This window comes from Lactuca virosa, chromosome 3, assembly GCF_052849685.1.
Source record: "Lactuca virosa cultivar CGN04683 chromosome 3, Lactuca_virosa_CGN04683_v6, whole genome shotgun sequence".
In the NCBI taxonomy this organism is placed as follows: Eukaryota; Viridiplantae; Streptophyta; class Magnoliopsida; order Asterales; family Asteraceae; genus Lactuca; species Lactuca virosa.
In genome coordinates, this window is record NC_136428.1 from 84440543 (window position 1) to 84512631 (window position 72089).

Below are 72089 nucleotides of genomic sequence, written 5' to 3' on the forward strand. Positions count from 1 at the left end.
CTTTTCTCGCATAGATATCATGGCTGGATTCCATATCCCCGGAGACCCGTACTACCCCAACCACGGCAATGCAGGATGGCTGGGAGAAGAGCCACAAGATGATCACCCAATCCCATTGGATGATCACGAAGCTGAAGGCTTTTCTGAGGATTCTAACTCAGAGCCAGAAGTCAACAACCTACCCTCAGCTGCTCAAGATCCAAACCTGAACCCTCGTCCAACATTTCAAGGACCCACGCCTCTGTGGGCCACAAACTGGAACATATAGAGTCAGGAACAGGGCGAACCCATGCCCTACAATGGAGACAGAAACTTCTACAACCTCACCGAGGGAGTTTCAGCTGACAGGGTTCTACCCATCATGGTTCGTAGGATTGCTCGGAACACCGAGCAAGGTCGAGCGACTATCGACCGAGTCGTGGAGATTGACGCCAACTTTAGCGTTAACACAGTCCGCATTCGCCAACTAGAGTCTGCTCATGAAAGGACTCAGGTCCGCAATACAGTGCTACAGAGGGAACTTGCTGAAACCCAAGCTGAAGTCAGGGAACTTCGAGCTCAGCAAGCAAGACCTGATAGGCGCGTGAGGGGCATAAAACGTCTTCTGTCGGAGTCAAGAACTCACTCTAGTAGTTCTCGTCGCTATTAGAGTCTCATCGACTTCTCTTTTGGATATAACCTGGTTAGTCTAAAAACTCTAGTCTAATTTCCTATCTTTGTAAATCTTAGACCCGTTAGGTCTTGATTAGGTGGTAGTCTGTCAAAATTTTTCCCATCTTGGTTGATGTAAGACCTACCTCTAGGTTATTTTTCCCAAACTCATTACATCTGTAATTCCAGTATTATTGACAGATATCTAATCTCATGGAAATTATGATCCAATTGCTATCATCTGCTAGTACTAAATCATCCTTGAATTGTGCTGTTGGACTATGGAGAGTTAGTCCATGAGTCATTCTCATCAATTTTTCTATTAAATTCTTATCAATATCTTCATATTTTTAAACTTATAGCTGAAAGATGCCTCCACGTCGATCGACAAGACGCGATCCTCCCGCACCAACACCACCTGCTCCTCAAATCGATACGACAGCTCTGAATGCTGATGTGGCTGCGGATGTGGCTATAGCCATGGCTTAATATCATTCATCTGGTTCCACCGGAGGAGGAACGCCTGTTCAATCTACTCTGGGTGAAGCTCCTGTGCACTTGAGAGAGTGCTCCTATAAGGACTTCACTAACTGCAAGCCCAAGCCCTTCAGAGGGACTGGCGGAGTCATTGTCCTCTCGCAATGGTTCGAGATGATCGAATCGGTTTTCGAAATCTGCTCTTGTCCAGAGGGGAGCAAGGTCAAGTTCGTCGCTTGCACCTTTGAAGACAAAGCCCTGACATGGTGGAATAGCCATGTCAAATCACTATCTCTTGTAGTGGCTAATTCTATGGGCTGGGAAACTATGAAAGACCTCATGATTGAGGAGTACTGGCCGAGGGGCGAAATCCAAAAGCTAGAAGAGGAACTGTGGAGCCTAACCATGAAGGGCTCCGATATAGTCTCCTACATCGCCAGGTTCTGCGAACTGGTGGCCCTCTGTCCCAACATGGTTCACACAGAGGGAAAGAAGATCGAAAGGTACATATGGGGGCTGGTGCCTCCATTCCAGGGTAATGTTTTGGCTTCAAACCCCACTACATTTGATAGTGCCAAGCGATTGGCACAGCGGCTCATAGACCATGGGGTTCGTACCCCGGCCGCAACAACGACCCTGGCCATCTCAGAACCCGCCAGAAGCGCTGACTCCAAGCGGAAGTTCTGGGATGACAAAAAGAAGAAGAAGGCTGCCAAAAAGCAGCAGATCGTGGCAGTTCATAGTGCGATAGCACCTGCCACTGCTGCTGCTCCAGTAAAGCAGTACGCCGGAAGTTTGCCCAAGTGCAACAAGTGCAACTTCCACCACGTCGGTGCCTGCCGGGAAATGCAGTGTTTGAACTGCAACAGGAAGGGGCACACTGCCCGTTTCTGCAAAGCTCCGTCTAGGCCAATTAACCAAGTCCCCGGCGCAGGAGTGGGCCAAGCTTGCTACGGTTGTGGCGAGGTGGGCCACTACAAAAGGAACTGCCCGAAGGTAGGGAATGCCGGTGGAGTGGTAAGAGTTCTGTCCATAGGCCACGAGGAAGCGTTGCCGACCCCATAGTGGTCAGTGGTACGTTTCTCCTCGATAACTCTTATGCATGCATACTATTTGATAGTGGAGCGGAGAGGAGTTTCGTGAACCAAAAATTTGCTCATTTACTTAAGCAAAAATCACAAACACTTAAAGAACCGTTCACTGTAGAAATGGGTAATGGAAAGACGGAGAGCACTAGCAGTATATTCATAGGGTGTACCCTAACACTAGATAACCATTCATTTTCGATCGACCTCATGCCGGTCTCAATTAAAAGTTTCGACGTCATTATCGGCATGGATTGGTTGAGTCTTCATCGTGCCGACATCATGTGTTACGAAAAGGTTGTACGCCTTTATCTGTCGTCTGGCGAAACTCTAGTAGTATATGGCGACAAACCCGACACGAACCTTCGTATCATCTCGAGCATTCAAGCTCAGAAATTCTTGCGAAAGGAATGTCGCGCATTCCTTGCTCATGTGGTCGATGTGAGCCAAGAAACGAAAGACATTCAGAACATTCCAGTAGTAAGCGATTATCCCGACATCTTTCCAGAAGAACTCCCGGGACTACCTCCACAACGTCAAGTCGAGTTCAGAATCGACATAGTTCCAGGGGCTACCCCCGTAGCCAAATCGCCCTATCGTCTAGCACCTGCAGAGATGCAAGAACTGTCTTGTCAACTTAACGAACTTCTCAGCAAGGGCTTTATAAGACCAAGCTTCTCACCCTGGGGAGCTCCAGTCTTGCTCGTTAAGAAGAAAGACGGATCGTTTCGTATGTGAATCGACTACAGGGAGCTCAACAAACTGACCGTCAAAAATCGTTATCCTTTGCCTCGTATCGACGATTTATTTGACCAACTTCAAGGGGCGAGCTTCTTTTCAAAAATCGACTTAACATTCAGATATCACCAACTACGAGTGCTAGGGGAGGATGTTCCGAAGACAGCCTTCCGAACTCGTTATGGGCACTACGAATTCGTAATGATGCCGTTCGGATTAACAAACACACCCGCAGTGTTCATGGATTTAATGAATAGGGTGTGCCGTCCTTACTTGGATCAGTTCGTCATCATCTTCATCGATGACATACTTATCTACTCTCGAAGTAAGGAGGAACATAGTCAACATCTTCGACAGGTATTAGAAACACTTCGTTCAGAGAAGCTCTATGCGAAGTTCTCGAAATGCGAATTTTGGATCCGGCGAGTCGAATTCTTAGGGCACGTGGTTAGCGAAGAGGGAATACACGTGGACCCTTCCAAAATTAAAGCCATTGAGAGCTGGTCAGCACCGAAGACGCCTACAGAAATTCGTCAATTTCTAGGCCTCGCTGGCTACTATCGCAGGTTCATTCATAACTTCTCCCGCATTGCGAAATTTCTTACAACACTGACCCAGAAGGGCGTGGCCTTTGACTGGGAAGAGAAGCAGGAGAGAGCGTTCCAAACGCTCAAAAGAGCCTTGCGCACCGCACCAATACTATCCCTCCTCGAAGGGATAGAAGACTTCGTTGTCTATTGCGATGCGTCAAATCAAGGAATCGGATGTGTTCTGATGCAGCGAGGTAAGGTCATCGCCTATTCCTCGAGACAGCTGAAGACACATGAGGTCAACTACACTACCCACGATCTTGAACTAGAAGCATTTGTGTTCGCTCTGAAGATCTGGAGACACTACCTGTACGGTACAAAAAGCACTATCTTTACAGACCACAAAAGCCTACAACATATATTTGACCAGAAGGAGCTCAACATGAGACAACGACGGTGGGTCGAGCTACTCAATGATTACGAATGTGAAATTCGTTATCATCCGGGTAAAGCCAATGTAGTAGCTGACGCCCTAAGTCGGAAAGAATATTCTGGTTGTAGAGTCAAATCATTGACTATGACTATCCATTCGCACTTGTCCACACAAATTAAGGAGGCTCAGCTCGACGCTTTGAAACCTGAAAATGTGGCGGGTGAATCCCTGAGAGGGATGGATAAGAACTTGGAGGTTAAGGGTGGCGGAGCTTATTTTCTCATGGATCGGATATGGACCCCGAAACACGGTAGTTTCAGAGACTTGGTCATGAACGAGGCGCACAACTCTCGTTATTCCATCCACCTAGGTTCAGATAAGATGTATCTGGATCTTAAAAAGCTATACTGGTGGCCTACCATGAAAGCAGAGATTGCTACCTTCGTGAGTAAATGCCTTACTTGCGCCAAGGTCAAGGTTGAATACCAGAAACCCTTCGGTCTGCTACAACAGCCTGAGATACCGGAATAGAAGTGGGAGCGGATCACTATGGACTTCATAACCAAGTTGCCCAGGACAACGGGTGGACTTGATACCATATGGGTCATCGTCGACAGATTGACCAAGTCTGCACACTTCCTACCTATCAAGGAAACAGACAAGATGGAGAAGCTTACAAGAACTTACATTAGGGAGATTGTACGACTGTACGGTGTTCCCATATCCATTATCTCGGACAGAGATAGTAGGTTCACTTCGAGGTTCTGGCAGTCGCTACAAAGTTCCCTAGGAACTAGACTGGACATGAGTACAGCCTACCATCCACAGACCGACGGACAAAGTGAGAGGACTATCCAACCCTTGGAAGATATGTTGCGAGCCTGTGTGATCGACTTTGGGAAAGCATGGGATACTCATTTACCCCTTGTCGAATTTTCCTACAACAACAGTTATCACACGAGCATAAAGGCTGCTCCATTCGAGGCCCTCTATGGCCGAAAGTGCAGATCCCCTCTGTGCTGGGCTGAGGTGGGTGATACCCAGTTAGCTAAAGGACGAGTTCCTGAAAGCACTCTGACGGGTCCGGAGATCATTCGGGAAACGACAGAGAAGATCGTTCAGATTCGTGAACGATTGAAAGCCTCTAGAGACCGACAGAAAAGCTACGCTGATAAACGAAGGAAACCGTTGGAATTCCAGGTGGGCGACCGTGTTCTGTTGAAGGTCTCACCCTGGAAGGGCTTGATACGCTTCGGAAAGCGTGGAAAGCTAAATCCAAGGTACATAGGGCCTTTCGAGATTCTTGCCAGAATCGGCCCTGTAGCTTACAAACTTAACTTACCACGCGAACTCAGTAACGTACATTCTAGTTTCCACGTCTCGAACTTGAAAAAGTGTCTGTCCGACGAGACTCTTGTAATCCCACTCGACGAGATCGAGATCCACGAGAGCCTCAAATTCGTGGAAGAACCTGTAGAGATCATGGACCGGGAGGTCAAGCAAACGAAACAAAGCCGTATCCCGATAGTGAAGGTTCGCTAGAACGCCAAGCGAGGACCAGAATTCACTTGGGAGCGAGAGGATCAGATGAAACTAAAATATCCTCGTCTTTTTACTTAGTTACTTGTAACTACTTATTTGCTTAAATTCTAATTTCGGGACGAAATTCCTTCTAACGGGGGGATGATGTGACAACCCGAAATTTCTATTCTGTACAACCATTCACTTCAATAGAAGTCAGAACTGTTTCTGCTAACCTTCAAGCTTTTTGGAATAAGTTTGAGTGTTTTAAAGTTAGTACTTCAGGAGATAAAAGGAGAGAGGATACCCTAGGGTTTATTGTGCAACAATAATGTCCCAAAACTCCAAGAGTTTGGAGTTTACGGCCTAAAGAAAGGTGTTTACGGCCGTAAACCCTAAAAGGGGGTATAAATATAACACTTAGTCATTCTTTACCACTTTTTCACATTTTCAAGATCCAATACCCATTTCTCTCTCAAGTATCATCCAACTTTTCTTCAAGATCTTCAACTTTGTAAGTGTTTCTATCCCTAAAAAGTTGATATCTTACTTAATCTAGTGATCTTACATGATTCCATCCGTGAAATCATTCCAAAAGTGTAGATCTTCAAGTTTCACCAAGAACACCAAGAACACACACTAGTGTTCTTGGACTTTTAGCACCTTTTCAAGCTTCTACCTAGTAAGTACTCTTACCCTAGTGTATTATAAGACTTGTTACACTTCTAATCATCAAGAAAACACCCAAGAAACACAAGATCAAAGGTGTTTACGGTCCAAGATGTTCTTGGACCGTAAACCCTAAAAAGGGTGCCAAAGTGTGCCCTAGTCCCTTACCAAGCCTTGGAAACTAGCCTAGACCCTTCCTTGATGTGCTTAGTACTTGAAAACATCAAAAGACCATAAACCATTTGTCACAACTAGGAATTTTGATGTTTTGTAACAACAACAATGATAACATTTGTGAACCAAAAATGTGAAAGCATGTATGATGCTTATTCAATAACAACAAAACTTCCATCAAACACTTTATACAAGCACTGCAAATAGTCAACAAAGAATTGGAAACCCTAGAAATCCCGGTTTAAGTCCATTTTGGACTAGGATTTTCTTATTGGGCCTAATGGACCGATAAGCTTCCAATTTGACTATTTTGGGCTTAGAACTCTTAAAGGGACCCTAATTGGACCCATATGCATGAAACTTAATATTTTGGGCCTTATAAGCCTAAAATGAACTAGGATATATTCAATGGGCCTTATTGGGCCATAACAAATTTAAATAGCCCTAATGGGCCATAAAACTCATTCCTTGACTTATTTTGGGCCGTGAACGCTCTCCAAAGACCAATTGGGCCATAAATCATCTAATTGGGCCAAAATATGGACTTAAGCACAAAAAGGCCCAATTACTTTTCTTTCTTCTCCTTCTCTCGGCCCAACTACACAAATGGGGGGAAAAAGAGTTGACTTTCCTACATGCCACCTCACAATTACACATAGGATATCCATGCAACATCTCATACTTCCAAGCACCTATCACTTCACACTCTCTCTTCTCCCCTCTCTTTTCTTCTTCAGCCGAGAACACATCACACACACTCACACTCTTCCAAATTCTCTCAAACACTCACAAGAACATCCTTATACTTTCCCTCAAAATTTCGAGAATCACAATGGCTACAAGGAAATCTTTTCTGAATATCACAAATCTTTGGTAAGTTGTTGCTTGATCCATACTTTAACTTCTTGATTTCCTTAAAAATCTTCCCTTAACTCATACAAAATTCGTGATCTTGCCTCTTAGAACACATCTAAGCCAAAAATCCTCCAAGAAGCTTGCTAGGCCGAGAATAGCATCAAACTTCTTCCATTCTTCTTCAAAACCGAACCCACAAACTCAAGGTGAGTTCATACCCCTCTCTTTTTGGTTTTCATAAGTTTTATGGGGGAGAATACAAGTAAAATGTGTAGATCTATGTGTATGTGTATGCTATGTATGATTTTATGCATGTATGTGAGATTATATGTGTTTATGTGGTAAATATGTAACAAAAAGGGAAGAAATCACGAAATCTATGGCATAATAAGGAAAACAAGCATGATCTATGAAATATTACACTAAACAAGTCAAGAATATTACCCTCTACGTTTATGATAAACACATTTTAACATAAAACCAATTTTTGGGCTTAAATTGTCAAATAAACAAAAGTTGGGTTAAAAATTGTCCTTCACGGTTTTCTTAAGGGTCAAAAGAGTCATAACAGTTAAAATAAATGTTTTTATGAATACTATGCTTTTCAAGGGACTTGAAATGTAAATTGTAGCTTAATGGGCCAAATTTTGGGCTTTTCGGCCCATTAAGCCCAAAATTGCGAAAAACATGATTGTCAAGGGGCTGAAATGATAAATTCCTCAAAACAGGGGATAAAAAGTTAAACAAAACTATTTCAAGGGTTAAAATGCTTTTCTTTTCCAAAAAGGATAAAAAATGTAAAGTTTTTGGATTTTGGGCCAAAATTGTAAAAGTTGCAAAAAGTTTGGACTTTAACCGAAAAACACTTTTCTGGAAGGGCTGAAACTGCCAAAGAATAAGTTTTGAGCTAAAAAAATCACTTGAACAAGTTTATGGGTCAAATGTGTCAAGAAAATGGTTTAAGGGCTAAAATGTCCTTTTTTTATATATAAGGGACTAAAATTGTCATTTTTGTTAAAGAAAGGCGGAATAGGTCAAACCAATATTTTGAATCAATTATTTCACTATTAAGATTTTTGAGTCAAAAATACCAAAAACTACAACTCATGAAAATGGGAAGAGGAATATATGTATAATTCTAAAAATCATTATATACAATCGAACCGCCTCGTGCCAATCCAAAAATATCAATCGTTCAATCAAACCTTCCAACAATTATACAATACCTAAAACAAGTAAACATTCAAAACTTTGGGCTTGAAAGCTCCAATCATGCTTGTTGGGCCTTTGTGATCCATTAACATGATTTTGGGCCCAGGGGATAATAATAATAAATGTTATTGGGCCTTATATGACCCAATTTCATATTAAAGGGACCCTCAATGGCTTTTAAGTGCTATTGGGCCTTAGTGACCCATTAGCATTGCTAGTAAGGTCCAAGTAATCAAATGCGAAATGGGCCAACGTGTCCTTCGTATACCCAACAGCCTAAAATAACTCACGAAAGTAGCAGAACTTTGTATTCCTCTTCACCTCGTTTGTTAGGCTTATGTGTAATCAAAGTAAACAAATTCAGGTCGTTAATCAATAGTAATCAATGTTGTTTGGATTAAGTGAGTAATAACGGGCGACACCTCTAAGGGTCGTTCGTAGTCTGTAGTTATAACTAGTCATTATCATGCATGGTTATAACGACTCACCAAATTAATTAATCCAATACCATCCGAGTAATCAAGGAAGAGTAATCAAAATCATTCGTTATGGCGGTATAGCAATATGAAAAACAATTACATTTTTATGTATTCGGAAAACAACGGGTTTTTCGAGCAAATCAACATTGCTCGCTTGTATTTTTCTATGACTATAATACAAAACTCCCTTTTATACACGTTTTGAAATCATTCATGCATCAACTTATGGATCTTCACACTTTGGTAAACAATTGTCTTTTCAGAAAATATCGGATTTTCTGGGTTTTTATAAACAACACATACATTTTTATCACAACCCTGCTTATGAACTCACCAACATGTCATATGTTGACGTTTTTCAAAATAACTTGTATTCTCAGGTAACAGGTAAGCTGAAGGGTAATACCAAGTATGTTAGGATGTTATGTTTTGAAAACTCTCAAACAATTTATGTTATGGATGTGTAATATTTAAAACAATGTACTGGATGTGAAAAATATCAGTTGTAATGTATTGATGCATGGTGATGGTTATGTTATGATTCATGTATATTCATTGTGATGATATTCAATTTAAGTCACGCGAGCCCTCGGACGTTTCCGCCGTCTGGTTTCGGGGGTGTGACAGGTTGGTATCAGAGCTCTGTTTATAGTGAACTGGCATATCTAACCACACATTGATATGCAACTATAAACCAAAGAGGGACTAAAACAACTCTGAACAAAACAAATAAAACACAACGATAAAACATCTTTACTTGTACGATATAGGAAAAAGAACATAATACCAAACCAAATAAAATAATACTGACATCCTGGTTAAGTCGGGACTGTTCTTAGTTGTATTAAGGGGTGGATGTAGCCTGATCAACTACATTTTGTCCGAAGTACAACTATTACATACCCCGATGAAAACCTCGATGGACGGTAAACCTAAAAACATACCCCTTGTTACCAAGAAAAGAACATCAACTCAAAATACATAATAACTAAAACATCTTAGGAATAATGTTAGTACGTTTATATACTCTCGCAGACAGTATGGCCGGCTTCCATCACCCCGGAGATCCGTATTTCCATAATCATGGAAATAACGGATGGTTGGAGCAGGAACCTGAAGAAGACCCTTAGGAAGGGTCTGAAGAGGAACCTGAGGCGGAAGTCGAGGGCGGACCTGCCGAGCCAGTGGAGGTCCTGGAAGAAGAAGAAGCCGAAGAGGACTTCGAGGAGGAACCTAGCAATGATGATGATTCGGACACAGAGTCCGAAGTCATCAACCCCCCTTACCCGACTTGGGTGCCCGCCACCGGATGGGCCCGACTGGCCTTACACCCCCCCTGGGGTATCGACCTTTGGAGGTGGAGCAGACATAAGGGACAACGACCTCCATTTGGCATGTCACGCGAGTTCTACGACTTGAGGGAGGGAGGACCAGCTGATCGCGCACTTCCGGTCATAGTGAGACGACTGCGGAACACTGGCGACCTAGCTCAGAGCACCGCTGATCAGATGCACCAGATGCGGACTAGAGTAGAGCGTGCAGAACAGGAGACGCGAAAGGCTATCCGAGAGTTCCACATGAGACAGGTGAGATGGGAGACTCGCCTCCGAGACGCGGAACGACAGGTGGCTCGCCTTCAGGGAGCGTCCACTTCTTCAGCACCACCCCCTGGCGCATCCCACCATGACTAGGACTAGTCATATCTATCCATAGTATTACGCTTATGTGACCTATGCTATGTACCATCGACTCTATGTTTAAGTGATTACACTACTCATAGAGCTGTTACGCGGCCAAACTGGCACCACTTATGTGTGCTCTTTCGAGCAAATTTTCATGTAACAAATTGCGGATAATATTAATAGAAAATTTTATGTGTTCTATTGTGATGTTGTTATCTGTTATGTGTTATGTATCCATGATTGTATGTTAACATGCAGAACCACTTAAGTATACACCATACACCTAGTTTATAGGACCACAATCTCACAAAAAATAATAGGCACTCAACATTTTTCCGTTCAATGACAGAAAGATGCCCCAACGACCAACCCGTGGAAACCCTGGACCAACCACACCCGAAGTCAACTCAGCTGCATTCCAAGCAGCTGTATCTGCTGCGGTTACTGCGGCCATGGCGCAAATCCACCAAGGGAACAATGGTGGAGTCAATGGACAAGGAGCTGGAAGTTCGAACAACAGAATAAATCAAGGACCTACCAAGACATGCTCCTACAAGGATTTCACCAACGCCAAGCCACGAACCTTTAATGGCACAGGTGGAATGATAACCCTAAGGAGATGGATGGAAAAGGTGGAATCAGTATTTGAGATATGTGAATGCCCCGAGGAGGTGAAAGTGAAGTTCGCCGCATGCACATTTGTTGACCAGGCTCTCACCTTGTGGAATGGACGTGTAGAGGCCATGACTCTCCCCGTATCCAACGCTATGCCGTGGGCGGAGTTGAAAGAAATGCTGATGGCCGAGTACTGCCCACGAGGCGAAATCCAGAAAATGGAGCAAGAGTTATGGAATCTCACCGTCCGAAACTCCGACATATATGCATACATATCAAGGTTTAGCGAGCTGTCATTGTTGTGCCCTGGCATGATTACTTCAGAGGGAAAAAAATCGAACGATTCATCTGGGGATTAACCTCCCCAATTCAAGTAAATGTAATAGCTGCAAACCCTGAAACATTCGACAGTGCTAAGAGGTTGGCCAAGAAACTATACGATCACAACAACAAGAAGGGCGAGAAGCCAGTGGAAACTGAGAGCAAGAAGGAAAGTGACAACAAGAAAGGAAAGAACAACAAAAGAAAAGGGCGACAAGGCTCAGAGTTGTCAAAGAAGCAACAGACAGTGACAGTCAATGCTGCAACCACCCAAGTACCCTCCACACCACATGCCCCAGCTTCAGCTAATCCAAGTGCCCCTAGGCAGTATTCTGGGAATCTCCCAAAGTGCAACAAGTGCAGTCTTCATAATAATGGCGAATGCAGAGAGATGCATTGTACCAGTTGCAATCGGAAGGGTCACACGGCAAAGTATTACAGTACCTATCCTCCCCAAAATCAGCAACAAGGAAACAACAACAACCGCAACAACAACATCAACACCAACAATAGCGGCAATAATGCAGGATCAAGCCCCACCTGCTATGGATGTGGAAAGACTGGGCATATCCGTCGAAACTGCCCCAGCATCAACAACCCTCGGAATGAAGGAGCAGGAAGAGTGCTGACCATGGGACAAGGAGAAGCGGTTCAGGATCCCGCTGTTGTCACCGGTACGTTTCTCCTAAACCACAATTATGCATGCATCCTATTTGATAACGGGGCAGAACGAAGTTTTGTGAGTAATAATTTCAAACACTTGTTAAAACAACAACCCCAGAAGCTTAATGAAACCTTTACGGTGGAAATGGCTAATGGGAAAACAGAATCCACTAGGGAAATCTACATCGGATGTACCCTGACCTTAAATCATCACGTCTTTCAAATAAACTTAATGCAGATTTCCATTAGGAGTTTTGATGTGATTATCGGCATGGAATGGTTAAGCCCCCACCATGCTGAAATTATGTGTCACGAGAAGGCCGTTCGCCTTCACCTCCCAAATCACGAAACCCTAATTATATACGGAGACAAACCCAACACGAACCTTCGTCTTATCTCGTGCATTAAGGCACAAAAGTATCTACGAAAGAAGGACTTGACGTTTCTAGCTCATATAGTGGATAAGTCCAAAGAATAGATCAATATTCGAAACATCCCTGTAGCTTGCGATTTCCCGGATGTATTTCCTGAAGACCTTCCGGGGATACCCCCAGAAAGACAAGTCGAATTCCGAATTGATCTAGTGCCAGGAGCTACTCCCATCGCCAAATCACCCTACAGATTGGCTCCTGCGGAAATGCAAGAGTTGTCCAGTCAACTCAGCGAAGAAAGACGGTACATTTAGGATGTGTATTGACTACAGGGAACTTAATAAGCTCACTATCAAAAACCGCTATCCACTTCCGAGAATCGACGATCTATTTGACCAACTCCAAGGAGCAAGTAACTTCTCTAAGATAGACATGCGATCCGGATACCACCAGCTCAAAGTCCGGGAGGAGGATATCCCCAAAACCGCCTTCCGAACTCGTTATGGACATTATGAATTTGTCGTAATGCCTTTCGGTCTAACGAATGCCCCTGCCGCATTCATGGACCTAATGAATCGAATCTGCCGACCATTCCTTGACAACTTTGTCATCGTTTTCATCGACGATATCCTCGTCTATTCTCGAAGCGAAGAAGAACACGGCCGACATCTCCGACAAATCCTGGAAACCCTGCGAACCGAAAAGTTATACGGAAAACTCTCTAAGTGTGAGTTTTGGCTCCGTAGTGTGAACTTTTTAGGTCATGTTGTTAGTCAAGAAGGGATACATGTTGATCCTTCTAAGGTCAAAGCCATTGAAGGATGGACGATCCCAACAACACCCACAGACATTCGCCAATTTTTAGGCCTTGCAAGCTACTACAGGAGATTTATTCAGAACTTCTCCAAAACAGCCAAGCCACTTACCTTTCTTACGCAAAAGGGCATACCTTTTGAATGGACAGATAAGCAAGAAGCTGCATTCCGAACTCTAAAGCAAACACTCAGCAATGCACCAGTACTATCACTACCGGAAGGAACAGAAGACTTTGTAGTATATTGTGATGCGTCGAATCAAGGTTTAGGCTGCGTGCTCATGCAGCGTGGGAAGGTGATAGCTTATGCGTCCCGACAACTAAAGACACATGAGGTAAATTATACCACCCATGATCTCGAATTGGGAGCTGTGGTCTTCGCCTTGAAAATCTGGAGGCACTACCTTTATGGTACCAAGTGCACCATTTTCACCGACCACAAGAGTCTCCAGCACATCTTAAATCAAAAGGACTTAAACATGAGACAACGAAGATGGGTTGAATTGCCGAACGATTACGAGTGCGAAATCAAGTACCACCCAGGTAAAGATAACGTAGTACCTGATGCCTTGAGTCGGAAGGATTACTCGAATCGTGGTTTGAAGACTCTCTCCATAACCATCCAATCCCACCTGACCTCGCAAATCAGAGCAGCCCAGTCGGATGCCATGAAGGCAGAAGACAGAACGAGCGAAGCATTACGCGGAATGGAAATGAATTTCGAAGCGAAGGAGGACGGAACATATTACTGATGGGTTTTGAGCATTCTAACACTTCCTAAGTGTACATACAACCCTAATAACCTTGGATCTATGTTTGTCTAATAATCATGCAAAGTTGAATTCCAAGGTTATATTTCTATCTAGCATACATGGGGAACATTTTTAACTTGAATGAAAGATAGAATAACTTACCTTGTTGTTGATTATGATCCCTGAAACCTTGTGAGCCTAGCACCCCAAGTGTGATGCCTCAAATGCTTCACACAACACCAAATGCAAAGGACTAAACTTTGAGAGAATCTTACACTTGCAAAATCGGCTCTAGCCCTCTTGTTTCTTATGTGTAGCCAATTTTGGTGGAGAATGGGTTTCTTATATAGTGTTGACACATCTAGGGTTACACCATGTAAACCCTAATGTGTCATGACTCTTCATTTCCATGACCCATGAGTTTGTAACTCCCATGGAGCATCCATGGAGCATCCTATGGGTGGAACCCAACTTGATAATCCATGGAGCCTCTTAGCCCACTATATAACATATGGAAGATTTACATAATCTACCCATATATTTAATTAGTTATCCTTTGATCACTTAATTAATTCTAAATTAATTCTTGATCAAACTAATTAAATAATATTATTAATATATTAGAACTTTTAATATATTAATAAACCATAAGTGTTATTTCTCTCATTTTAGTTTATCCAATTGCATGGTGCCATGCAACCCAAATGGACCATGCCGGGTCGGGTCAAGTACATACCAGAAATAGTTATGGACTTAGACACCTTATCCAACAGTCTCCCACTTGGATAAGTCTAATAACTATAACTGCAATACTTCAGGAATCGATCGGCAATCGTAGCTCTTTCAAGGTCTCTCGGAACTGAGAAGATGATGATACGCCATTTAAGATAAGTGATCATATAATCCTCTATTCTAGATATCAGCCGGAGAAATACATGGAACAATGTCTTACTTATTGTCCAGCAGTTTGTTTCCCGATTTCCGATTTGTTTGACAAAGAACTTAATTGAACACATCAACTTAGTTCTGACCGGGCCCAGTACATAGGTCAAAACAAAATCATCGAGGGGCCCAGATATCAGCTTCTAATCCAAGAAGGAACAGATAAACTTCGACTCATATGTTTGTTCTACCACTCATTGAATTATACACAAAAGCACGTTTTATAACATCGAGTTACCAATGCGTTAATGTACAATCAATGCATAACCAACTCATAAGTAACAAATCATATCTCTAGGTTTGAAGACTTATATGATATTATCGTCTCACGATCACTCGAGATAAATTCCATGAAGTGATTTCAGTGAGCGTGGGTTGAGTCCAATGCTCAAAACTTATGAGCACTCATGAGTGTTGTAGCCATGTCCAACAACTTAGACCTCTGCAACAAATCATGACAGTCTTGATTCATACCTACTTCCGACATATGACCGACTGTGGAGTTTCGAATAATATGATATACCAAACATAATTATTCTGGAAGTCAAAACATGCAAAAGAAATATAGTAAACGATCGACAAGAGATAGCAACACTTTACTCATAAATAAAACACCTTTCATTCATCATCTAATGTCAATTACACTTTACAAATTTCAAGGTTATCTAACTACTAAATCTAATATCATCCTTCAGCCCTATGCTCCGAGCATGCTGGAGATGCTTAACCCGAGTCAGTCCCTTCGTGAGGGGATCTGCTGGATTCTCATCCGATGATACCCTCTTTGCCACGAGGAGTCCATCTTCTATTCGATGTCTGATGAAATGGTATTTTCTGTCGATGTGTCTGGATCTCCCGTGATCCCTTGGTTCCTTGGCTAAGGCAACTGCACTTTCACTATCACAGAAAATTTCCATTGGCTCTTTAATAGCTGGTACAACTCCAAGGTATCCAATGAAGTTCTTCAGCCATATCGCCTCCTTTGATGCCTCGCTAGCTGCTATATACTCTGATTCGCAAGTTGAATCAGCCACTGTCTCTTGCTTGGAACTCTTCCAAGAAATTGCTCCTCCATTTAAGGTAAAGACCCAGCCTGACTGAGAGCGGAAATTATCCCTATCAGTCTGAAAGCTAGCATCACTATACCCTACAACTCTCAAGTCTTCACTCCCACTGAGGGTAAGGACCCAGTCCTTAGTCCTCCGTAGGTACTTGAGGATATTCTTTACCGCAGTCCAGTGTGCCTTGCCAGGGTTCCCCTGATATTTGCTAACCATGCTCAAAGAAAAGGCTACATCAGGTCGAGTACACGTCATAGCATACATGATCGATCCTACAGCCGAAGCATAAGGTATTCGACTCATTTCTGCTATCTCAGCCTCAGTACTAGGGCTTTGTGTCTTACTCAATCTGGCGTTACTCTGGATGGGTAACTCTCCTTTCTTGGAGTCCTGCATGCCGAATCTCTTCGGCACCTTATCCAAGTAGGTACTCTGACTAAGTCCAATTAGTCTTTTACTCCGGTCTCTCAAGATCCTTATCCCTAGAATATAGGCAGCTTCTCCTAGGTCCTTCATAGAGAAACACTTCCCAAGCCAGGACTTAACTTCCTGCAGAGTTGGGATGTCATTTCCTATGAGTAGTATGTCATCCACATACAATACCAAAAAGCTAACTATACTCCCACTAGCCTTGACATATACACAAGATTCATCTTCACTCCTAGAAAAGCCAAATTCTTTGACTTTCTCATTAAAGCAAAGATTCCATCTGCGAGGTGCTTACTTTAACCCATAAATGGATTTCTCAAGCTTACACACTTTATTAGGGTACTCTGTATTGACAAAACCCTCTGGCTGACTCCTGTAAACATCCTCAGCCAACTTTCCATTAAGGAAAGCGGTTTTGACATCCATTTGCCATATTTCATAGTCATGAAATGCAGCTATGGCTAACAAAACCCTAATAGACTTAATCTTGGCCACTGGAGAAAAGGTCTCATCATAATCAACTCCCGGAGTTTGTGAGAAACCCTTTGGAACCAGTCGTGCCTTATAAGTGTGTACATTACCATCCATGTCGGTCTTCTTCTTGAAGATCCATTTGCACCCTATAGTCTTACGACCTGGTACATTCTCAACCAAGTTCCAAACTTGATTGTCATACATGGACTGTATCTCGATGTCCATTGCCTCTTTCCACTTGGTTGACTCAGGGCCTGCCATGGCTTCCGCGTAACTGTTAGGTTCATCCAGACCTATCAGTGTCTCATCACTGATAAGTGTATCACCTTCCGCAGTAATATGGAATCCATAGTAATGCTCAGGTGCATTCCTAACCCTTGTGGAACGCCTCAGAGGTACAGACTTGTCAATTGGCTCAACAGGAGTTTCCTCCTCAAGTTGAGTGCTAGGGTTTGAAGTTCCTTCACCACTTGACTCTTGAATTTCTTCAAGGTCAACTTGCCTCCCACTGTCTCCTTGGCTTATGAACTCTCTCTCTCGAAAGAAAGCCCTCCTAGCTACAAAGACCACATTCTCACTAGGTCTGTAGAAGAGGTAACCAAAGGATTTCTGTGGGTAGCCGATGAAAATACACCTCTCACTTCGAGGTTCGAGCTTATCATGAGTCTCGCGTCTCACGAAAGCCTCGCAACCCCAAATCTTAATGTGGTCTAGTTTGGGTACTTTACCAGTCCACATCTCATGAGGAGTTTTGGCAACTTTCTTTGTGGGAACTAGATTAAGGATATGGGCGGCTGTCTCTAAGGCATACCCCCAAAATGAGATTGGTAGCGAAGCTCGACTCATCATGGAACGAACCATATCCAACAAGATTCGATTACGCCTCTCAGCTACACCATTCAACTGCGGGGAGGTGTCAATTGTGAGACAATCCCACATTCCCTAAGATAGTCGAGGAACTCTGAACTAAGATACTCACCACCTCGATCGGATCGAAGCATCTTAATGTTCCTGCCCAATTGATTCTCGACTTCCTGTTTAAACTCTTTAAACCTCTCAAAAGTCTCTGACTTATGCTTGATTAAGTAGACATATCCATATCTACTGTAATCACCAGTAAAAGTCAAATAATAACGATTAGCATCCCTTATGGCATGTTTGAAGGGCCCACACACATCCGTGTGTATAAGATCCAACAAACCTTCACCCCTCTCACAAGAACCTGTGAAGGGTGACTTTGTCATTCTTCCAAGTAAGCATGATTCGCAACTATCATCTGACTTTAGGTCAAATGACTTCAATACTCCATCCTTTTGGAGTTGGCCTATGCGTTTCTTGCTTATATGTCCAAGACGACAATGCCATAATGATGCTTTATCCAAGTTATTATCATTAACAGAATCAATACACAATACATTATTTCCTAAGTTATCAACCACAGATACAGTTTCATACACACCATCACAAGGTAATGCTTTAAAATAAAGAAAACATTATTAAAGAAAGCATTAATCGAACCAACTTCATTATCAAATGAAAAGGTGAAACCTTGTTTATACAATGCATGAAAGGAAATAATATTTCTTGCCATTTCTGGCGAATAACAACATTTATTCAAATCTAAACTAAACCCACTACTTAGCGATAAAGTATAAACTCCAATCTTGGTGACAGGTAAAGCTTTCCTATTCCCCATGATTAAGTTTATTCTTCTATGCTCCACATTCTCACTTCTTCTTAGTCCCTGCAAATCAGAACATATATGAATACCACAACCGGTATCAAGGACCCAAGAGTTAGAATGGGGTGAGTTATTAGATAAGATAGTGTAAATACCTGCATGGTTGGGTTTAACTTTCCCATCCTTCACATCTTGCTGGTACTTTGGGCAGTTCCGCTTCCAATGTGACTTTTCATGGCAATAGAAGCATTCAGCCTCTTTAAGGTCAGAAGAAGGAGTGACAAAACCTTTCTTGGTTCCACTTGAAGAAGAGCCATCAAGGGTCCTAGCCTTGGTACCCTTCGAAGAGCTCTTCCTCTTCTTCCCTCTACCTTTCCCTATTGCCAAAACCGGGGCGGAGTTTGGAGTAGGAGTGTTAACAACCGACTTACCCTTAAGACCTGTTGCTGCGGTCTTGAGGAGCCCCTAAAGTTTGCTGAGTGTGACCTCTTCCTTATTCATGTGATATGTCATGCGGAATTGATCATAGCACGATGGTAAGGAGTGCAAAATGATATCTATTGCAAGCTCCCCAGGGAAGTTCACATTAGGCTTCAGCAACCGATCCACATACCTTTGCATTTTCTGCATGTGGCTCGTGACGGATTCCCTGTCCTTCATCATGGTTGTTATGATAGAGCATATGATTTCATACCTCTCTTGTCGTGCACTTTGATGGTATCTTTCCATCAGATGTTGGTGCATTTCAAAAGGGTAGAAGTCCTCACAGGACTTTTGGAGTTTCGCTGTCATGGTGGCCAACATGATGCATGCCACTTTTGTAGCATCCCTTTCATGTGCCCGGAAGTCAGCGATCTCCTGGGGAGTTGCAGTGGTCTCATCAATCTCCTTAAGCTCCTTGTCAAGGACATATTCTTTGTCGTCGTAGCGGGTAATCATCCTGATGTTTCTGATCCATTCATTGAAGTTGGATCCATCAAAAGTGACTTTCCCACACAAGTTCATAAGGGTAAAGGAGCCATTAGGATTAGAGCCAGAAGCAGCATTGTTTGAAGACATCTGAAAGAAGAGGACAAGATTAGTTTAGATATTAAGAGAGTCCTTAATAAAACACCCAAATGTAATATTAAGGCTAGGATCCAATCACAATATATTATAGCTTAGAAGAGGTATGCCGTAATCCAAGCTATAACATATTTGAAAGGTAGGTGAATGACGATTCACCAATTTCCACCATGAAAAACGAAATATAAATATTCGGTTTTTAGTTGGTTCTTAGAAATTGCTAGATTCTTTTGAGATTCAATGAACTTTTCAAATGCATGTTTCAATCTCGAGTGTGCCTCCAAGTTTTGTGACTGGGATACCGAGGATCACAAAACGAGGTGTGAAGTAACCATGCAAATCACTTGGTACCCTCAAGGTTTATCACTCAATCGATGTGCCGGTAAACCACACACGCTCCACCGATGCTATGGTAAACCTTAAGTCACCCTTTACCTACCTTATTAAGTCAAAGTTAGTGTGCCGGTTAACCACACACGCTCCACCAACGACTTAAACAAAGTGTAAAGTGTAATTTCATGGATTAGCACCTTATTCACATTTTCCTAAAGTAACTAAGATTGGGAATTTAATAAAAGCATTTAGTTACTTTATAATATTCATCATACTTTTAATGAGAATTTATAAGTCCTTGTCTTACCCGTTCGGCTAACGACCCTCCACCGATCAAGGAAGCGGTGGGTGAGAGTGGACACCCATTAAGTTGCCATTTTATAGGCAACAACCTTATACCCCCCTTATAGACGGGCTTCGTGAATGAGGCGTACTAGCGGTAAGACGACTTGACGTTATACATATATATATTAGTAACTTATAATATTATAATGTATAAGGGTTGAATTTTAACTTTTAAAATTCTAAGGGTTGGAACTAAAGTTTTAATCAAGACTTTACATGTTCCAAAACTTGAGGGCAAGTTTTATAAACTTCCAAAACTTTTTATTTCTTATAACTTATGAATTAATTGAGTAATAAAAATGAAGACTCTTCATTTTTTATAACTCTTGTGTTCTTTTAATGGCTTTAATAAAAGTGAGACTTTTGGTTTTCCATAACTTGAGGACAAGTTATGGACTCCATTAAAACACATTATGATCATGAATTAAACTACCGTGAAGGTTACAAACAATTCCTATTATCATCTAATCTTCATAAGTTCAAGAACATGAATATGAACACTTTCAAGAATAAAAAAATTACACTTAAAAAAACTTGTAATTTTAATAATTGCCATTGTAAATGGATTAGCATAAACATTACACCATCTAAAACAAGCTTTAAAACATCAAAACATTTTAGGGTAATGTTTCTAGTCCATTTCCAGCAACAAATGTGCAAACTTTCATACGAGCAGAAAACAGAAAAACGATTTTTTTTCAAGCTGTTTGCACACAAAAAAAAAAACAAACAAACCTAGGCTCTGATACCACTGATGGGTTTTGAGCATTTTAACACTTCCTAAGTGTACATACAACCCTAATAACCTTGGATCTATGTTTGTCTAATAATCATGCAAAGTTGAATTCCAAGGTTATATTCCTATCTAGCATACATGGGGAACATTTTTAACTTGAATGAAAAATAGAATAACTTACCTTGTTGTTGATTATGATCCTTGAAACCTTGTGAGCCTAGCACCCCAAGTGCGATGCCTCAAATGCTTCACACAACACCAAATGCAAAGGACTAAACTTTGAGAGAATCTTACACTTGCAAAATCGGCTCTAGCCCTCTTGTTTCTTATGTGTAGCCAATTTTGGTGGAGAATGGGTTTCTTATATAGTGTTGACACATCTAGGGTTACACCATGTAAACCCTAATGTGTCATGACTCTTCATTTCCATGACCCATGGGTTTGTAACTCCCATGGAGCATCCTATGGGTGGAACCCAACTTGATAATCCATGGAGCCTCTTAGCCCACTATATAAGATATGGAAGATTTACATAATCTACCCATATATTTAATTAGTTATCTTTTGATCACTTAATTAATTCTAAATTAATTCTTGATCAAACTAATTAAATAATATTATTAATATATTAGAACTTTTAATATATTAATAAACCATAAGTGTTATTTCTCTCATTTTAGTTTATCCAATTGCATGGTGTCATGCAACCCAAATGGACCATGCCGGGTCGGGTCAAGTACATACCAGAAATAGTTATGGGCTTAGACACTTTATCCAACAATTACTTCATGAACCGCATTTGGGCCCCTAAACTTGGGGGATTCAGAGAAGTAGTCATGAATGAAGCCCACAAGACGTGATACTCCATCCATCTGGGTTCAGATAAAATGTACCTGGATGTCAAGCAACATTATTGGTGGCCTAACATGAAGGCAGAGATTGCCACTTACGTTAGCAAATGCCTCACATGTGCTAAGGTAAAGGTGGAATACCGGAAGCCCTCGGGATTACTACAGCAACCAGTAATTATTGAGTGGAAATGGGAAAGGATTACTATGGATTTTGTGACCAAACTACCCAAGTCGACTGATGGTTTGGATACCATATGGGTAATAGTCGATAGGTTGACAAAATCCGCTCATTTCCTGCCAATAAAAGAATGATACAAGATGGAACGTTTGACGAGGATCTATATCAAGGAAATCGTGAGACTCCACGGAGTGCCCATATCTATCATCTCAGATAGAGATAGTAGGTTTACTTCACGCTTTTGGCAATCACTTCAGAAAGCTATGGGAACACAACTTGACATGAGCACTGCCTACCACCCACAAACGGATGGTCAAAGCAAACGAACCATTCAAACCCTTGAAGACATGCTTCGTGCATGTGTGATAGACTTTGGAAAGTCATGGGATACCCACTTGCCTTTGATCGAATTCTCATACAACAACATTTAATACTCGAGCATCAAAGTCGCTCCTTTCGAGGCATTGTATGGGCGTAAATGTAGATCAACGTTATGTTGGGCTGAGGTAGCAGACACTCAGTTAGCAAAAGAGCAAACATCAGACAATGCACTAACGGGACCAGAGATCATACACGAGACGACCGAGAAGATAATTCAGATCAGGGCTACACTGCAATCATCACGAGACAGACAAAAGGGCTACGCCGATAAGTGGCGGAAGCCCTTGGAATTTAGAGTTGGGGATAGGGTGTTATTAAAGGTCTCTCCTTGGAAAGGGGTGATTTGTTTTGGGAAACAGGGAAAACTAAACCCTCGATACATTGGACCCTTCGAGATTCTTGCCCGAATAGGTCCAGTGGCTTATAGACTGTAGTTACCCGCTGAACTCAGCAGTGTACACCCCGTGTTCCATGTTTCCGATTTGAAAAAGTTTATCCGACGAAACCCTCGTCATTCCACTTGAAGAAGTTGAAATCAACGAGAATCTCCTGTTCATCGAGGAACCAGTCGAAATCATGGACAGGAAGGTGAAGCGTACTAAGCAAAGTCGCATTCCAATTGTGAAAGTTCGATGGAACGCGAGACGTGGACCAGAGTTCACATGGGAATGTGAAGACCAAATGAAGAAGAAGTACCCTAACCTATTCTCGCATTCTCAAATCTAGCTTTCAAAAAAATTTCGGGACGAAATTCCCTCTAACAGGGGGATGATGTCACAACTAGGAATTTTGATGCTTTGTAACAACAACAATGATAACATTTGTGAACCAAAAATGTGAAAGCATGTATGATGCTTATTCAATAACAACAAAACTTCCATCAAACACTTTATACAAGCACTGCAAATAGTCAACAAAGAATTGGAAACCCTAGAAATCCCGGTTTAAGTCCATTTTGGACTAGGATTTTCTTATTGGGCCTAATGGACCGATAAACTTCCAATTTGACTATTTTGGGCATAGAACTCTTAAAGGGACCCTAATTGGACCCATATGCATGAAACTTAATATTTTGGGCCTTATAAGCCTAAAATGAACAAGGATATATTCAATGGGCCTTATTGGGCCATAACAAATTTAAATAGCCCTAATGGGCCATAAAACTCATTCCTTGACTTATTTTGGGCCGTGAACGCTCTCCAAAGACCAATTGGGCCAAAATATGGACTTAAGCACAAAAAGGCCCAATTCCTTTTCTTTCTTCTCCTTCTCTCGGCGCAAATACACAAATGGGGGGAAAAGAGTTGACTTTCCTACATGCCACCTCACAATTACACATAGGATATCCATGCAACATCTCATACTTCCAAGCACCTACCACTTCACACTCTCTCTTATCCCCTCTCTTTTCTTCTTCGGCCGATAACACATCACACACACTCACACTCTTCCAAATTCTCTCAAACACTCACAAGAACATCCTTATACTTTCCCTCAAAATTTCGAGAATCACAAGGGCTACAAGGAGATCTTTTCTTAATATCACAAATCTTTGGTAAGTTATTGCTTGATCCATACTTTAACTTCTTGATTTCCTTAAAAATCTTCCCTTAACTCATACAAAATTCGTGATCTTGCCTCTTAGAACACATCTAAGCCAAAAATCCTCCAAGAAGCTTGCTAGGCCGAGAATAGCATCAAACTTCTTCCATTCTTCTTCAAAACCCAACCCACATACTCAAGGTGAGTTCATACCCCTCTCTTTTCGGTTTTCAGAAGTTTTATGGGGGAGAATACAAGTAAAATGTGTAGATCTATGTGTATGTGTATGCTATGTATCATTTTATGCATGTATGTGAGATTATATGTGTTTATGTGGTAAATATGTAACAAAAGGGAAGAAATCACGAAATCTATGGCATAATAAGGAAAACAAACATGATCTATGAAATATTACACTAAACAAGTCAAGAATATTACCCTCTAAGTTTATGATAAACATATTTCAACATAAAACCAATTTTTGGGCTTAAATTGTCAAATAAACAAAAGTTGGGTTAAAAATTGCCCTTCACGGTTTTCTTAAGGGTCAAAAGAGACAAAACAGTTAAAATAAATGTTTTTATGAATACTATGCTTTTCAAGGGACTTGAAATGTAAATTGTAGCTTAATGGGCCAAATTTTGGGCTTTTCGGCCCATTAAGCCCAAAATTGCGAAAAACATGATTTTCAAGGGGCTGAAATGATAAATTCCTCAAAACAGGGGATAAAAAGTTAAACAAAACTATTTCAAGGGTTAAAATGCTTTTCTTTTCCAAAAAGGATCAAAAATGTAAAGTTTTTGGATTTTGGGCCAAAATTGTAAAAGTTGCAAAAAGTTTGGACTTTAACCAAAAAACACTTTTCTGGAAGGGTTGAAACTGCCAAAGAATAAGTTTTGAGCTAAAAATATCACTTGAACAAGTTTATGGGTCAAATGTGTCAAAAAATGGTTTAAGGGCTAAAATGTCCTTTTTTTTATATATAAGGGACTAAAATTGTCATTTTTGTTAAAGAAAGGCGGAATAGGTCAAACCAATATTTTGAATCAATTGTTTCACTATTAAGATTTTTGAGTCAAAAATACCAAAAACTACAACTCATGAAAATGAGAAATGGAATATATGTATAATTCGAAAAATCGTTATAAACAATCGAACGGCCTCGTGCCAATCCAAAAATATCAATCGTTCAATCAAACCTTCCAACAATTATACAATACCTAAAACAAGTAAACATTCAAAACTTTGGGCTTGAAAGCTCCAATCATGCTTGTTGGGCCTTTGTGATCCATTAACATGATTTTGGGCCCAAGGGATAATAATAGTAAATGTTATTGGGCCTTCTATGACCCAATTTCCTTCTATGGCCCAATTTCATATTAAAGGGACCCTCAATGGCTTTCAAGTGCTATTGGGCCATAGTGACCCATTAGCATTGCTAGTAAGGTCCAAGTAATCAAATGCGAAATGGGCCAACGTGTCCTTCGTATACCCAACAGCCTAAAATAACTCACGAAAGTAGCAGGACTTTGTATTCCTCTTCACCTCGTTTGTTAGGCTTATGTGTAATCAAAGTAAACAAATTCAGGTCGTTAATCAATAGTAATCAATGTTGTTTGGATTAAGTGAGTAATAACGGGCGACACCTCTAAGGGTCGTTCGTAGTCTGTAGTTATAACTAGTCATTATCATGCATGGTTATAACGACTCACGGAATTAATTAATCCAATACCATCCGAGTAATCAAGGAAGAGTAATCAAAATCATTCGTTGTGGCGGTATAGCAATGTGAAAAACAATTACATTTTTATGTATTCGGAAAACAACGGGTTTTTCGAGGAAATCAACATCACTCACTTGTATTTTTCTATGACTATAATATAAAACTCCCTTTTATACACGTTTTGAAATCATTCATGCATCAACTTATGGATCTTTACACTTTGGTAAACAATTGTCTTTTCAGAAAATATCGGATTTTCTGGGTTTTTATAAACAACACAAATCATTTTTATCACAACCCAGCTTATGAACTCACCAACATGTCATATGTTGACGTTTTTCAAAATAACTTGTATTCTCAGGTAACAGGTAAGCTGAAGGGTAATACCAAGTATGTTAGGATGTTATGTTTTGAAAACTCTCAAACAATTTACGTTATGGATGTGTAATATTTAAAACAATGTACTGGATGTGAACAATATCAGTTGTAATGTATTGATGCATGGTGATGTTTACGTTATGATTCATGTATATTCATTGTGATGATATTCAATTTAAGTGACGCGAGCCCTCGGACGTTTTCGCTGTCTGGTTTCGGGGGTGTGACAGGTTGGTATCAGAGCTCTGTTTATAGTGAACTGGTATATCTAACCACACATTGATATGCAACTATAAACCAAAGAGGGACTAAAACAACTCTGAACAAAAAAAATAAAACACAACGATAAAACATCTTTACTTGTGCGATATAGGAAAAAGAACATAATACCAAACCAAATAAAATAATATTGACATCCTGGTTAAGTCGGGACTGTTCTTAGTTGTATTAAGGGGTGGATGTAGCCTGATCAACTACATTTTCTCCGAAGTACAACTATTACATACCCCGGTGAAAACCTCGATGGACGGTAAACCTAAAAACATACCCCTTGTTACCAAGAAAAGAACATCAACTCAAAATACATAATAACTAAAACATCTTAGGAATAATGTTAGTACGTTTATATACTCTCGCAGACAGTATGGCCGGCTTCCATCACCCCGGAGATCCGTATTTCCCTAATCAGGGAAATAACGGATGGTTGGAGCAGGAACCTGAAGAAGACCCTTAGGAAGGGTCTGAAGAGGAACCTGAGGCGGAAGTCGAGGGCGGACCTGCCGAGCCAGTGGAGGTCCTGGAAGAAGAAGAAGCCGAAGAGGACTTCGAGGAGGAACCTAGCAATGATGATGATTCAGACACAGAGTCCGAAGTCATCAACCCCCCTTACCCGACTAGGGTGCCAGCTCACCGAATGGGCCCGACTGGCCCTACACCCCCTGGGGTATCGACCTTTGGAGGTGGAGCAGACAGTAGGGACATCGACCTCCATTTGGCATGTCACGCGAGTTCTACGACTTGAGGGAGGGAGGACCAGCTGATCGCGCACTTCCGGTCATAGTGAGACGACTGCGGAACACTGGGGACCTAGCTCAGAGCACCGCTGATCAGATGCACCAGATGTGGACTAGAGTAGAGCGTGCAGAACAGGAGACGCGAAAGGCTATCCGAGAGTTCCACATGAGACAGGTGAGATGGGAGACTCGCCTCCGAGACGCGGAACGACAGGTGGCTCGCCTTCAGGGAGCGTCCACTTCTTCAGCACCACCCCCTGGCGCATCCCACCACGACTAGGACTAGTCATATCTATCCATAGTGTTATGCTTATGTGACCTATGCTATGTACCATCAACTATATGTTTAAGTGATTAGACTACTCATAGAGCCATTACGCTGCCGAACTTGCACCTCTTATGTGTGCTCTTTCGAGCAAATTTTCATGTAACAAATTGCGGATAATATTAATGGAAAATTTTATGTGTTCTATTGTGATGTTGTTATCTGTTATGTGTTATGTATCCATGATTGTATGTTAACATGCGGAACCACTTAAGTATACACCATACACCTAGTTTATAGGACCACAATCTCACAAAAAATAATAGGCACTCAACATCTTTCCGTTCAATGACAGAAACGTGCCCCAACGACCAACCCGTGGAAACCCTGGACCAACCACACCCGAAGTCAACTCAGCTGCATTCCAAGCAGCTGTATCTGCTGCGGTTACTGCGGCGAAGGCGCAAATCCACCAAGGGAACAATGGTGGAGTCAATGGACAAGGAGCTGGAAGTTCGAACAACGGAATAAATCAAGGACCTACCAAGACATGCTCCTACAAGGATTTCACCAACGCCAAGCCATGAACCTTTAATGGCACAGGTGGAATGATAACCCTAAAGAGATGGATGGAAAAGGTGGAATCAGTATTTGAGATATGTGAATGCCCCGAGGAGGTGAAAGTGAAGTTCGCCGCATGCACATTTGTTGACCAGGCTCTCACCTGGTGGAATGGACATGTAGAGGCCATGACTCTCCCCGTAGCTAACGCTATGTCGTGGGCGGAGTTGAAAGAAATGTTGATGGCCGAGTACTGCCCACGAGGCGAAATCCAGAAAATGGAGCAAGAGTTATGGAATCTCACCGTCCGAAACTTTGACATAGATGCATACATATCAAGGTTTAGTGAGCTGTCATTGTTGTGCCCTGGCATGATTACTTCAGAGGGAAAAAAAATCGAACGATTCATATGGGGATTAACCTCCCCAATTCAAGTAAATGTAATAGCGGCAAACCCTGAAACATTCGACAGTGCCAAGCGGTTGGCCAAGAAACTATACGATCACAACAACAAGAAGGGCGAGAAGCCAGTGGAAACTAAGAGCAAGAAAGAGAGTGACAACAAGAAAGGAAATAACAACAAAAGAAAAGGACGACAAGGCTCAGAATCGTCAAAGAAGCAACAGACAGTGACAGTCAATGCTGCAACCACCCAAGTACCCTCCACACCACATGCCCCAGCTTCAGCTAATCCAAGTGCCCCTAGGCAGTATTCTGGGAATCTCCCAAAGTGCAACAAGTGCAGTCTTCATCATAATGGCGAATGCAGAGAGATGCATTGTACCAGTTGCAATCGGAAGGGTCACACGGCAAAGTATTGCAGGACCTATCCTCCCCAAAATCAGCAACAAGGAAACAACAACAACCGCAACAACAACAACAACACCAACAATAGCGGCAATAATGCAGGATCAAGCCCCACCTTCTATGGATGTGGAAAGACTGGGCATATCCGTCGAAACTGCCCCAACATCAACAACCTGGGAATGGAGGAGCAGGAAGAGTGCTGACCATGGGACAAGGAGAAGCGGTTCAGGATCCCGCTGTTGTCACCGGTACGTTTCTCCTAAACCACACTTATGCATGCATCCTATTTGATACCGGGGCAGAACGAAGTTTTGTGAGTAATAATTTCAAACACTTGTTAAAACAACAACCCCAGAAGCTTAATGAAACCTTTACGGTGGAAATGGATAATGGGAAAACAAAATCCACTAGGGAAATCTACATCGGATGTACCCTAACCTTAAATCATCACGTCTTTCAAATAAACTTAATGCCTGTTTCCATTAGGAGTTTTGATGTGATTATCGGCATTGACTGGTTAAGCCCCCACCATGCTGAAATTATGTGTCACGAGAAGGCCGTTCGCCTTCACCTCCCAAATCACGAAACCCTAATTATATACGGAGACAAATCCAACACGAACCTTCGTCTTATCTCGTGCATTAAGGCACAGAAGTATCTACGAAAGAAGGACTTGACGTTTCTAGCTCATATAGTGGATAAGTCCAAAGAATAGATCAATATTCCAAACATCCATGTGGCTTGCGATTTCCCGGATGTATTTCCTGAAGACCTTCCGGGGATACCCCCAGAACGACAAGTCGAATTCCGAATTGATCTAGTGCCAGGAGCTACTCCCATCGCCAAATCACCCTACAGATTGGCTCCTGCGGAAATGCAAGAGTTGTCCAGTCAACTCAGCGAGCTTTTGGACAAAGGATTCATCCGACCCAGTTTCTCACCTTGGGGAGCTCCGGTCCTCTTTGTTAAGAAGAAAGACGGTACATATAGGATGTGTATTGACTATAGGGAACTTAATAAGCTCACTATGAAAAACGGCTATCCACTTCTGAGAATCGACGATCTATTTGACCAACTCCAAGGAGCAAGTTACTTCTCTAAGATAGACCTGCGATCTGGATACCACCATCTCAAAGTCCGGGAGGAGGATATCCCCAAAACCGCCTTCCGAACTCGTTATGGACATTATGAATTTGTCGTAATGCCTTTCGGTCTAACGAATGCCCCTGCCGCATTCATGGACCTAATGAATCGAATCTGCCGACCATTCCTTGACAACTTTGTCATCGTTTTCATCAACGATATCCTCGTCTATTCTCGAAGCGAAGAAGAACAAGGCCGACATCTCCGACAAATCCTGGAAACCCTGCGAACCGAAAAGTTATACGCAAAACTCTCTAAGTGTGAGTTTTGGCTCCGTAGTGTGAACTTTTTAGGTCATGTTGTTAGTCAAGAAGGGATACATGTGGATCCTTCTAAGGTCAAAGCCATTGAAGGATGGGCGATCCCAACAACACCCATAGAAATTCGCCAATTTTTAGGCCTCGCAGGCTACTACAGGAGATTTATTCAGAACTTCTCCAAAACAGCCAAGCCACTTACCTTGCTTACGCAAAAGGGCGTACCTTTTGAATGGACAGATAAGCAAGAAGCTGCATTCCGAACTCTGAAGCAAGCACTCTGCAGTGCACCAGTACTATCACTACCGGAAGGAACAGAAGACTTTGTAGTTTACTGTGATGCGTCGAATCAAGGTTTAGGTTGCGTGCTCATGCAGCGTGGGAAGGTGATAGCTTATGCGTCCCGACAACTAAAGACACATGAGGTAAATTATACCACCCATGATCTCGAATTGGGAGCTGTGGTCTTCGCCTTGAAAATCTGGAGGCACTACCTTTATGGTACCAAGTGCACCATTTTCACCGACCACAAGAGTCTCCAGCACATCTTAAATCAAAAGGACTTAAACATGAGACAACGAAGATGGGTTGAATTGTTGAACGATTACGAGTGCGAAATCAAGTACCACCCAGGTAAAGCTAACGTAGTAGCTGATGCCTTGAGTCAGAAGGATTACTCGAATCGTCGTTTGAAGACTCTCTCCATAACCATCCAATCCCACCTGACCTCGCAAATCTGAGCAGCCCAGTCGGATGCCATGAAGGCAGAAGACAGAACGAGCGAAGCGTTACGCGGAATGGAAAAGAATTTCGAAGCGAAGGAGGACGGAACATATTACTTCATTAACCGCATTTGGGTCCCTAAACTTGGGGGATTCAGAGAAGTCGTCATGAATGAAGCCCACAAGACGCGATACTCTATCCATCCGGGTTCAAATAAAATGTACCTGGATGTCAAGCAACATTATTGGGGGCCTAACATGAAGGCAGAGATTGCCACTTACGTTAGCAAATGCCTCACATGTGCTAAGGTAAAGGTGGAATACCAGAAGCCCTCGGGATTACTACAACAACCAGTAATTCCCGAGTGGAAATGGGAAAGGATTACTATGGATTTTGAGACCAAACTACCCAAGTCGACTGATGGTTTGGATACCATATGGGTAATAGTCGATAGGTTGACAAAATCCGCTCATTTCCTGCCAATAAAAGAATCATACAAGATGGAACGTTTGACGAGGATCTATATCAAGGAAATCGTGAGACTCCACGGAGTGCCCATATCTATCATCTCAGATAGAGATAGTAGATTTACTTCACGCTTTTGGCAATCACTTCATAAAGCTATGGGAACACAACTTGACATGAGTACTGCCTACCACCCACAAACGGATGGTCAAAGCGAACGAACCATTCAAACCCTTGAAGACATGCTTCGCGCATGTATGATAGACTTTGGAAAGTCATGGGATACCCACTTGCCTTTGATCGAATTCTCATACAACAACAGTTATCACTCGAGCATCAAAGTCGCTCCTTTCGAGGCATTGTATGGGCATAAATGTAGATCAACGTTATGTTGGGCTGAGGTAGGAGACACTCAGTTAGCAAAAGAGCAAACATCAGACAATGCACTAACGGGACCAGAGATCATACGCGATACGACCGAGAAGATAATTTAGATCGGGGCCCGAGTGCAATCATCACGAGACAGACAAAAGGGCTATACCGATAAGCGGCGGAAGCCCTTGGAATTTAGAGTCAGGGATAGGGTGTTATTAAAGGTCTCTCCTTGAAAAGTGGTGATTCGTTTTGGGAAACAGGGAAAACTAAACCCTCGATACATTGGACCCTTCGAGATTCTTGCCCGAATAGGTCCAGTGGCTTATAGACTGCAGTTACCCGCTGAACTCAGCAGTGTACACCCCGTGTTCCATGTTTCCAATTTGAAAAAGTGTTTATCCGACGAAACCCTCGTCATTCCACTTGAAGAAGTTGAAATCAATGAGAATCTCCTGTTCATCGAGGAACCAGTCGAAATCATGGACAGGGAGGTGAAGCGTACTAAGCAAAGTCGCATTCCTATTGTGAAAGTTCGATGGAACGCGAGACGTGGACCAGAGTTCACATGGGAACGTAAAGACCAAATGAAGAAGAAGTACCCTAACCTATTCACGCATTGTCAAATCTAGCTTTCAAAAGAATTTCGGGACGAAATTCCCTCTAACAGGGGGATGATGTCACAACTAGGAATTTTGATGCTTTGTAACAACAACAATGATAACATTTGTGAACCAAAAATGTGAAAGCATGTATGATGCTTATTCAATAACAACAAAACTTCCATCAAACACTTTATACAAGCACTGCAAATAGTCAACAAAGAATTGGAAACCTTAGAAATCCCGGTTTAAGTCCATTTTGGACTAGGATTTTCTTATTGGGCCTAATGGACCGATAAGCTTCCAATTTGACTATTTTGGGCTTAGAACTCTTTGGACTAGGATTTTCAATGGGCCTTATTGGGCTATAACAAATTTAAATAGCCCTAATGGGCCATAAAACTCATTCCTTGACTTATTTTGGGCCGTGAACGCTCTCCAAAGACCAATTGGGCCAAAAATCATCTAATTGGGCCAAAATATGGACTTAAGCGCAAAAAGGCCCAATTTCTTTTCTTTCTTCTCCTTCTCTCGGCCCAACTACACAAATCGGGGGAAAAAGATTTGACTTTCCTACATGCCACCTCACAATTACGCATAGGATATCCATGCAACATCTCATACTTCCAAGCACCTATCACTTCACACTCTCTCTTCTCCCCTCTCTTTTCTTCTTCGGTCGAGAACACATCACACACACTCACACTCTTCCAAATTCTCTCAAACACTCACAAGAACATCCTTATACTTTCCCTCAAAATTTTGAGAATCACAAGGGCTACAAGGAGATCTTTTCTTAATATCACAAATCTTTGGTAAGTTGTTGCTTGATCCATACTTTAACTTCTTGATTTCCTTAAAAATCTTCCCTTAACTCATATAAAATTCGTGATCTTGCCTCTTAGAACACATATAAGCCAAAAATCCTCCAAGAAGCTTGCTAGGCCGAGAATAGCATCAAACTTCTTCCATTCTTCTTCAAAACCAAACCCACAAACTCAAGGTGAGTTCATACCCGTCTCTTTTCGGTTTTCATAAGTTTTATGGGGGAGAATACAAGTAAAATGTGTAGATATATGTGTATGTGTATGCTATGTATGATTTTATGCATGTATGTGAGATTATATGTGTTTATGTGGTAAATATGTAACAAAAAGGGAAAAAATCACGAAATCTATGGCATAATAAGGAGAACAAACATGATCTATGAAATATTACACTAAACAAGTCAAGAATATTACCCTCTAAGCTTATGATAAACACATTTCAACATAAAACCAATTTTTGGGTTTAAATTGTCAAATAAACAAAAGTTGGGTTAAATATTGCACTTCACGGTTTTCTTAAGGGTCAAAAGAGTCAAAACAGTTACAATAAATGTTTTTATGAATACTATGCTTTTCAAGGGACTTGACATGTAAATTGTAGCTTAATGGGCCAAATTTTGGGCTTTTTAGCCCATTAAGCCCAAAATTGCGAAAAACATGATTTTCAAGGGGCTGAAATGATAAATTCCTCAGAACAGGGGATAAAAAGTTAAACAAAACTATTTCAAGGGTTAAAATGCTTTTCTTTTCCAAAAAGGATCAAAAATGTAAAGTTTTTGGATTTTGGGCCAACATTGTAAAAGTTGCAAAAAGTTTGGACTTTAACCAAAAAACACTTTTCTGGAAGGGCTGAAACTGCGAAAGAATAAGTTTTGAGCTAAAAATATCACTTGAACAAGTTTATGGGTCAAATGTGTCAAGAAAATGGTTTAAGTGCTAAAATGTCCTTTTTTTATATTTAAGGGACTAAAATTGTCATTTTTGTTGAAGAAAGGCGGAATAGGTCAAACCAATATTTTGAATCAATTATTTCACTATTAAGATTTTTGAGTAAAAAATACCAAAAATTACAACTCATGAAAATGGGAAGAGGAATATATGTATAATTCCAAAAATCGTTATAAACAATCGAACGACCTCGTGCCAATCTAAAAATATCAATCGTTCAATCAAACCTTCCAACAATTATACAATACCTAAAACAAGTAAACATTCAAAACTTTGGGCTTGAAAGCTCCAATCATGCTTGTTGGGCCTTTGTGATCCATTAACATGATTTTGGGCCCAAGGGATAATAATAATAAATGTTATTGGGCCTTCTATGACCCAATTTCATATTAAAGGGACCCTCAATGGCTTTTAAGTGCTATTGGGCCTTAGTGACCCATTAGCATTGCTAGTAAGGTCCAAGTAATCAAATGCGAAATGGGCCAACGTGTCCTTCGTATACCCAACAGCCTAAAATAACTCACGAAAGTAGCAGGACTTTGTATTCCTCTTCACCTCGTTTGTTAGGCTTATGTGTAATCAAAGTAAACAAATTCAGGTCGTTAATCAATAGTAATCAATGTTGTTTGGATTAAGTGAGTAATAACGGGCGACACCTCTAAGGGTCGTTCGTAGTCTGTAGTTATAACTAGTCATTATCATGCATGGTTATAACGACTCACGGAATTAATTAATCCAATACCATCCGAGTAATCAAGGAAGAGTAATCAAAATCATTCGTTGTGGCGGTATAGCAATGTGAAAAACAATTACATTTTTATGTATTCGGAAAACAACGGGTTTTTCGAGGAAATCAACATCACTCACTTGTATTTTTCTATGACTATAATATAAAACTCCCTTTTATACACGTTTTGAAATCATTCATGCATCAACTTATGGATCTTCACACTTTGGTAAACAATTGTCTTTTTAGAAAATATCGGATTTTCTGGGTTTTTATAAACAACACAAATCATTTTTATCACAACCCTGCTTATGAACTCACCAACATGTCATATGTTGACGTTTTTCAAAATAACTTGTATTCTTAGGTAACAGGTAAGCTGAAGGGTAATACCAAGTATGTTAGGATGTTATGTTTTGAAAACTCTCAAACAATGTATGTTATGGATGTGTAATATTTAAAACAATGTACTGGATGTGAACAATATCAGTTGTAATGTATTGATGCATAGTGATGTTTATGTTATGATTCATGTATATTCATTGTGATGATATTCAATTTAAGTCACGCGAGCCCTCAGACGTTTTCGCCGTCTGGTTTCGGGGGTGTGACACCATTTGGGTTTACGGCCGTAAACCCAAAGAAAAATGGTCCAAGGACCGTAAACTCCACAAAGGAGTGAAATGGTGCCCTAAACACTTCCTAAGGCTTAAACATGAAGTAGGAATGCTTCTTATGATCTTTAAAGCTTCAAAACTCAAAATGGTCAAAGTACCATGAGTTTACGGCCATAAACTCATGGGTTTACGACCGTAAACTCATTGAGTGATGGTCACAAAACCGTAAACTCCAAAGGAGTTTACCCTTGAACCCTAAACTCAAATACAAGGTCCTACCACCCTTAGATGCAATCCTTAGGACTTATAGCACTTAAATCAAGTGTTTTACATGTCTTAGGATGTCTTAAACTTGGTAAATTAGTTGTTTTATGACTAATTGGATACATATATGTGTTATTATATGTTAACTAGGATCCTTGTGTGTGTTCAAGTCTTCACTTGACACTTAGCATCCTATACATTCCGTTCATCCAAACCACTCACTACAGGTGAGTTCATACCCCTTAATTAACCTTTTAAATGTTTTAAATGCTTTTATGGGGGGGAATACAAGTTGAACAATTATAGTTATTATATCAATCACATGTGATTAATAACTACCAAACAAGTGGATTTCTTACTTTTCAAACTGTGTTACCAAACTGTTTTACTTCAAACTGTTTTACAAACTCTTTTTCATACCAACTGCTTTTATCAAACTCTTTTACATGTCAAATACTGTTACTTAAACTCTTTTAAACTTATATTCTGTTAAAAGTGTATCTATATAGATATAGTTATATAAGTAGGATTGAAAGAACTTAGGACTGATAGCTCACCTTACTTCCTGTTCCTTGTTTGGTTGTGGACTTAGGGTATCAGGGTTATTTGTCCGAAGGTCGTTTGAATCCTAGTTATATATTATGTATATGTATATAGATATAAAAGGTTACTTCTTTCTAGTTCAATACCTTTGGGTAGCAAGGGTATACAAACATGTTCATACATACAAACAACATTACTAGTAAACTATAATAGGTATAGTTTAGGAAGTTACAAATATATTACTAGACCAATGAAACATACAATGAGTCAGTTCATACATGTGTCATAACTCATAGTGATGAGAAACAAACATAACTTATAGTGATGAGAAACAAACATAACTTATAGTGATGAGAAACAAACAATACCATACACAGAGAACATACATACAGGCTAGACAGAGGAAGATCACACAATACAGCTATCACATACATTACATATACATTATTACAGTTATGTGAGCCACGTAACGGGGCATGACACCACCTTCCATGACCGTTTTATATCCAGAATCTCCTTAATTGGGGAGCGTATGAGTTTGTGTATAGATCTATATTGGATTGACTATCCTACACCTTGATGCTCGCTACAGTGGGACTTGCAAGTCTACGGGTGCCAAACATCATTTATTACGACGTCTTACATCGTCGTTTTTCTATAGAGTCGGTAGCAGGATACAGGCCGATCACATGGTACTTTAAATAACAATTGGTTTAAGGTAGTTAGTACAGCAGTAGTTACTTAATACAACACTACAGTACTATTTCATTTTCCCTTTACATTCACTTTGTGATATTCACACAATAAACAATAATGTAAAAACTATATTTTTGGTTAATGATAGTTAAATTTGGGAAAATACACACTCTTACAAGAGACACACACAAATACTAGATGCCTTGGTAGAAGGCTACTTTTAGTAGGAAACATAGGGTTTTCTAGGGGAGTTCAAACAATTACAAACTTTTACAAACATATACAATTACAAGACTTACAAACACTTTCATACAAATACAGACATTAATATACTTATGATCTCACCAGCTTTAAATCTGATAAACTCTTTCAAAATAACTTGTATTCTCAGGTCACCAGTAGACAGGTACCGATGCCAGGTTTTGAGAAGATGGAGCTCGTTCAAGACTCATCTTTTATTTTGATGTATATTTTTGGTGTCTATATAACTTGACAGAACGCACTTGTATGAAATTATATTATTAATGCAATGGATGATGTTGTTGCTTGTTTGCTACTTTGCATTGTTGTGATACTGAACATGACGTCCTCCACCCCCGAACGATTCCGCCGTTCCGGTTTTGGGGTATGACAAGTTGGTCCTTCCAACTCGTAGAGTTGACCTAGAAATAGGGTTATTCTTAACAATTTCTCTTTAAGATTTCGGATGTTACACTTTCACTACCTAAAAACATATGTAAATCCTACTGAAGTAGTTTTACCATCAGGCATTGAATCAACAAAAAATTTTACATTTGAACCTGGATTTGATCTTTTAATCTCCTTACTTTATTACCATAACTTTGCATAGTTGTCTGCAAGTGTACCTTCAACTAGAGTAAAAGAAAATTTCTTGGCTCTCCTACATTGACTCATACTCACTTCAGTTCCAAATGTGTTTTCGACCTCCTCTCTAAGCAGTCTAACACTAATATTCTGATTGTTTACAAATTCTTGGGTAAAATGGCTTCCTATCCATCTGTAAGTGACAATTGACCCAAATTTTAAATTCCTAGAACAATTATGGTCAATTATCAGAGACTTTATCTGGAAAGACTTATCATCACTCATCCATGACCCCCAAAGCCTAAATGTATAACTTCCATCATAGCATTTAACTAACAGACTTCTATTATCATTTTTCTTAAAACACAGTTGATAACCATTAGCAACTGCATAATTACATAACATGGGTTTGAGTTGTTTAGAATTCTCAAACCTCATACCTAACACAAGTTGCTGCTGCTTACAGGTTCCTCTTCATTGAATATATTTAGGAAATCACTATCAACATCAGCCTCATCATCTTCATTCTCCCCCCATGTCATCATTTACAGGTTCACCTTCACCTACATTGTCACTCATCTCACACTCCGCCTCAGTATCTTTTTTGAAAAAAATTAGGGTTGTCATTATCATACGTATGCCTTGTCTCATCTATTTCACCATCATCGTGGGAATCATCAACAACTTCATCATAATTAGTATCAACAACTTCGTCCCTTTCTTCAATCCAACCACTCCTTAATGTTAGTAGTACAAAAATGGTTTTCATACAGTGGGAGTACGACACCACATTCATACGCAATGGCCATAAAAGTGGAATAATCAAAGTTCATTCCTAATTAACCTCAAACCTTTTGGAAAATCTATATCAGGAAAATAGTAGTACAATTTCTTACATTTTTCCCCTATGAATCTTTCCATGAGCGCATAACACTCATTCTTGTCCATGCATGCGTAATCAATGTTGTCTAGTCTCTACGTAGTACCATCGTTGTATCATATGGGGTACCTTTCAAATATTCCTTGAAAATGCACATCGACAATGATGTAAATATCCATGGCTGAAGCAAGATATTGGATGATTGGAAATGGATGCAAAAGATAGAAAGAGTTGATGAAGACGAAAAGAGTGGTTGTCGGTACCTCATTAAAAACCCTAACTAAACACAGTCAGGCGTTACACGTGGAAAATTTAAATGATGTGGCAAGGATATTACCGGCTGGCCCCTTCAATTCTTTCAAAAGGACCAAATCGACCCCACAAAAACATTTTGTTCCCTTAAACGGCAAGAAAAAAAAGTTTAGTGAATGAAAAGGTAAATTCTAAATACGTAATAGGGTCATGTGACCGCTTTTATTGGTGCATGTGATACTAACATCTGTGGTAGAATCATTCGGTTGTATTGGAATACCATCTTAGAAAATTTTGTGGAAGGAAGATATATTTGTTAAAATATGTTACTTATTAGTTTGTTTTAAATGAAATTAGGATGCTATAATTCACTAATAAATGAAAGTAAGTCGCTCTTTCTTTGAATACATCCTTATAATATGGAAATGCACAATATGTCATATTATGTTAACGTGTCTGTGTGTGTGTCTATAACATGTGGCATGTGTGAGTGAATATGGAAGGTTGATGTGGCCTAACCTAATTAAATGAAAGTAAGTTGTTATTTTTTTCTAGCGAGTTGAAGTTTATAAATATTTCTAGTATTTAATTTTAATTAAATAAAAGAATTGGTAACTTAGTTTCGTTAGTTTGTTTATTATATAATTCTACTTTCATATGTAACAATTAGAGAACGATACTTTAAGTAATCTACTGATAAATGAAATTAAGTTGTTATTTCTTACTATTAACATGTGTGTATGTCTATAACAGGTGGCAGATGTGTGTGCATGCATATAGAAGGTGGTTGTCGCAAAACAAAAAAAATGAAAGCAAGTTGTTTTTTGCTTAGAAATTGAAGCATGTTTCTATTTGTAGCATTTAATATCGGTTAAATAAAAAAAATAGAATATATTAAAAACTTCAATACTATAATAGAAAGAAATGAAAGTAAGATGCTATAATCCACAAACAAATTAAAGTAATTTACTATTTTTTGGAATTATGTTTTGAAAGCATTTTACATAGATGGACTAATATGCTCCAGAATGTTATTCATGTTTGAAAAGGATATATTCGTCTTCTAACTTTTTTATATCATTAGCATAGGGAGACATCAATTTCATTTAAAACTATGGACGATGGTCATGCCTTACTCTATGTGGGAAAATCTTGATTATGGGTAGTTTTTTTCGTGACACTTCAAGATATAAAGAAAACAAGGAGCAGTGACAACAAGATAAAACAGTAACAATATCTTCTTCTTAGTTTATGAATTATATTTCATTTCCATTTCTATACATGTTAGATATATTTTGATCACAACATTTTTGTGTATTATTTAACTTGGATTTCTGATTAATATTATTTTCTTTTATTCTTATTTATGCTTATAATATCTATTTGCAACATTTTAATATTGTTACAATCCATTCATAAATGTGACTGAATTTTAATTAGGACCATGATTATAGAATTAAATGTGGCTAAAGGGTAAAAAGCAGCCATACCAATTAGAGAAAATGCAATGGATTTATCACTTGTGTATCACCAAATGCAAACAATGCTCATTTTTTTCTTTATGAGTTTTTTTATGTCACTAAAAAACATCGTGTGTCATGCTTTTCTGTAAATGAATGTCACTAAAGGGTAATAAATAATCACATAAATTAGAAAAAATGTGTTGTTGTAAGTTATATACATCGATGATTTTAACAATTAAGTATCACCAAAAGCAAACAATGGTCACATTTTTTCTTTATCAGTTATCTTTATGTGACTAAATGATATCATATGTCACGGTTAATCATAAATAAATGCCACTAAAGGGTACCAAAAAGCCACCATAATTAGAAAATTTGTGTTGTTATACATGCTATTCAGCGATGGATTTAACAATTGAGTATCACCAAAAGCAAACATTGGTCACATTTTTTTTCTTTATGTGTTTTGTTTATGTGAGTAAATGATTTCAATTGTCACACTTTAACATTAATGAATGTCACTAAAGGGTTACAAAAATCCACATAAATTAGAAAAAATGTGTTGCTATAAGTAATATGTAGCGATGGTTTTACCAATTATGTATCACTAATACAAAACAATGGTCACATTTTATTCTTTATGTGACTAAATGATATCATATGTCACACTCTAAGATAATTTATTTTATGTAATGGTAAGAATCATTCACATCCAATAAAAAAAAACCATGGTTAAAAGTAAATTCGTCTCACTTTATATATGACTAAAAGGTAGGTTATAGTCACACTTATCTCTTTTATATGTGTCAAAAAATAATAGCAAACACCACACTAATAAATAAATTATTTTTGCCATAGTGGCACCTAACACCACTTAATTTACGAAAAATTTTGTCTAAAAATTATTTACGGTCAAATATTCGATAAAATCCATGATTAAATCCATACAAAATAGCCACACTTTTTATGTTACAATCACACTTTTAAATGTTGAATTTCAATGTGGCCATAAGACACCTAGAGTATCGCGAAATACGGTCACATTTTATAGAAAACAAAGTGTGACTATAGGATATGGTCACATTTTTTAGGCTTTAAAAATTGTGGTTGTAACTCAAAATTCTTGTAGTGCTCATCCGCTGATGAATTGTACCTCAACAAATTGACAATGAACTTTAGTGTTCAAATATGCAAATTTGACTAGGTAATGTCCCTAAAAGCATGTTGGTATATTTAACTGATTCTCTTTAAGTATCTTTTGAACGAGACCATCTACTGAGATCTTATTGAGTCATCCACTCACGCTATTTGAATAGCAGGTTTAATCTTTAAGTGTAGGATAGCCTGGTCCTTATCAAGAAAATTTTTAGAGACTTAGATGTTTATTATATGATTTTTTTTTCTAAAACCAGACCTTATCCGTGGAAACATGTTTTCGTATGTATAAAGTATCATGTTATGCTGATACATATCACAAACATGTGTCTCACCCTGATAGCATAGTCTACATGCTAAAATATAATTTTATGGTCCTTAGTGACAAAGATTTTCTTTTTTTGTCCTTGACCATGTCTATTAAAACTACATACTAGATATGATAAACCCTGCACTTGATATCCCCGACCCTATTCTATTTTAACTATAGACTCGGATATGAGATCAGAAAATCCTCCACCCTGATGCCCGTGATCTTTCCTTTTATAACCATAGTTTATTTGAGGCATATATCCAAATATATAGGAACCATTGTATTATCCCATACAGTGTGTGAGGAAAATCAAAACAAAATGATGTCAAAGAACTCTTGTATTACACCATACAGTGAGTGAGACATAAAAATCCTACCTTATTTCGCTGTAACATGATATGTTGTGTCTTCGGTTATATTCTTAAGGATTTTCCTTATCAGCGTCATCTCATCAGAGACGTTTACTAACGATAAAGTTTTTGATAAGGTCAGAACCGTCAGGTTGGGATTCGAGAATTACGGAAATATTTTATGTTAAGATGATTACGAATCACATCATCTGATTTGGAGATCTTTTCTAAATTATTTCAAACTATCAACTAAAAAAGGAAATTGTGGTCTCATTGAAAAGTTTACCACTTTTTAATCATTGAATTTTCTCTCACAAAAACTCTCAAAGAACCCTAAAACCTGCAATAATGGCTCCTCTCCGTGTCTACATTCCAACTTGTAATGGTCCAAACACTACATCATCTCCAATTGTCATTAATGCCACGAATGTCGATTACTTATATGAGATTCCTCCAAATTTCAAAAACAAGGGCTTGGAAGTGTTTGTCGAATTCCTTAAAGCTTATCCTCTGGGATATGCTCTTGCTGATCATGCAGTCTCCTTCCCAAAACATGTGTATGAGTATTATTATACATGTACCTATGATCAGTGATGAGAACCCAATTTTGGAACCATCCATAATGGTAAGTATGATATAATGTTTACTATAGAAGCTATTTGTGATGCTCTTAGCCTTCTAAATCATGTTAGATATTTAAATCTTCCTTCTCAATATAAATGCAAACAACTTGTGGAAAATCTTAGGTATGATCCTTCTCAACAAGGAAATTGTATAGGATTGGTTCTTTGTCATTGCGTTCCAGCAGGATGGAAATATCTTACAAGTGTCATTGGAAAGTTCATAGGGTACAAAACTGGGAGTCTTGACTAGTTCTTGGTCAATAAAAGGGTCCTAGGGCATAAAGTTGGCAACTTTATGCCTAAATAGATCAAGGCCCAAAACCAAGTAGGGCCCAAATGACCCAAAAGTCCAACACAAGCCCAAAAGCTAACTAGGAGCGTACGCGACATAATCCCAGTACGCTCAGCGTACTAGCCCGCCATGCAATATGCGATGTGTACACCTTGGTACACCCAACGTATTGTGCTGCTCAACACCTTCAGCCATTTGGTGCTTAAACCATGCAGTCACTTAATCTCACTACCAGATCTTGGTCAATAAAAGGGTCCTAGGGCATAAAGTTGGCAACTTTATGCCTTAGCATGTCTTATGGGAGTCCAACATCCATTTTTATTCATGAAAGCTCACTTAAATGACCTAGATTCATATATGGATTCATATCCATCACCAAGATAACATTTTTATGCTTCTATCATGCCAAAGGGACTAAGATCTAGCATTTCAAGTTTCTAGAGTTGCCCAAAATCACAAAAGAGGACCCATGGACCAAAAATGAGCTTATGAACAAACCCTAACTCTAACTATCAAAAGGATCAACAAGGTATAGGCTTTTTACCTCCAAAAGCTTCCCAAGATGATGTAGATTTAGGATCTTGAAGCTCAACCACGTCCAAGTCTTGCTCACCAACTTCTTCTTCTTATAAACACACCAAAAAGGCCACTAAAGTCATTTTCAAGCTCAAAAATCACTCTCAATGGCAACTAGGGTTTTACGGACTTTCAAAGGCGGTGGAGGCTGCTAAGAGTGAGGGTCCAAAGGTCATAAGTGAGCTTAAATAAGGCTCATGCCCTAAAATTAGGGTTCTTGCAACTATCTACGTACGCCTTGCTTATGCTTCGTACGCCCTACGTACGTGGTTCATTGTCTCGACTTCGCATGCCCATGTACGCTAAGCGTACATAGACGTATGCCCAGCGTACGAAGGGACCTCTTTTGCAAAAAAAAAAATTATCCGAAGGACTAAAAGGTAACATACCTGAATCCGAGTGTTATAAATCTCCCCCACTTGAATTAGACTTCGTCCTCAAAGTCTACTGCCACGAACAAATCTGGTTAGTGCTCTCGCATCTCGTCCTCGGGCTCCCACGTCCACTCAGATCCCCTTCAGTGTTGCTATTGCACCTTCACCAGATTCACCACCTTGTTACGCAGAGTCTTAGTTTTCCTGTTAAGAATTGTAATCGACTTCTCCACATAATTCAGGTGCCCATCCACCTAAATATCATTTAACAAGATCACTGTAAAATCATCGGCTACACATCGAAATTGGTGTGGATCTGACTAAGCTAATCAGGAAGATACAGCCAATATGAAACCTTGCCAACACGGTCAGAAATCCTGAATGGACTAAGAAATCAGGGACCTAGGTTGCCCCGCTTCCGGAATCAGATGACACCTTTCCAAGGTGACACCTTCAGCAACACAAAGTCTCCCACCTAAAACTCGAGATCCGAATGGTGTCGGTCTGCATAACTCTTCTGACGACTCTAAGCGACCCGCAGTCTATCGCGCACCTGCTGAGTCAACTCAGTGGTCTTAAGTACCACCTCGGTGCTTCCCTTTACCTAATCTGTGACCTCTCCCCAACAAATTGGGGTCCTACACCTCCTTCCATACAACATCTCGAATGGTAGTCGATCAATACTAGCATGATAACTGTTTTTGTAGGAGAGCTCTACCAGTGGGAGGTAAGTATCCCAACTCCCTCCAAAATCTAGCACGCAAGCCCCAAGCATATCCTCGAGCGTCTGGATCGTCTGCTTGCTTTGACTGTCGGTTTGGGGGTGGTATGATCTACTGAAATGTAATTGAGTACCCAACTCCTCATGGAACTTCCTCCAAAACCTGGAGGTGAAACGAAGATCGCGTTCCGAGACTACAGATACCGGCACCCATGCCGGACTACGACCTCCCTAACATAGATATTTGCTAACTTTTTTGCCGATATACTCTCGAAAATCGATATAAAATATGCACTCTTGCTCAACTTGTTGACAATAACCCAAATAGAATCAACACCCCCTGTCGTCCTGGGAAATTTCGTGATAAAATTCATAGTAATCTCCTCCCACTTCCACATGGGGATGGATAACGGCTGGACCTTGTCGTGAGGTCTCTGATGTTTGGCTTTGAACTTCCTACAAGTCAAACATCTCTCAACGAACCATGCAACTTCCTTTTTCATACAGGGCTACCGGTAATTCAAACTCAAATCTCGGTACATCTTCGTGGCCCCCAGGTGGATAGAAAATTCTAACTTTTGTGCTTCTTCTAAAATCGTCTGTCTTGCCCCACTTACTGCTGGAACACAAAACCTACTACACTGAGTCAATAACCCCCGAATGTCTCTAACAAACAAAAGAATTTCTCCTCTAATCCGCCCAGTCTTCCTATTTCCCTTTTTCAATCCTTTCACCTAAGCCTCCTTGATCAAATCCATCAAATGTGAAGTAACAGTCATCCTCAAACAAATATCTCAGATCGATGAGAAAACCGCCCTACGGATCAAAGCATCTTCCACCACATTGGCCTTCCCGTGGTGGTTCAGAATCTCGCTGTCAAAATCTTTTACCACATCCAACCACCTCCGCAGCCGCATATTCAAATTTAGCTGATCCGTAAAGTATTTCAAGCTTTTATGATCAGTGTAGATAGTACACCGAACTCAATGCAAATAGTACCTCCAGATCTTGAGGGCAAACACCACTGCCCCTAATTCGAAATCATGTGTGGGGTAATTCGCCTCATAAGGCTTCAGCTGCCTCGAGACGTAAGCAATAACATGTCCTCTCTTCATAAGAATAGATCCCAATCCTAAAATAGAAGCATCACAATAAACCACAAAATCATCGAACCCCTCAGGCAACGTGAGAATCGGGGCCTCGCACAATCTCTGCCTCAGCGTCTCGAAGGCCAACTGCTGATCCAGACCCCACCGAAAGGTCACATTCTTCTTGGTCATACGGTTCAGAGGCACCACAATCTTGGAGAAGTCTTGAATAAATCTCCGGTAATATCCCGCAAGTCCCAAGAAACTCCGGATCTCTAATGCACTTTTCGGAATTTCCCAACTCATCACAGCCTCGATCTTGGTCAGTTCCACCAAGATTCCATTCTGATTGATGATGTGCCCCAAAAACTGCACCTCACGCAACCAAAACTCGCATTTGGAAAATTTGGCATACAACCTCTTCCTCTTCAAGGTCTCCAACACCTCTCGAAAATGTTGCTCATGTTGTTCCTTGGTCTTGGAGTAGACCATAATATCATCAATAGAAACAATCACCGGTCGATAAAACATCGTCATGCAGACCTGATTCATGAGGTCCATGAATGCTTCTGGGACCTTGGTGAGACCAAAGGGCATCACCACAAACTCGGAATGAACATAACGAGTTCTAAAGGTTGTCTTTTAAACATCCTTATCCCTGATCCTCGTCTGATGGTATCTCGATCGAAGATCAATCTTGGAAAACCAAGATGCACCCCGGACTTGGTCAAATAGATCGTTAATCCTCGAAAGCGGGTAACGGTTCTTCATCGTTAGCTTGTTCAGTTCCCGATAATCAATACATATCCTGTGTGACCCATCTTTCTTCTTTACACAGAAAATCGGTTCCCCCATGGGGAACTGCACGGACGCATGAAACTCTTGTAGACAACTCATGCATCTCAGGCGGTGCTAGACCGTACGACGCCTTGGCTATCAGAGTCGAATCAGGCATCAAATCAATCCGAAACTCAACCTGCCTCTTGGGAGGCACTCCTGGAAACTCCTCGGAGAAAACATCTGGAAAATCCCGCACAATGGGTACCCCGATCAACTCTGACACGCCCTCAACCAAAGTATTTGAAAGATACGCCAAAAACCTAGAACAATCCTGCTACATAAACCTCATAGCCCTCATAAGTGAACATAGATTTGGTCCATGTGAAGCTCTCTCACTCGGAATGACCATTTCTCCCCCACTAGGAGTTCAAACTCTCAGCAACAGCCGCTCACAATCAGTCACGACCCCATTGGGCCTCAACCAGTCCATCCCGACGATCACCTTTAATCCACTCAAGGAAATTAGTACCCCATTGGTCAGAACACAACCTCAGAAAACCCTCACAACACTTACATTATGATCATCCACGATCTCCACCTCCAGAGGGGTGTCCAAAGTCCTCCGGGCATCTCGAAACTTCTTTCTAAGCGCAAGAGATACGAAGGATCGGGTAGCCCCCGAATAAAAAAACATGAGCAGAGAACCCATTGACCAAAAAGGTCCGTATACAAGATCATAGCAAATATAAGCATAACAAGAAAGTAATAAAAAATAGAGTTAAGTCACAAACTAGTAACTACATCTGGCACTGCATGGGCCTTAATCGGTGGTCAACTAAAAAGCCCTACTCTTCACCGCAGGAGCCTCCGTCGTGCCCTGGCGGCCATCGGTAATCCTCAAAGTGGCGAGCGTAGGTGCCACCACTGCTCCTCCAGTCAGTCTCGGAGAATCGGCCCTCTTAGGGCAGTCCCTTCTCACATGGCCTGTCTGGCCACAATTGAAACATTCAGAACCCGCAGGTCGACAGGCTCCACTGTGCGGCTTTCCGCACTTGGCACATCGACCCCGACCCTACTATCCCTTGCTATGAGTATTGGAGGTCTTGGGCTTCTTGTCCTGACCCACTGCTGTCTGCACCTTCTCCGACTTCCACTTCATCCGGAGCTCCAACTCAATTTGCTGCTCAAGGGCCTTCTCAATCAAATCATTCAAGGTCTTGCCTCGAAAAGCTCACAAACTCCCTGATATCATCCCTCAGAAGAGCATGATATCTCGTCTTCCTCATCTCCTCATTTGCAGCGTACTACGGAACCAATAATATCCTCTTCCTGAATTTGGCGGTGATCTCCGCCACAGTATCCGTAGTATGGTGAAGAACCTGGAACTCCCTCACCAGCTGTTGAACCTCAATAGCCAGTGCAAACACGTAATAAAACCTCTACATAAAATTCTCCTAAGTCATCATTGTAGCAGCCGTCGTCCCAACCCCTCTAGTGACCTCCTCCTACCAGTCTCGTGCTCTGTCCCTCATCAAACACGACGCAAATCCCACTTTTTCCACCTCGGGGGTGGGGGAAAAGCTCGTGCGCTGAGCATTTTCCATGTCTGCGATCAAGCGGCGGCTAGCGATGGGGACCTTATCTCTAAAGAACTCAGGCGCTCCGTACACCTTGAACTCCAAAAACGAGGGAGTTCGAGCCCCAATCTGCTTTGCGGCAATCTAGGCTCAAAATGACCTGAGCCGCTCCTCCATGATCTCCATAATCCCTTCCTTGAAGGTACCGAAAACCACCAGGGTAGCGTCAAGTATGTCGCGAGTAACCTCGGATGAGATAAGCTCACGCAGCCTCTCGTCATTCAAGGGGATTCCTCCTCACCAGACTTCTTAGATTTTCCAGTTCTGCTCTCGTCTCGAGTGCAGGTCATGTGCTTCCAGTAGTACGGGCCCAATACTACCTTTCACACCTACCTGTACCTTCCTCAAGGGCATACCTGATTCCTCTAATTTGCCAAACTATACTGAGAAACATAACTCATACAACGCTGCACACACATATCCTAGACTCTTATAGGATTTCCCAACATTCCCAGAACCAAAAACCACTATCAACACCGCAGGTTGCCTAATTCATGCAAGTTATACACAAATAGAATCACATAGACTGTCAAATAAAGTGTCTACCCTAAGTTTCTACCCTATGCAATCCTAATCGTATATAACTTTGAAAGCATACACTTAGCAATTAATAGAGTCAACATCGATTTCAAGTAATACATGGAATCAAATTTTTCCTGGGCTATAAGGCATCACACAAGTCAGGCAATTGTATCATATAGCTCCTAATGGTATCCTTAGCCCTACTCTAGCATGCAATTTCACATATCAAGCATACTAATCACAACATATAAGCAAGGGTAATTTGGGAAACACTTACTTGAGCTTAGCCGATCGCATGCATTGCACTCTCCCTTTTACCTAAGAAAACCTTTTTAAAAAAAATTAATTCTTTTTCTTTGAAAAGATTATCGTTTCCTCAGTTTGAGTTATGACACACCAGAGAGTGTGCCCGCATCCCTCAAACCAAGGCTCTGATACCAATTTGTAACAACCCCAAAACACAATAAAAATTTTCATTTCTAAAACAAGTACTACAAGTATAAAGTTGTTCCAAAACCATCATAATGTATAAAAATCACATCATCATAGTACAATATTAAATATGCAGAAATAACGGGAGAGAGTGTTGTGCCATCATGCCGGGCCCTTCCCCTTAGTATCGGAAGTACCTGAAACGACAAACACAAAAATGTAAGCAAACGCTTATTAAGTTTTCCACAAAGTAACAAATCCTAACATACATATTACTACTATGGGTCAAACCATAGTCTTATGTATAGTTCTTGCCGAGGGCCATATCCCGGCCTTCCATACAACTGGTAGGGGCCAGATCCTGGTCTTTCATGCATCTGCTAGGGGCCAGATCATGGTCTTTCATACAAGTGCCAGGGGCCAAACTGTAACATCCCAAAAATATAGTCCAAAAATTTCGTTTAAGAATCATTAATAAAACCATAATTATCAAATCATTCATTCAAGATCATAAGGTATCGTATCAAATCAGAGTATCATATCAAAACACATATCATATCATAGTAAAACATCCCAGGTTAAAACGAATGGTGTGTGTGATGCAGTCATCCTGAGCTCTTCCCTCCGCTACCGGGAAGTACGTGAAACCAAAACTGAAAACCGTAAGCACGAAGCTTAGTGAGTTCTCCATACTACCACATACCATACACATAAGCACATATACTGGCCCCCCGCCCGCTACATCAGGACTAGCCCGGCATCAGACTTGCTTCGGCATCGGGCGCCGCCCGGCATCAGGCCCTGCCTGGTATCGAGCCCCGCTCGGTGTACAGATCTGTTTCTCTTAGGCCCCTCCTGTCTCTAGGCCTCGCACACTCTACACATACAATCACATAAACATACCAATACATAAAGAAAACATACTCTAATTGTATTTCCTGTTCTAAGGCCTCGCCTAGCTTGGGCCCCGCCCCTGTCCTACTACTGATGAGTCATGGAACCCCGTACACACTCCTGCTGATAGTGAGATATGGACCCCCACCCACACTCACTTTTATCCTATCACAGGCCCCGCCCCTGCTCTGCTAATGATGAGATCCGGAACCCCATCCATACTCAACTAGTGATGAGATACGGGAGTTGGCCCACACTCACCTCCCTACCGGGCACATACAACTATTACACGGACAAAACCATCTTCAATCTCTATAAAGGATAAATCCTCTGTCGTAACTGTAATCCCAGCCACTCCTAGTGCCAGTCATTCCGTAATTACTCACTGAATGATTCCACTTACTATGTCCCGATACTGAACACCCAACTCAGCATGTGAATCAGATAATCCTTCGAGTAGAAGATTCATCCCTGCAACGGTTAGACTCAGACGAGAGCTGCGCAACAGAGTCAAATCTTCCCCTCTGAGATTATTTAATCCTGCTGTGAGTGACTTAGTATCTCCTGGTCAACTAACTACTCCACGCAAGAATCCTCTTATCCTTACATGTCTGTAGATCCTACTGTCTCTTATCCGCTTTCTGGGTGAACCGAGACCACCCTGGCCTCAACTAATATGTCATTATCTGAAATATCGGACTCCCACCGGTTACTGAGCCTAAGCACAATCTCTTAGTCGCTTCCAGCGACTTCCAAAGAAAACTTCGGCTATCTAAAACTGCTCTATCTACATTGCCGCTTGGCTACCTGATCTTGGGATCCCTGATCCCCTACTTTGACCCTATGGTCTCTGCTAGGTCCTACCTGCATTGCTATAATCGTACGGGCCTCACCCACGAGTCTCACCCAAACCATACTGTGGAGCGGCCTTTCCCACAAGTCTCACCTATCTAGGGCTGCACAGGACCAACTCCATCCCGAATCTCAGCGAACTATCCTTTCCTGATTCTTATCATGCTAACTAGGAGATACGGGCCTCGCCCACACCCCGCTAACTAGGAGATACGGGCCTCCGCCCATACTCCACTATCTGGCTGCTAATGAATGTTAGGGCTATCCTGCAGTCATATGTCACCTTCCAATCTGTCGTGATGTTGGTGAATGCTACGACTATCCCGCAGTCTTACAACACTTTCCACACTGTCTCAAACGCCGATTACGAATCCGAACTCATCCATTGTCGAGCACCCGCACGACCTATCATCCAAAACTGATCTCATGTCCTGACAGGAATTTTCCATTCTGGTTTTTCCAACACAAGCTATCAACTATCAAAAGAACACGAACCCAATGTTGGGAAGTTTCCCAAACTTCCAACTCACATGCTCCTCAATCCAATCAGTCATTTGGGCCACTTTCATACCTGACGGGAATGCGAACTCACCCTAGTTTCACACTTACTTCTGTTCCTGAATACTTGGTCGATTCTCCCCCACTTCGATTCGACTAAATCCTCACAGTTCGTGGTTTGGAAAGATTCCCAATCCTTCTTACCATCCAAAGAACAATTTGTTGGCAACCAACACTTACACTGCTAATGATCCAAACCGACTATTAGTAGAAAATACCGCTCCTGAAGGCGAGCAGAACACTTCCTGAGTTCCAATCACACTTGCTACAGTTACCGCAACCTGAACATCTACTCAAAAAGGAGACGACCTCAAACTACTATTCTAAAATCCATGGTATGCAGATGGCATATATTCCGAACATAAGCGGGAAGTATAACCCTCAAAATACAACTACTCATATGGATGCGAGAAAATAGCAATAACATCATAAATAAAAAAAACTGATAGGAAAGCAAAAGATACGCACCTGCAACATCGAAAGCTGCTCGTGTCTCCTCTGTGATCAACTGGAAAGTCGTGCTCCTTGCTGCAGGCGCCTCAGCCCAACCCTGACGGTCGTCGATGATCCTCAACGTTGTAGGGGCAGGTGCTATAACCTATCCCACGGTAACCAAACTCGGACATTGGGCCTTCTTGTGGCCCCGCTGACTGCAGTGAAAGCAGATTAGGTCTGATCCCTGGGTGGTGGTAGCAGTACAATCCCTGCTATAATGACCGATCCAGCTGCACTTGAAGTAGGCAGAATCACAATCACTACCGCTCCTACACATACCCTCATGTGTCCTGCCGCACTTGCCATATCGGTTGCGGCCCGGATAGTCTCTCGACCTCGAATCTGACCTCGTGGGCCTCTTACCCGAACCCTTTGATGTATGTGCCTCATCCGACTTCCTCTTCCTCTCGGACTCCAAATCAATCTCTCTCTCTAGCTCGAGCGATCATATCCATCAGTGTCTTGCAGCTGGACCGGCTCACAAACTATATGATATCACTCCTCAACATCTCGTGATATCGGGCCTTCTTCATCTCCTCATCCACGACATACTGCAGGACAAGAAGGGCTCTCTCTCTGAACTTGGCGGTGATCTCAGCCACCGTCTCTGTAGTCTGCTGGAGGTCCTGGAACTCCCGCGCTAGCTACTGCACCTCAATCACTGGTGCAAACTCAGCCCTGAACCTGGCCGAGAAGTCACTCCATGTTATCGCGTCCAACGCAACATCATCCCCAACAGAATGTCCAACCTCTTCCCACCAATCACGTGTTATGTCCTTCAGAAGACAGGAGGCGAGTCGGACCTTGTCCCCCTTGGGACACCGGCTAGTACGAAAATCATTGGAGACATTTGTCAACCACTGACTGCTACAAATGGGGTCTTTTGCCCCATGGTAATTTGGAGCCCCACACGCTCTGAACTCTCAGAATGTCAATGTGTGCGCCCCCATCATGGCCGCCATCTCAGTACGGAAGGCTCCCAGCCTCTCATCCAAAATCTCCAAAATGCCCTCCTTGACCGTACTGAAGATCACAGGAGTCTGTTCTAAAATGTTGCACGTGATCTAAGACGGAATAAACTCCCTCGTCTGCTCATCCATTTGTCCGCCTCCAGAGCCCGAGCCTAATCCCTCAACAGTGCCTGAAGTGCCAACTGCCCTAGTGATCTTACATTCTACAAGTTTCCTAGGTTCATCTCATCCTTCCTTGATTCGAGTACGGATCCTCTACTTTCAGTACAGTATGGGCCCATACTACCTTCCACATTTATCTGTACTTTCCTCAAGAACAGCCTCGACTCCACCAAGTCCCTTCTACTACTACTGTTGATCTCATGCTAAACTCATCCTAGGCTTGCCCTAGGGTAATCACCAACCCACTCTCCGCTATCAGCTGCATAAGAAGTCCCTGATATCTCCCCCTAACTAGCTCGTGAATACTATTACATATCACTAAGACTAGATAATTCTTCGAATGAGAGATCCTACCCTACAAAGGTTGGACTCAAACAAGAGCTGCGCAATAGAGCTAGACCTAACCTTCTGAAATTATTTAGTCCTCGCAATATGTAACTTAACATATTCATTTACTAGTTAGTAAATGATAACCAGAACTCCTAAAAGCACAAAGCAAGCATCATTCGAGCACCGAGTAAACATAATCAAGCATATCACATTCAGGCCATCACTGACTGATCTGTACTAGCATGCGGTTCGTTAAGCTGAGGTACATATAACAGGCACATGAGGCATCCTTCATTGATCCTTAGTCCTAATCCAGTATGCATTTCTCATAAAGCTGATACACATATAATAGGCACATAAGGCATCCTTCCTAGATCCTTATTCCTAATCTAGCATGCAATTCTCATAAACATATCATAACATAAACTTGTATGGGTAATTTGGGAGTACTTACTTGAGCTCGACTGATTGCATGCACCACACCCTTTTTCACTTTTCAAAGTTCTTTTCTCTTTTTAAAAATTCTTTTTGTAAAAAAAAACTGATTTCCTTTGAAAATTTTCATACCAAGTCCTTATTTTGAGTTCAGACACACCCGAGTGTGTGCCCGAATACCTCAAACCAAGGCTCTGATACCAACTTGTAACATGCCAAAAATATAGTCCACCAATTTTGTTTAAGAATCATTAATAAAACCATAATTATCAAATCATTCATTCAAAATCATAAGTTATCGTATCAAATCAGAGTACCATATCAAAACACATATCATATCAGAGTAAAACATCCCAGGTTAAAATGAATGTTGTGTGCGATGCAGTTATCCCGAGCTATTCCCTCTGCTACCGGAAGTACCTGAAACCAAAACTGAAAACCATAAGCATGAACCTTAGTAAGTTCCCCATACTACCACATACCATATATATAAGCACATATACTGGGCCCCCGCCCGCTACATCGGGACTAGCCCGACATCGGACTCGCTCCGGCATCAGGCCTCGCCCGGCTTCAAGCCCTGCCTGTCATCGAGCCCCGCTCGGTATACAAATATATTTCTCTTGGGCCCCGCCTGTCTTTCGGCCTCGCCCGCTCTACACATACAATCACATAAACATACTAGTACCAAAGGAAAACATACTATAACTGTATTTCCTGTTCTAAGGCCTCGCCTAGCTTGGGACCTGCCCCTGTCCTACTACTGATGAGTCATGGAACCCCGTCCACACTCCTACTGATCGTGAGATACGGACCCCCGCCCACACTCACTTCTCTCCTATCACGGGCCCCGCCCCTGCTCTGCTAATGATGAGATACGGAACCCCATCCATACTCAACTAGTGATGAGATACGAGACCTCGCCCATGTTGGATTAGTGTCTAAGCCCATAACTATTTTGGTGTGTACTTGACCCGATTGCGAGCATGGTCCTTTTGGGTTGCCTTCACCAAAGCAACTTGATAGGATGATTTGTGGAGAAAGAGATTAATTATGATTTATTAATATATTATATGAATAATATATTAAAAGAGAAGTCATATTGTTTAATTAATATTATTGGTCAAGAATTAATTTTGTGGCTAAAAGACATAAATTAAATAAAGGGGACTAGAACTGTCAATTGTGTGATAGTTAAATATTGGGCTAGTGGACTCCATAGAGGATGGAGTGGACGAAATCTATGGGGAAACCCATAAGAATTCGCCCAAGACTTCTAAGGAGGGAGTCCATGTGCTGCTTAGGGCCTAAGCAGTCAGATTAGGGTTTCCTAGTTCAAAACCCTAATAGCCTCAGATATATAAGGACCCCTAGGGCACCAAAAACGTGGCTAAGCATTCCTTAGGGTTCTTGGACGTTTTTTGGTGCCTCCTTCTCTTCTCCTAAGTCATCCTCTTGCTCTTGGTGTTTGTGAGCCATTAGAGGTGTGACACTTGTGACACTAAGCTTTCAGAAGCCAATTACAAGAAGGAATTGAGATTGTTATTGCTACATAACAATCAAGGTAAGATCTAAACCCTAATTTCATATGTTGTATTCGAAAATGGTATGCTAGATTTAGGGTTTGCAAGTCTTGGAAGTTTATTGCATGTACAATTTGAAAAACTAGATCCAAGCATTAGGGTTTGCATGTACACCATAGGATTGATGTATTGATCAAAACCCATCAGTGGTATCAGAGCCTGGTTGTTCTTCTATTGTATTTGATGCAAAATTAAGTTTTCAAAGCTGAAAATTTGCAAATTTCGAATCTGACCTGATTCACGTCGTGAACACAGTGTGTTCACCTCATGAATTCAGTCTGACAGTAGATTTTCGAATTAAACCAGACTCATGTCGTGAACACAGTGTGTTCACCTCGTGAATTCAGTCTGACAGCACAATTTCGAAATTTTTTGCCTTAATTTGGTTTGGATAATTACCATAAATTGTTTTTTCAAATTAAAATCAGATTTTTCCTATTACGGTAATTGATATCCTAATCAAATTAATGGATAATTGTCAATTTAAGATAATTACTTGTTTTATAAGATAAATTTAATTATTTGTAATTTTGATTTGAATTATCTTCAAAGGAAATTGAATTAGGTCAAATTTAGATAATCACCAATTATTTGATTAATTGTATTATTTGTAATTTGATCTATAAGGTTTTGAAAAGTTTCAAAACTTTCCCTCAAGTTTTGGAATTTAAATTTTGATTAAAATTTTTAATTTTGAAATGTTAAATTCTGAAACCCTAGTATTTGAATAGTTCAAATTGCACCCTTATGGTTTTATTAAATTAATTAAGTGTATAATTAAAAGAGAGTTAATAAATCCATAATTATATGGTTTAAGTTTAATTAAATTAAAAGTATAATTTATTGTATTAGACCACCTAGTATTTTAAAAGTATAAAATACACCTTATACTATATAACATTTAAAAGTTTAACATATTATATATGTATGAGTAACGAGTCAGTCTTACCGTTAGTAGGCCTCATTCACGAAGCTGGTCTCTAAGGGGTGTTTAAGGAAATTGCCTATAAAATGGCGATTGAATGCGTATCCACTCTTACCCACTGCACTCTTGACTAGTGTGGGGTCGTTAGCTGAACGGGTAGGATAGGACCCAACCTTCCATTATAAGTATAATGAAATACGAAGTAACTAAACGGTTTTATAAATTCCCAAATCTTAGTTACTTTAGGAAAAAGTGAATTTGATGTAATTCCATGGAATTACACTTTGTACCCTTGTCGAGACAATTAGTGGAGCGTGTGTGGTTAACCGGCACACTAAGTTGGGATTGGCATTGGTGTCAAAGGGTGACTCGATGTTTGTCATAGATCGATGGAGAGTGTGTGGTTAACCGGCACGTCGATTAGGTGACTGTAACATTGAGGGCACCACGTACATTCGCATGGTTGTTCACACCTTATTTGTGATCCTCGGCATCTAAGTCACAAATGAAGGGAATAATCGAGATTAAACATGCCATTGAAAAGTTCAATGAATCTCGAAGGATCTAGGAGTTTCAATTCATTTAAAACTTAAACCTTCGTTTTTCATTGTGGAAATTGGTAAATCGTCATTTACCTACCATCAAATGTTCTGCAAGTTGTAGAATATTGTGTTGGGTCCTAGCCTTAATATCTCATTTGGGTGTTTTATTAAGGACCCAATCAACTAACTTGAATTTCTCCCGTTTTGTAGATGTCAAAGTCTGACAACTATGGTCTTCCTGAATCTGTTGGAAAAAGTTTTCAACATGAAGCTGATGTTCCACGATTGGATTGTGGAAATGGAGATCATGCTTCACTTCATCCACCTCCTCCAAGAATTCTCCCTGCCCTACGTGTTCGAAGACTTGAAAAGTTCAAGGTCACTCAAGCCCTATTGGCAAAAAGACACAAAGATGGAAAGTCTGAAGTTGCATATTGATAGATTGGGAATGTTGGGTGTCGATGTCTCAATGAAGTTGGATGTTGACTTGGTTCTTCAGTCACTTCCCGAATCATATGGTGAGTTCATTAGAGAGTACTATATGATGGACCACAACGTGACCCTCATTGATTTGACTTATTTGCTTATTGCTACTGAATCAGAAATGATTTGGCGCACTGGTCGAGCAAATTTGTCTGGTAAATCAATATCCCATCCTTCTATGGGAAATGGAAACATTGGAAGTCCAGGAAAGTTTTCTCTACGCAAGAGAAAGGCTGAATCTGAGATAGTCCCGTGTACCATCCCAGAAGAATCCATATGTTTCTACTGCCAAGAGAAGGGGCATTTGTTGCGAAACTGCCCTGACTACCTGCGAGATCTAAGAGATGGGAGAGTCAAGATGTATGACTTTACTTCAGGTAAAATCCACTATCTAACTCTGTTAAGTTCCTTTTTAGATTCTTAATACATGATGTGATAAGATTACATTTGGTGTTTTGTAGGATTGAAGAAAAAGGAAGCTATAAAAAGAAAGAAGTGAGTTGAATCTGGTCATGAAGAAATGCATTTCGATCGCATGATTCAAAGATCGGATTCTTTAGCTGCTACTTTAGAGTTAGGACAGATTGCTAAATAATATTTACATAGTTTTCATTTGTAATCGCATTGTAAGGACAAGTTTTTTCCGCAATAAAATAAATTTTGATTTGTCTTATTTATGTTTCCTTGCGATGGATTTTATGAAAATTGGTGTTTGAATGTTTCTATTGTTAGCAATATTGTGAATGGATTTGATTCTTAGTTATGTTATTTGTAGTAATGTCAAAAATTTACCAAATAAAGAAAGATTCGCATCGCCCAAGTTTCAATTGGACAGAAACTTGGAATCATGCAACTGGTATTGTATGATGAATGAGAAACTTCATATTTGGGAAATTAAGACTAATTCCTTGTTCACATAAGTATGTGATTCAAGTGATGGACTAGGAGATCAAGTACGCATTGTTGAGCACTAGGTCAAGTCCGCCACAAAGAACGATAAAATATTCGTCATGATTTGCTAAAAGATTAGTAAATATGGTTATACTTAAAAGTTTAAGTATGATTCTGAATCATTTAAAAGGTTTCAATAAATAGCAGAACGAATAAGAAGAATCAATTAGGGAAGAAAGATAAAAGTTTCTCCAATCTAAAAAGATGCGAGAGTACTTAAGTATCTATTTTATGATTAACTTACTGATTTGAAATCGTATCACAAATGATCCTCTAAGGACACCTTAGCGCACTAGTATGGCTAAGAAGAGGAGTCGGGAATTGTCAAAATGGGTTAAGTCAATAAGATGAATCGTACTTCGTTCCAAAATCAAGTCTTAGAGTCAAACTCCAAGATTGTGACTTGAGTGACATAATCTTAAGTAGGAACGTTCTTACATTTGCACATTTTGGTAAGTTTTGATGTCTTGAATAAGACAAAGACCAGCTAGTACCAAATTGTGTGTAGGTTTGTCTTGATAAAGACACACACTAACTCTTGAGTATTTGTTTGTCAAGAAATGTTTCTTGACAAGAGAATCTTATATGTCAAGAGGTCAGTGAGAGTCTAAATGATCTTGAAAAGGTTCAAGAACTAATCAAGAGTAAACCTATGGTTAAACACTAGCACACGACTTGAGGTTTGTAACCTATCGTGTTAACATATTCTTGTTTCTATGTCGTTCTAGGTTGGTCAACTATGCATGTGAGTTCTATGAGTTCTCAATGGGTTGCATAGGGGCAAGGCACCTTGATCAATGGAAAGCACATTGAAAGGTAGGGGTGAGCTACTAAATAACTTGGAAGCAATGGTGGGACCCTTGATGGCAAGAAATTAAGATTAGATAAGTTCAGTCCATATGATTTGGTTTTGTCATAAACATTATCTTGTGATTGTGGTTATGACAAATTCACATGGATAGGAAACATACACCACAAAATCTAAATGTCATAAGGTTTCGCTCCTTCATGAAAATGATTGTGAGGAAACACTTTCACTAAGAAAGATTTTGGAGATAGCATTGTGTAATTTTCATTTCTCGAATTCGATTATGACTACGGTATCCCTCTTCATAGTTCGAATTGTGATATTTGGCAATTAGTTTCAACATTTAAGACTTATTGCTATAAGTGCTGAAATTGTTTAGACACACATATAAGTTATCTAAGGAAATGTTTGTGAGTTTGAGAAGCTTAGATAAAGTCTTATCGAAGCATCTAGTGTTATAAATATGAACTTAAGAAACTCAATAAGCGTTGTTTTCTAGAAGTTCAGCTGATTTCTGAATACATGTCAAAGCTAGTGGGAGCATAAGTGTTATGCTAGTAAGGAGATAATCATCATGTTAGTGGGAGCATGATTATTATTTTAAGTGTTGCAAGTTAGCAATATTAATTATAGAAAACAAAAGTTTCAATTTGCAAAATTGTAAAAAGTTGAAAAGTTGTTTTGCTATAATTAAGGGAGAGAATATTATACTTCGTTTCGAAATCTAAGAGCTTCGATCGGGAGATTTTAATAAAATCTAGTCAAATATATGAATTGTGTTCTACAAATCCGATTTTAATTATGACATCCCTTTTCATAGTTCGAATTTTGAGAACATGGCAAATAGAAATATTATGGCAAAAGACTGGTAAAGTATCACATCTTTATGTAAGACATTATGCGTCGTGTTCCATACGCTTCGGGTCTAGGATCAATCGCATATATTATATTATTTGGCCGTTCTAAAATTTTCCAAATGCCTAGGGCATTAAGAGGGAAAAAGGACTAGAACCTGACATGACTAAATTAATTAAACTACTGTCAAGAGGACAATCTAAGGTTCACGAAGGATTGGTCGCTTATGAGCAGTTGGAAGTATAGTAACAAATGGACCATGCTGACATTATTATTATGATTAATAATGAGTTGTCATATGGCAAATATAGAAGTGTTTCCATATTAGGAGTTGGACGTTAAGAATCTATATGTCTATGTTAGGGTGCAAAGTCACTCTTGGATGTAGTGTTTTAGGCTTACCCTCTTGTATGTGTAAATGGGTTGAGTCTTTCCTATAAATAGGAAGTGAGTGACTCCCATTATGTAAGGAACCATTTGGAGTGTTAGACTAGAGAGAGAAATTGTGTACAAACCCATTTGTATATCCTTTCTAGATCTAATATGAGCTTAAAAAGATTTATTTACTGCTTGTGTTCTTGAATTTACATGATGATTCACTAGATCTTTCTAATTCCGCACATGCCATCATAATCAACACCACAACAGTCTAGATTAGAAAACTTTATGCAAGAAGGATGTTCAAAGGAATGTACTTTGAATGTGAGACTTCGTGTCTATGGAATTGTCTTGCAACAATCTCCAATAGAGGACTTTGTAATTTCATTGGCAATAGTCTTTGTGACTTTGGTGTTGCGACATTACGAAAGGATCATTGCATAAAATGTTAGAATCTAACATATTCTATAAGTGGCAAGAATTTGGTATTCTTACACTTGTAGTAAGGATTGGGAATTGTGAAATGAGTGTGATTGAAAATGTTATTCAATTATACTATTTCACAAAGTAAGGACCATAGGAAAACATAGTGTGCATGCTAAGCGCATGGGACAATTGTTGTTATAATTCAAGTAATAAGTTTATTACTCGAAACATTATACAATGAATAATGTGTAATCAATATGGTGGCTAAATAAAAGGAGTTTTATTTATACTCAAAAGTTTGGGGCCATATTGGATACGATTATTATTGTGTTTCACTTTGCATGTTTTGACTTCCTGAATAATAAGATTATTCGAACGTTCCACAGTCGCTCATACTTTGGGAGGTAGGTATGAAAGAAGATTGTCATGAATTGGTTGTAGATTGTCTAATATTAGACATAGCAAAGGTTTGCTGCAACGTTCATGGGTGCTTCCGAATATGATTTGAGCATTGGATTAAACCCACACTCACTTGGATCGCTTCATGGATTTTATCACAAGTGATTGGTGAGACGATGATATCTTATATTCTTGATACCGAGATGTGTGAGTTGTATCTTGCGAGTCGGTTACACATTGATAATATATAAACGCACCAGTAACTTAGTGTTATAAAACATATTATTGTGTGTGATTCGGTGAGTAAGTACAAGCGAGCATTGAGTCGAAGTTTATCCGTTCCTTTTACCCAAAGTAGGATAAAAGCGATATTTGTGGGCCCCTCGATGATTTAGTGATGACAAACGAAAGGGCTCGGCCGGGCCAGGACTAATTTGATTTGTTCAATTAGTCAGTCTTCGTAAATCGGAAATCGGGAAACAACACATAGACTGAGAGAATGATTTCAATCTATGTCTCACGTCTATACGATATCTAGAATGGAGGAATATATGATCCCTTATCTAAAGACGCGTATATGATAAGATCAGAGTTGACAGCGGCTTTTGAAAGCTACGATTGCTGATCAGGATCTGAAGTCATACGTAGAATAGTTATTAGACTTATCAAAGTGGGAGACTGTTGGATTAGTGTCTAAGCCCATAACTATTTTGGTATGTACTTGACCCGATTGCGTGCATGGTCCTTTTGGGTTGCCTTCACCAAAGCAACTTGATAGGATGATTTATGGAGAAAGAGATTAATTATGATTTATTAATATATTATATGAATAATATATTAAAAGAGAAATCATAGTGTTTAATTAATATTATTGGTCAAGAATTAATGAGAATTAATTTTGTGGCTAAAAGACATTAATTAAATAAAGGGGACTAGAACTGTCAATTGTGTGATAGTTAAATATTGGGCTAGTGGACTCCATAGAGGAAGGAGCGGACGAAATCTATGGGGAAACCCATAAGAATTCGTCCAAGACTTCTAAGGAGGGAGTCCGTGGGCTGCTTAGGGCCTAAGCAGTCAGATTAGGGTTTCCTAGTTCAAAACCCTAATAGCCTCACATATATAAGGACCCTTAGGGCACGAAAAACGTGGCTATGCATTCCTTAGGGTTCTTGGATGTTTTTTGGTGCCTCCTTCTCTTCTCCTAAGTCATCCTCTTGCTCTTGGTGTTTGTGAGCCATTAGAGGTGTGACACTTGTGACACTAAGCTTTCAGAAGCCAATTACAAGAAGGATTTGAGATTGTTATTGCTACATAACAATCAATGTAAGATCTAAACCCTAATTTCATATGTTGTATTCGAAATTGGTATGCTAGATTTAGGGTTTGCAAGTCTTCGAAGTTTATTACATGTACAATTAGAAAAACTAGACCCAAGCATTAGGGTTTGCATGTACACCATAGGATTGATGTATTGATCAAAACCCATCAGCCCACACTCACCTCCCTACCAGGTACATACAAGTATCTCATGGACAACATGTATGTTCTATTATGCAAACATTCATCGGGCACCGCCCGACATCGGACCTTGGTCCAGAATAGCATACATATAAGCCTTCCTCGGGCACCGCTCGACATCGGACCTTGTGTCACACCCCCAAACCAGAACGACGGAAACGTTCGGGGGCGGAGGATGTCATGTAAGTATCACAACACATGCAACATAGTAATCAAAGTACAAACAACCATTGCATTAATAAGTATAAGTTTTACATAAGTGTTTAAACATTACATATTCAAACATCAAAGTAGATACAGTAGAAGACAAGAGTCGCAGTACGGTACTAGGTAGTCTTCTGAAAAGCTTCGGGAGTGTACCTGTCTACTGGATTCCTGAGAACACAAGTTATTTTGAAAGAGTATATCAGCATTTAAGCTGGTGAGTTCATAAGTATTTTAGTTTTATAAAGTATACTCTAAGTTCTTGGAAAAAGTTCGCTGGTTCCTCCAAAAAATCCTATATTTCCTGATGTGATGAAATGATAATCTCAATAGTTCCCTCTGCAATTACTTAGTTTATACTAGTTATATATAACCTAATATCGAATGGACAGTTAAATGGGTGTATCTGCCCTAAGCGCACAACCAAACAAGGAACAGGAAGTAAGGCGGAAGTCACACATTTCACTGTCAATCGGATATTACTTATATATAACTCTGATGTATAAACTAAGGAATTATAGAATTAGCCACTAAAGGTCCTTTATGTTATACTAGTTAAAGAGTGTGAACGACTAAGTTCCATCTAATAAGTAGTTTTAAATCCCCATAAAACCGTTTCTGAATAGTAGTTTTAAATCCCCATAAAACCGTTTCTGAATAGTAGTTTTAAATCCCCATAAAACCGTTTCTGAATAACTACCCTAATGTTAACTTGGTTAATTAGGGTTTTAAAATGTGATAAAGTTGTAACCATGTTGGACTAGAATGAACACGACGACCTACTGGTGTCGAAAATGTGACATTAGTCACCCCATGGCTGGTCTGCCGGACTGTAGCTAGAAGTCGAGATATGGGATTGTCAGTCCTGTATAGATCTATACACACAATGCCCGCTCTCCCTCCAGGAGATTCTGGTTACAAGGATATAACATAGCAAGTATTGCTATCTCCTGAAAACGTATCATCACATTTTACTTTGAGTAAAGATTGAATTATAACCTTTTCTTGACAAAGTAATTTAGATCTCGTATAATTATCAAGAAAATAGATTTCTCATTGTTTTCATAAATTAGTTTGTATTATTACCCCATGATTGCTAACCATGGTACGTTGTATTTGTACCCCTGTTAATGCAAACCCGGTATGATGTATTATTACCCCGTGATTGCTAACCCTGGTACGTTGTATATGTACCCCTGTTAATGCAAACCCGATATGATGTATTATTACCCCGTGATTGCTAACCCTGGTACGTTGTATTTGTACCCCTGTTAATGCAAACCCGGTATGATGTATTATTACTTCTTTAATATACTATCCATATACTAAAAGTATCCTGGTATAGATAAATGAATTGTTAGTACTTTCCTTTCCTAATATACTTGGAATAAAAAGTATACAATCGTGAATCATACTTGTATATTTAGTTTTGAATCATAAATTATACCTATTATAATTTATACGTTCTATGTGATTAGCATGATCTTTTCTAAACGTACCCTTTTGCTCAGCATGATACAAAGGTAATGATACCAACTGGAGTAACCTTTTATATTCCCATATGTATAACGTATATAATTAAGAAGGAAACGACCTTCAGACAATTAACCTCACCTCAAATCCACATCCAAATAAGGAAAAGGAGACAAGGCAACTCTTTAGTCCTAAGCCCTTTAAGTTTTATTTATATACTTATAGATATATGAATATGATATTGATAATTATAATTTGAAATAGTTTATAAAACCTTTTTCAAAGAATTTAAAAGTATTAAAAGAGTTTACATGACTTTAAGGATTTAACATGACTTTAAGTCATTTTGGAAATATTTGGTAATCCTTAAAAGCATAAGGAAATCATTTGTGTGATTTTTAGCACATACAATTATGAACACAATTTAGATTGTCTTCAACTTGTATCCCCCCCCCCCCCCTAAAAAGAATTTAAAACCATTAAAAAGGTAGATTATAGGGGTATGAACTCACTTGATAAGTGGTGATTTGGGCAGCGTTTCGTTTCTATAAATGATCTTTCTCGAAGAAACCGCGAGTTTTTTTATTAAAACCGGGCTTTAAGCGGGCATCACTTCGACTGGAAAGAGGTTAGCTTCTTGAGAGTTCCGGGGCTTGCTTTAGGTTTTAGATATGATATCGGGGCTTTGGGGGGTTGTAAGAAAGTTTAAAGGGGTGAAAAATGTGAAAAAGGGTGAAATTTGGTGTAAAAATGGTGAAGGAACCGGAGGATCTCACACCTCCTTTTATACCCTGCGAGGGTTCGGCCGAAGGGAGGAGTCATCGGACACGCGACAGCAGCAGCGAAGGCCATGAGCCGAACCTCGGATGCGAGACAGGGAGGCGAGGCGCGTCGGACGCGCACTAGACCGTGACTTCGGTCGAATCAGAAGGTGACACGCGTCGGACACGGGGCTACTTCGTATGCGAGCGTGACGTGACCGAATGGTGACCATGCGAAATTTCCCGGTTTTCAATATTTTTCGATTTTTGTGCCCGAAAATTGTAAAATTCATAACTTTCGTATACGAGCTCCGTTTTCGACGTTCTTTATATGCACGCGTAGGTAAAATTATACTCTACGACTTTTGTTTAGACTTCGTTGGCTAATTTTGAATTTATTTTTAATATTATTATTTTTAACAGACCGGGACAGGAAATCCGTTAAAAATTCATAACTTCTTAATTCGAAGTCCGTTTTCGTCTGTCTTTTTACCGTTGTACTACTATTGACAAGACCTTCGATTCTCGTTTAGGTTGTGTCGGCTAAAAATCATTTGATCTTTATTTCAAGTATTTAGCTGTATACTGCTATACTGAAACTTAGAAAAATCATAACTTCCTCACACGAAGTCAGATTTTGACGTTCTTTTTATGAAAGTTCTCGGTTTAACATAATCTACAACTTTCATTTAGATTGTTATGGCTAAACAGCCTTTTATTGAAAATTCATTTTTTACACTGAACAGTGTTTTGCTAGTTTTGTCGCGGATCTTTGAATGGTCATAACTTCTTCGTTATAACTCGGATTTCAGTGTTCTTTATATTTTTGGAAACCTTGTTACAATCTCTACCACTTTGTTCATCCCAATTATGATTATTGATCACTTTATTTTTGACGTCAATTTTACTAGTGTTACATTATCCCCCCGCTAGAGGGAATTTCTTCCCGAAATTAAGTCTAAAGTGATACTCATGGACTAGGGAAAAGATGTGGATATTTTCGTTTCATCTAAACTTCCCTTTCCCAAGTGAATTCAGGTCCCCGGTTTGCAATCCAGCGAACCTTCACTATCGGGATAAGACTTGGTTGGTTCTTTTGACTTCCATATCCATGATTTCTATTGGTTCTTCTACAAAGTGTAGACTTTTATTTAACTTGATTTCATCAAGTGAAATAACAAGTGTTTCATTGGATAGACACCTCTTTAGATTAGATATGTGAAAGGTGGGATGAATGTTGTTAAGTTTTTGTGCTAGTTTAAGTTTATAAGCTACAAGACCGATTATGGTAAGAATCTCGAATGGTCCTATGTACCTTGGATTTAGTATTCCACGCTTTCTCAAGCGTATCTTGCCCTTCCAAGGTGAGACTTTCCTATGACAAGGTCACCAACCTGGAATTCCAAGGGTTTTCTTTTATCGAAGTCGTAGCTTCTCTGATTAACTCTGGAAGCTTTATGTCGCTTCCTGATTCGTATTCTCTTTTCGGTAGTTTCTTGGATGAATTCCGGACCAACGAAGGTGCTGTGTGGAAATTTGACCTCTAGCTAGTTGGGTGTGACCAACTTTAGTCCAGTGCAGATAGGATCTGCACTTGCGACCACAGAAGGTTTCGAATGGAGCAACTTAAATGCTATCATGATAAAGGACTTGACTAGTTGGTAAATGGGTATTCCAAACTTTACAAAAGTCGATCACCTATGCTCATGACTACTTTAATTCCCAGAGATTTATGAAGTGACTGCCTGAACTGCGAGATGATTCTATTATCTCAACGGAGATAATAGATATTGGAACACCGTGCACTCTGACTAATCTCTCTAACACACGTTCTAGTTATCTTCTCTATTTGCCTGTTTCTTCAAAATTGTAGGAAGTGCGCGGACTTGGCTAATCTGTCGACGATCACCCAAAATGGCATCAAGTCCACCTGTTGCCTTGGTAACTTGATTATAAAGCCCATTTTAATCCGCTACCACTTCCACTCAGGTATCTCCGGTTGTTGTAGTAAGTCTGCGGCTTTTGCTTGGATAAGACTCATACTTGGATCATATATCATCACCTCGTGTATACGAGTCATATATAATGTAGATTGACAAAATGTTTGGTTGGGTGGCTCTGCCCCAAGTCCACAACCAGACAAGGAACAGGAAATAGGGCGGAATCACACATCCTAAATCTTGTTAAGTCTAAATTATATACCACTCTCACATATATACTTAGCAGTGGTAGATTAACCTAATGAGTTCTTAGTCTCTATTCTTGAACATGACTTGCGGTACAATGATTTTCCTATGAGATCTATTGGGGTACTTCGGTGGTTACTGACTTCTAAGACTACTTCGGTGCTTTTCGCTTGAAGTCTCATGTCTACTGAGTAGGCTAGAAGGGCGTGGTACCCTTCGCATGGGTACTTCTGAAGTTTCGAAATGAAAGATGACATAAGGGTTTGCGTTATGGATTGGAATAATTTCATCTTACGGTTGATTAAGGAAAAAGTTATTTTACACGGTATAAGAATTTTTACATGGTAAGGACCAGGCCAAACCATGTCGAATGAGGATGTCGGAATTTTCTCGACGAAATAGATATTAAGTCGTTATGGGGGAAATGATTACTAGGATAATGAACTATCCTATGTACCTAAGTTTTCAACGCTTCCGGTTTTATTTTGTTATTACTGTTACGAATCCCCTTTTTGTTTCGAAATTGGCGGGTACTACCAATACGAGGGTTCTGATAATTTGAAATTATGAACTTCCATGAAATGATCCTTACTAGGTCTCTCTATAATCGCTTGGTGTATACAAGTCATGTATAATTAAGATTGGTAAGACCTTTGACTGAGCAACCCTTCCTTAAATCCACAACCAAACAAGGAACAGGAAATAAGGCGGTATTACTCACTCTAAGTCTACAAATCTTAATTATAAATGACCCTTATGTATACACAAAGCCATCATAGCTTACCTGTTAGGGTTTCAAATGTTATATGAATGCTGTGATTTAATTTGAATAGGAGAGTAATCATAATTATAGATAATTATTGGGGTTTGGAAGCGTACCAAAAATATAGCAGGGTTCTTTGATGCTTTCCCATGTATTGGGGTCAAACTCCTCTTGCTGCCCCGTCGTTCTTCTCTGTTGGACAGTCCCTCTTGTAATGTCCTATTTCACTACAAAGGTGACATATTGGAATGGTTCCAATATTGGTAGTTGAAGTGATGAACTCAACCGGAGTTCTACAGATGCGGGCGGTGTGCCCCTTTATGTTGCATCTATTGCAATGCAGCTCTCGGCAAACTCCATGATGATGGTAGTTGCACTTGCTGCAATGTGGAAGGTTTCCTAAGTACGGCGTGGTCGGTGCTGGAATAACAGGGCTGATGGGGTATTGACTGCCCCAGTTCGTTGCCCTCTGTTAGGTTCTTGAGTTGAGCAACTCCCTTTCTCGTTCTCGAACTTTCGTTTCAGGATATTAGGTTTGAGGTTCGAAGTGTTCTCACAAATAGGTACTTGTTGCTGTACTTGGTTATCACCACTATCGGGATTGCCGATAGCATTACCACTAACATTTGCGTTGTTAGCATTAAGGTGTGCCATGACAGCTGCTACAGCTGCTGTGACTGCAGCTTGAAACGTAGCCGAATCTATCTGAAGAATTGGTGTTTTTCTGGTGGGTTGGTTTTTTTTCTTTGGAGGCATGATCCTGTTATACGATGAGAAAATGAGCTCGTGAGCGACTATCGTTGGCTCTAGATGTATTCTAATCATTTGCATCTACATATAAATCTTTCGTTTTGTTATATCGTTCTCAATGATTCAACTTGCATCCCTATGATGCAGTCCTGGTAAGGAGCAGAAATAAGTTTCTAGAATGGTTATGCACCGAGGGTCATCCGAACTAAGTTACCTTCGATTGGTGGATATCGTTTTCCAACTTTCGAAATGATTTGAAAACAATTCATAATAAAGTCTACATAAATTAGACTTATGAATTTGAGAAGTAATCACTATCAATTGAGATTTTGTGATCCGATTTATTGTTATTAGTCGTGATAGGAAAAGAAGATATGCTCAAAACCTAATGTGAGTAATGTAAATACTAACTCACTAGGTCGAATCGATTTACTAGTTATTACTTAGATGAAAAGGCGCTCAAACACTTCACATGAATCATGCGTGGTTTTCCTTTGTTCTCTGTTTTATTCTGGGTGGTAATGATTTGTTCTCTCCTGGTATCTATAGGGTGTCCTTCTCCTCCGTAGGTATATTGAATTCCTGAACTGTCTTACTTCCGATTCTGACAATGATCCCCATTACTTCGTAATTAAGATTTTGAATCTCGGAAGTTCATGCGAACCTCTCATTGGTGTCCTTAATAGGGTAAGGGGACTAAATGATTTCTATGGTTTCTTTACTTCTCATCTGTTTCTTTCTCAGAATTCTCCTAATGAAATTTCGTTGGATCCTCCTTGACTCTTCTATTGATTGCTGGAGTGACTACATCTATCCAAGGGATTTAAACGAGAATCGGAATGTCTAAAGAATCTATGAGAAAATTTAAATTTTTATGAAGGTGATCCTTTCTGGTCCTTCTATAATCACTTGGTGTGTACCGATTATATATAATCCAGATCAAATAGACCTTCGAATAAGTAATCCTACTCTAAAACCACATACAAACAAGGAAAAGGAAGTAGAGTGAAAATCACATATTCTAAGTCTATAAAATCTCAACTATATATAACCTTAACGTATCCACTTAGTAATTATAGACTTACCAGAAAAGATCTTTTTAACATTTCCCCAAAGTTATTTATGGTATCTAAAATACTTCTATGGTATTTTAATTATAAGTTTGATTCTTGGACTTGTAGATATAAGAAGTTGATAAGTTTTCAGTTATCTTGTTATAGCATCCTAAAATACTCCTATAGTATTTTAACCTTTATGTTTGGTTCTAGAATTCTTCTGGTACCTAGGTAAGTTTTAGACTTGTTGCAACACTACAATCACTCCCAAACACATGTTGGTCATATCTCAAATGAATATAGTTGATCATGCTATATTGATCCCAGATATGATTACATAACTGTCCAGGTTTAACTGTAATGTCCAACATCCAAATACTTTTGCTTTGTTCTTCTTGTGATACTCATTCTAGTATATATTTTCTGCATGTACTTATACTTTTATAAAATATTGTTATATTTTTAAAGTATAACTCTTGGTCAGAGTCTTTTTATCCCAATGAGTTTATAGTTGTATATCTTTTATAACTGATATACTGAGTTCACTATAAACACTGCTCTCATACCAATCTGTCACACCCCCAAACCAGAACGGCGGAAACGTTCGGGGGCGGAGGACGTCATGTAAGTATCACAACACATGCAATATAGTAATCAAAGTACAAACAACCATTGCATTAATAAGTATAAGTTTTACATAAGTGTTTAAACATTACATATTCAAACATCAAAGTATATACAGTAGAAGACAAGAGTCGCAGTACGGTATTAGGTAGTCTTCTGAAAAGCTTCGGGAGTGTACCTGTCTACTGGATTCCTGAGAACACAAGTTATTTTGAAAGAGTAGATCAGCATTTAAGCTGGTGAGTTCATAAGTATTTTAGTTATATAAAGTATACTCTAAGTTCTTGGAAAAGTTCGTTGGTTCCTTCAGAAAATCCTATATTTCCTGATGTGATAAAATGATAACCTCAATAGTTCCCTCTGCAATTACTTAGTTTATACTAGTTATATATAACCTAATATCGAATGGACAGTTAAATGGGTGTATCTGCCCTAAGCCCACAACCAAACAAGGAACAGGAAGTAAGGCGGAAGTCACACATTTCACTGTCAATCAGATATTACTTATATATAACTCTGATGTATAAACTAAGGAATTATAGAATTAGCCACTAAAGGTCATTTATGTTATACTAGTTAAAGAGAGTGAATGACTAAGTTCCATCTAATAAGTAGTTTTAAATCCCCATAAAACCGTTCTGATAAGTAGTTTTAAATCCCCATAAAACCGTTTCTGAATAACTACCCTAATGTTAACTTGGTTAATTAGGGTTTTAAAATGTGATAAAGTTGTAACCATGTTGGACTAGAATGAACACGACGACCTACTGGTGTCGAAAATGTGACATTAGTCACCCCATGGCTGGTCTGCCGGACTGTAGCTAGAAGTCGAGATATGGGATTGTCGGTCCTGTATAGAATTATAACCTTTTCTTGACAAAGTAATTTAGATCTCGTATACTTATATAGAAAATAGAATTCTCGTTGTTTTCATAAATTAGTTTGTATTATTACCCCGTGATTGCTAACCCTGGTACGTTGTATTTGTACCCCTGTTAATGCAAACCCGGTATGATGTATTATTACCCCGTGATTGCTAACCCTGGTACGTTGTATTTGTATCCCTGTTAATGCAAACCCGGTATGATGTACTATTACTTCTTTAATATATTATCCATATACTAAAAGTATCGTGGTATAGATAAATGAATTGTTAGTACTTTCCTTGCCTAATATACTTGGAATAAAAAGTATACAATCGTGAATCATACTTGTATATTTAGTTTTGAATCATAAATTATACCTATTATAATTTATACGTTCTATGTGATTAGCATGATCTTTTCTAAACGTACCCTTTTGCTCAGCATGATACAAAGGTAATGATACCAACTGGAGTAACCTTTTATATTCCCATATGTATAACGTATATAATTAAGAAGGAAACGACCTTTGGACAATTAACCTCACCTCAAATCCACATCCAAATAA